General features: G+C 43.0%; 2 protein-coding genes and 1 pseudogene across 14 annotated transcripts; all 3 read left to right on the top strand.

Annotated features, from left to right (window-relative positions):
• Positions 1-21,590: 21,590 nt before the first annotated feature.
• Positions 21,591-28,203, top strand: LOC133918697 (pentatricopeptide repeat-containing protein At1g09900-like). Of its 13 annotated transcripts, none has more exons than XM_062362706.1 (7): positions 21,593-22,717; positions 22,793-23,533; positions 24,746-24,871; positions 24,970-25,129; positions 25,228-25,638; positions 26,776-27,247; positions 27,775-28,203. In XM_062362706.1, exons 1-2 carry the CDS (start codon positions 21,835-21,837, stop codon positions 23,506-23,508), a joined length of 1,599 nt encoding a protein of 532 aa, XP_062218690.1. In that variant the 5' UTR covers positions 21,593-21,834; the 3' UTR covers positions 23,509-23,533; positions 24,746-24,871; positions 24,970-25,129; positions 25,228-25,638; positions 26,776-27,247; positions 27,775-28,203. The 13 variants fall into 13 exon arrangements, with proteins under 13 accessions (XP_062218692.1, XP_062218691.1, XP_062218690.1 ...); XM_062362703.1 differs by having other exon boundaries at positions 21,594-23,533; positions 26,776-26,902; positions 27,096-27,247; XM_062362700.1 differs by having other exon boundaries at positions 21,594-23,533; positions 26,776-26,902; positions 26,991-27,247.
• Positions 28,204-37,065: 8,862 nt separating this feature from the next.
• On the top strand, positions 37,066-39,469 carry LOC133917425 (protein BZR1 homolog 4-like). The gene is made up of 2 exons (XM_062361329.1): positions 37,066-37,347; positions 38,514-39,469. Exons 1-2 carry the CDS (start codon positions 37,066-37,068, stop codon positions 39,324-39,326), a joined length of 1,095 nt encoding a protein of 364 aa, XP_062217313.1. The 3' UTR covers positions 39,327-39,469.
• A 5,654-nt stretch (positions 39,470-45,123) lies between these two features.
• On the top strand, positions 45,124-46,296 carry LOC133917802 (putative pentatricopeptide repeat-containing protein At1g56570; annotated as a pseudogene).
• The last annotated feature ends 25,793 nt before the right edge of the window (positions 46,297-72,089 follow it).

The raw sequence follows: 72,089 nt of genomic DNA, 5'->3' as shown, positions 1-72,089 counted from the left end.
AAACACATCGATATTAAGTATCATGTTGTGAAAGATGGAATCCAGGATCAAACAATAAGTGTCAAGCATATAAGTACTAAGTCAATGCTTGCGGATCCACTCACTAAAGGCTTACCACCTCATATTTTTTGTGATCATGTTGCCGGTATGGGGTTAATAGAAAGCCTATGATTCTGGATAAGAGGACCATAATGCAAACCAACTTCCATTAGTAATAATGAATTTCCATTTCGAGATGGAGTGATACATTATAGGTATTTGGGTTTCAGTGGCATATCATTAGCCACTGTAACGCTTTGCCTTGGAGTGTGGTTTTATTGAGAGTGGGCTTATGATGTCAGCCTTACGATCAAGGGGGAGAATGTTGAAATTGATCTCCGCTACATTGAGCTAATGTATCCTAACTAACGAGACCGAGAGATGGGGGGAGTCCCGTCTCCGTACGCGCCACGATCGGAGGTGCAACCAACACATGGTTGCGGTCCCAAGTCGAGCAGCACTATATAAATGAGGAGGGGGGGGGGGGGTCTGGCGCCTAGCAGTGAACAACTAATCCCGTGAGGTTCCAAAGCCCCCTAACAAACTTTTCCCGATCCTAACGAGATGCTAAATTGACTTGAAGACTGACACCGTCGTCATCATTGACAACATCTATATCTACCCCAACACTCTTCAACCTCACCGTCAAGCTTTAATGGCGTCACCGAACGCAGGTACATGTCCATGCGCTTCCGCTTAAGATGGTGTTTATTTTTAGGGTTAATGATCTCCTTAATTAAGGCTTAATCATGTTCAACAACATCACCTCAGCCTTTGTCGCCAATGTGATGTATGCCTAGATTGTGAAAAACTTGATCTACGAACCAGAGTCCATAATCAGGCAAATTGAGGAGGAGTACAATTACCTCTCGTGGTTCGTGCCTCGAACGTGGATCCGGGTCACGTACACACCGACCGAGCTTCTACAACACTTGGTGGACATGCGTGACATGTTCCCAATGCATAGGCACCAGGCACGTTCTCTTGAGGTACGAATAACACTATGTGAGTCCTGATTTAATACAATAGATTGTAAAAAAATTATGTAATTAAACGAAGCTTTCCTTTGCGAAGGGACATGCTGCACCAGATTGATGCCGAGACACGTGTGTCGAAGTTGCAGCTCAACAATGGCAGCGAGGTCCCCAGGGCCAATATGAGCATGGAGTTTGGCCGGATTATCCGGAATGTGGCCAAGATCTTTTGATTGGTGAGTTACAGTTCATCCTCAGATGTTATGACGGGACCACGAGCATCGGCTCATATCCCGGCACGCCTGTCCACCACCTTCATTGAGCCATCGCACCCACTGGAATGACCAACCTTCGCCGGCGCCGTCGAAAATGTCTTTGACCCCGACTTCCTCTTTGACCCCTACTACAACGAGGCAGTCCTTCACCAGGGCTGGTCACCCCTAGTACAATGGCATGTTGCATCGACTTTTGTTCTCCAGCGCCGGTGACCCCCGCTACGGTGTCACAGCGTCTAAGCCACCCTTCACCCGTGGCGGAGACCGCTTCTACGCTACGAGCGGGGCGACACACCCTTCCTCCATGGACCCATGTCCTTTGAGTTCTCGCGTACCCAGCTCAGGTGCGATACTCGCTTCATGCATCAAGTTATCACCCACTGAACGGGCAATATATTCCTCTCTCCAGATATTTAAGGCACTAAGCATCGGTGCCCAGATGTTCTTACCCGTTCAATGGGCGATATCTTGTTCTCGCCCGTTGAACGGGTGATAGTAACCTACACATACAATATTTTCAAACGAGCATGTATTCTTGAATATATATATATATATATATATATATATATATATATATATATATATATATAGGACACCTATTATATACTCCTAGGAGTATGTACTCCCACATGCAATATACCACCTCAACAAACACTTTATACTCTTTTATCATTTTTAGTATACTCTAATACTAATTCTAAGATACTCCAATATGAGTTGTATGAAAAAAAAATTCAATGTTAGCCTTTCATTTTTGCTATATACTCTTTTTTATACATAAAAGAAGTATATACGCAAATTATGATAAAAATCATGGAATTTCATAAAAAATTTCTTGGGATTTGTATTGTAGTATCTTATAATTACTAATGAAGTATATTTAAAGTGATAAAGAAGTATAACACACGTGTAAAAATGGTATATGAGAGGTGAGAGTACATACACCTAGGAGTATATACTAGTTTTCCTATATATATATATATATATATATATATATATATATAGTCTTTGTTCTATATATAAATTCAGCATTGTGAAACAACCCGCCATGATAAAATGGGCTTTACATTGTGCAGCCCTTTGGGCCACGTGATATAAAGCCTAACGAGGAACAAAGGCCAGCCCAATAACATCGGATAAGGGCTGAATGCACGAATTTTAAATCCAAAGGGATGCGCAGGACTAGTTTTAGTGCTTATGCCAAACTAAGATACTGGCCCAGCATAGTGTACCGAATCATGGATCGAAATGCCAGAAGGGAATTCCGAATCGAAATGACAAGCTCATGGACGGCCTAGTCCATAATTATCCACAAAACGGGTGATATGTACAAAAATTGCCCCTCTGACTAGACGATTTATTTCCTCGCTCAATTAGAGAGTGAGGAAAGACCACAGTAGCATGTCACTATGGCGTGCTCGGCTATGACCATGGTAAAAATTAAAAAAATCTCCCACCCAGCGGGCGACAAGGGTCAGCCATGCCCATGGTGGTGCCCAGCACAATGTTTCGCATGCTGGGAGAGGAGAGATCCTAAAAATTCGAAAAAAAAAGTGAATGGGAGGGGAGGGGAGAGGAAGAGCGGTGAATCCCTGCCGGATTTGACCTTCGTTGGCTGTAAGTAATCTAATTTTGGTACTTCATTTTGCAAACCAGTTAGATGAGTCATCAGATCTTATCTCAGATATTATAGTTAGTTGTACTGTTATCATATCTAATTTAGAGTTAATTGTACTATTATCATATTAAAGTTTTTAAAGCAAGGTAGAGTAACAAATGGCCCCATGTATTTTATAGTTAGTATTAGTTGTTTAATGTATTTATGATTACAATATTTGAAGTATGTTTTTTATGTGTTGTTATTTTTGATCTAGTACTTAGAGTTTAGTATTATTTCCTAGATTTGGTTGTTGTAGGTCAAAATAATGGTTTTTTTTTGTCGATTGTGGGTAGGTATGTTAGACAAGTTGTATTTTAAGATTTTCTTTGGAGAGAAGAATATTATTATGGTTTGAATAGGGGCGGATTTGTCATGATTTTAGTCAGTGGATAGGAGTACAAATAAAGCTAGGGAAAGGACTTTTGGAGCAGTATACTCCTAGTTAATGCAAGGTTTCAAATTAGATCCCGAGCAACATGAACTGAAAATCAACATTGTAATGAGGCGTGTTGGTGTAGGTTATTTATGGGAGCTATTCCCGATAAATAGAACATTTAGTTAGAGGAGGTACATAGAGCTGGAAACTAATCGTGATTGGCCACTTATATTGCTTGCTCAAGCTAGCTACAAGCAAGGATTTGGGGAATTGCATGATGAACATGAAAGTGGACCAAATACGATTGTGAAGGATGACGAAACGGTGCTAAATGTGGTGCAAGAACACGATGTTGGGTAGACCTTGGCTCCATCGATGCAACCAACGGGTGTAGCTGATGAGGGGGAACTCATCCTTAATATAGTTAAATTAAGAGAGCAGGAGGATCTGGAGTACCACCAAGCTACATAATATGACAACTCGGATGATGAGGATGTTGATTTTGTCCCTACGGAGTGGAATAATCCTGATTTATCATGTGCCGTTGAAGTACAATGAGAACGAGTTGTGTGATGGGCTATGTACCCTAGCATTCAGGCTGTCAAGGATGTTGTGGTTCCGTCGAACGATAATCCCTGACATTGATCCTGGGTATACCGAACGACGAACGCGTTGATCTACGTTTATTGTATGTGTATATTAAACTAGAGCCAAGAACACCAAGATTTATCTATGTTCAACCTTCCCGTGGGATAATAGCCATACGTTCGATATATTGTCTTATGAATTGGGTGAACTTGTTATAGAATGTCCTCCTCCTTTACAAGTAGAGTTTTTAGCTCTTTATATACCAAAGGCAAAGATGCACAAACAAATGGACCATATCGAACCCTGTGGCAGACCTACCCCTGACGGAGCCAAATATCCCTAGCCCATCAAGACGTCGGATAGGTACGCTTGCTCTGCTCTAGTCATCCTGCACGCCTTGTACCATCACCAAACGTTGTCTTGCTCACCTGTTGTCACGTCCCAAATTCTTAATCACGCATTTAAGAAAAATTATGCTTCTTAAGCATTATGCTTAATTTTGCGTAATGGTATTTTGTAGTGCTAATTCACTTCATTAAAAATTATTTGGGTAAGAGAGAGAAAATTGGGAGAGAAAATAATGAAAAATGCATGGGAAATACTTATTTTCTCTAACATGTGGGCCCCACATATGGCCCCACACCTCACCCACTCCCTCTCTCAAGTGGGCAGCAGCCCACCTGCCCTCGCTCTCTCCTCTCCTCACTCCCCACGTCCCCACCAAGTGCAGCACACAACTGCTACCCCCTCCCTCTCTCACTCAAGCTCAAGCTCTCTCTCTCCCTTTCTTCCCAAAATCCAAGCTCAAGTGGAGGATTCAAGGTATGCATGTGGTACCATTGTATTCTCTAGCTCATAAACTACTCATCTATCCAATCCATTTTTGTTTTCATGGAAGAATCAAGTAGTTCTTTAAGTTCTTAGCATTCTTGAGCTTTTTGGAGAAAAAAATGGAGTTTTGGTCGAATATGAGCTCTAGAGTCGTGTTGGTAGTTGATGAGCAAGTTCTAGTACCCTTAGACTATCCCTAACATGTCCCCTTTAGGTTTGAAAAAGATCGCAACTCGAATCAACCAAAAATCCACTCGAGAACAGCTTTTCTGGGCTGACTTGATACTCCGGACTCACCTGGATACTCCGGGTTCAGCAGAATTTGTCCGTTGAATTGAATTCAAATATGGTTAGGGTTTAGGGTGGGAGTTTGGTTTAGGATCTCTTGGATAAGGCATATGCACTTTTGTGTAGCATATATTTGTAAAATGAGTCAAATCAACCAGGGGGAAATCGTGAAAAACCCAAGTCTGTATCACTCGAATTATCCGGACAAAACCCGGAGACTCCGGGTAGTTATGTGATCGTGTAGCCGGGAGCTTCGTTCGGAACCTCACTCAGAGTGTCTGGCACATCCCGGATAGTCCGGACCAACCCGGAGGTTCCGAGTCAAGTTAGAATAATGCTAACCGAGAGCCTTCCCCGGAGGACAGCCCGGATACTTCGGAACTCGGACATTCTGGATTCACCCGGATACTCCAGACCAGTCAAATAAAAAGCAGTAACCGAGCGCCTCTTCTGAAGGGACACTTGGAGGGTCTGAGCCCCGATACTCCAAACTAATCCGGATACTCCGGATGGCTGTTATTTTCTGGTTTTTGTTTAGATCGCTTAGTATTGCTTTGATTCGCATATCTTATACTTCTAGCATGTTGTTAAGTATTGTGGCATGCCTTATTGCATTCATTCATGCTCATCATTGCACGCGTTCTTGTTTAGCTAACAAGGAGCCGGAGCGGGAGGCGACCGTGGTCGAAGACAACTCCGATCTTCCGGATTTCGACGAGTGTTGCGTGGGTAACTATAGGCTGTTACTTGAGCAGCAATGCAAGCATCTATCATATTGCACCTTTGTTGAATTGAATGAAATCTAAATATTGATAAACTATGCTTATGTATAGATTTGCATGTATAGGGAGTCGATGTCGGGTTTTTATGGGTAGAACCTATGTTGATTGCATAATCCCTACCTTGAATTGTTCATCTATATCCTTGTAGCCTTGGTAACGTGGTAAATGTCTAAGAGCTGATCGAAATGCTTAGCAATGCATAGGTCCTCGGTAGAAGACGAGCAATGGTTCAACTGTTGTTCGCGAACTTAGGGTTTACTACGTGTTCACGTATATGGTTATGTGGATGTTGGTTGGATGAGTGGTGAGTATGAGACGAGATGTGGACGGTGTTAGGGGTGACGTCTGCCTCGAAGGTAAGTCCTAGGGGCAGTTCGGGAATGGAACCCGAGCACTGTAGATCGTCGGGGGTAGTTGGCTTTAGCACTTACCTTACTCACCACATGCCGATCTAATGGTAAGACAAGCCGAATACCTTCGTAGTTGTGGCTTTGTAGGCTTGAATATCGATGGTGTGAGCAGGCGGGCTTGTAAGTGGTAGTAGTTTGCTCCGAGAGTAGTCTTAGTACCGTCGCGCCGAGTGATGCACGATCCACACAGTTAGGGCTGGTTGGGAAAGGTTGTCACGAGTACCCCCTTGTGTGCACTTTAGCGGGTGGCACAAGCCGTATGGTCCTCGTGTCATGTGGGTTTAGAAGTATCCCCTGCAGGGTGTATAAACAGTTTGAACTACCGCGCTCTCAGTCATGAGCATGCTATTGTTTCATTTGCATCCGGTCGTAGAGTTCTCGTATGTGGTTGATGGTTGGGATATGTGGTTGGTGGTTCGGTTATTATAGTGATGGATGAGTTGGTTCAGTTTACTTATATGTTCAAGCACTTATGTTACATTTATGTTACAATTTTATTTATGTTCAGTTGGTTATTGCAGGGTAGAATGTCATGTTCGGTTAAGTATAGGTGCTCACACATATATGTTTAGGTTGCTTACCGCATATGTTTTACTTAATCTTATGGCCTGTCCTTGCTAACAGCTCAATGCATAATCCTTGGAGTCGGAATATTATATATCTATATTGTGTAAGTCTTGCGAGTATCTTCGTACTCAGGGTGCTGCCCTTAAGTTACTGCAGGTATTGCTGCTGCCAAGGAAGAGGCTATTTTTGGCTACTTTGTGCCTACCGATCAGGGTTGAGGGGTTTGATCTCCTGCTAGCTCGTTTTTGTTGTAAATTGTTGAAATCAGTTGCATGCTTAATACTTGTAATATAAATATTTATTACTCGCTCTTTATTAAGCTATGTTGTGATGTACATGTTGGAAGGCATGTGTTCCGATCCTTGGGCACAAAACACGTGCCGGGACTACCGGGATGATATTTTGGTTAATCATCGAGGTTGTGATTATGAATAATGATCCTCCTGGTGATTAATTAGAATATTATTTGGACGGTTCCTCACATCTGTTAGACCATCCCGCGGTATTAAATGTTACGTTACGGGATGGGTCACTACCACTCCACACTACCCCACGACTATGTCGCCGAAAGCAAGCACCTGGGGAAGGAAAAACACTCGAGTGGGCAGCATTAAATGAGACTTGACTGGTTAGGTGAGGACCTGCTTTGTGACTAGTTAGGGCAGATCACATGATCTTGCTTTGCGACCAGGAGGTTGGTCGCACGAGCCCTGCCCTATTCGCACGATGCTGTCGTGGTCTTGACAATACCTGCTACCGGCTAGTACTTGGCGGCGCGAGACCTACCTCGTGGGGCACCTCCTAACCTATTACACCAATAGTAGCCCCCAAGCTCCCTTGTGGATATGGTGGATTAAGTGGTTCATCGCGGGGCTCTGTGGTCGCTGCATGTCACATGGTCGTGGATGGGTTTGGTCACACCACTTGGGCCCTAGGTGATCGTAAGTTGGCCTAGGGAGTGGTCGTTGGCTCAGCCCACATTAATGATCAACTCAGGATATCATATCACGAAGGGAGGTTAAACGTCCAGAGAGAGAGAGAGAGAGAGACATGGGAAAGAGAGAGAGAGAGAGAGAGAGAGAGAGAGAGAGATATTAATTGCCACCAAGCCTTAGGGAATTTTAGTTCCCCACGTACATCCCTTTGAATTTTGCGCCAATTCAACCCCGCGACAATTGAGATACTACGTCAGCCCTTTAAATTGGAGTACCCATAGCTCCCCACGAATCCTTTCACCACCTTCCATCGCCCCAAGCCTCTTTGCGCTTAGACCTCTTCGTCTCCTCCACTGTCTTCGTCTTTGTCGTTGCCCTCATAACATCCTCCATCGTAATCCGATGGTGCGCACCAGTAGCAATTCCGCCTTCCCCATATCCAAGTGTTACACAGCGAGGCTGAAGGTATTGCATGAGGTCGGCCTGCTCACCCGCCACCTTTCCACAGGGTACCGCGTCGGGGAGAGCGTGCCCGCCCCCTGCTAAGGGGAGATCATGCTGTTTATATCGTTCTTCTTGGCGGGCCTCTTGCCACCCTTCTCTGAGTTCTTCACCATCGTCATCTCTTTCTACGATATCTACCACCTCTATCTCAACCCCGACTCCATTCTCATGCTGAGCATTTTTGCCATCTGTTTGAGAACTTCGTTGGGGTGATGTCATGCGTCGACCTCTTCTGATTCTTTTACACAACTCGTTCGCTGACTGGGTCGGCCCCTGGGAGGTGCGGATTTTGCCTCTGTGATTGCATCGCGGACTCCTACATTGAGGCGGGCCTCAAGTCATCGTGGTCGGATTGGAGGGAGGATTGGTTCTACCATGCGGCTGACAATTCCTTGGACAACCTTTACGTGCCGAGCGCATCGGCGCAAGTCATGGAAAATTTTGGTAATTCGCCCGCGAGCACCCCAGAGCTATTGACCCTGGCGAAACGGGTTGTCCAGCTTTGAAAAGCCAGGCTAATAGAGTTAGACATCGTCTGCGACTACATCAAGTGCCGGTTGTGTTCCCTGCGGAGGTGAGCGCACCCAGTGTTTATGTACTTTAGGCCGAATGATGAAACCTGGCCGAGCTTCACAAAAATTGTGCGACCTCTCATACCTCTTCAGTTATTCATATCTTACCGATGACATCGTCGACTTGCGGGTTTGAATCCTAATGCCGGGCTCCCCAAGGAAAGATGGTCCTCCAGTCGGTGCCCTTCCACTATGTGATCCCAACCCTCCAAAGATAGTACAATTGTGAGGAACCATCCAAACAGTATTCTAATCAATCATCAGGAGGATCATTATTCATAAATACCACCTCAATGATTAACCATAGTACCATCCCGTAGTCCCAGCACGTGTTTTGTGCCCAAGATCGGAACACATGCCTTTTCAACATGTACACCACATCATAGCTTAAGAAAGAGCGAGTAATTAAAGTTATATTACAAGTTCTTAAACATGCAACCATTTGCAACAGTTTACACAAAGAGAAACTACGCAGCGGAAGATTAAAATCATAACAACAACAAAAGGAGAGTGGAACCATATGCCCTTAGGCTCCACCACAAAAGCTACACCTCACCAGAGTAGGATGCACTACTCTTGCCCACCACCTGCATCGGCGGGCACAAAGTAGCCAAACACCGCATCACCCTCACCAACAGAACCTGAAAGCGCAGGCATGAGTACGAAGGTACTCTCAAGACTTAAACCATATAGAGCACATATACTTAGCTCGACTCCAAGAATTATGCATTGAGCTGTTAGCAAGAGTAGGCCATAAGGTTAAGTAAAACATATGCGAAAAGCAACTTAGACACATATGCGTGAGCATCTATACTTAACTCAAAAACAACTACCTTTCTACCATGTAGTAACCACAACTTGAACATGTATGAATAGTAACCATAGTATCTCATCAACAAACTACAAACTCGAGTCAACCTTTCTCATACCCGGAACCACCCACTTGTAATGCCCTTATGGCACCGAGGTTACCGCGAGCGTGTCCCGGACACCTCCAGCTCCCCGCCACCTTGCTTATCCTTTTCTTTTTCTCTTACGCGTCATAGAGCCGCAAGGCAAGTGTCAGCACAACATATGATAATCGGCTTACCTTACCATTAGATCAGCATATGGTGAGTACGGAAAGTGCTAGAGCCAACTGTACCGACAGACGGCCTTAAATGATGCAAGCGGTCTATGGCACCCGGGCTCCTCTCCCGAACTACCCAGAGGACTCCTCCTAGGCAAAAGATCCCCTAACACCGCCCACATCTCGCCTCAATATCACACCTCAACCATCCATCTCAACCTCATCTTTGTATCTGTGAACAGTGATTAAGCCCACAACGGCAGTATCATCGCTCGACTTCTACCGAGGACCTAAGCATTGCTAAGCATTTCGAATAAACCTTGAAGCTAGACACCAACTATATCATTAAGGCTACAAGGATAAGGATTTATCAATAAGTCAAGGTAGATATAATGCATCAACATAGGTTGTACCTATATCAGCCTGACACTGGACTCAACACATGCAAACATACATAAAGCATAATTTATCAATTTTAGACTCCATTTAATTTGAACAAAGGGTGCAGTATATTTAGATGCTTGCCTTTCTGCTCTAGGGTTTGCCAGATACTTTCTGAACAGAAATTGCAGAAGTTTTGTGCCTCAATGTCACCCTCGATCACACTCGCTTCACGCTCCGGTTCTTCGTTCACTACTGAAGAACGCATGCGATGATGAGCATGAATGACGTGCAACGACGGAGGCTCCACAGCGCATGACGACAGTGGAGATGAAATGCATCATGACATGAGTTTTAAAGCCTCAAATTTTTCTTGATTTGGATTAATGCTAAGCATCTAATCATTCCCTAGATTAATTAATCTTAACACAAAGATTAACCCTAAATAGGAATTTAATCACATCTAACATGAGGGTGATTATTTTTTTAATGAGCAGGGAATCAATTAACAAGATTTACAAAATTGATTTCATCAATTTTGGAGCTACCAATAATTAAATATGGATTAATGAAGATCAAATCCTATTTTATTAACCCATGTAATTTAAATACACATTTCATAGCTCCCAGTATTTTTATCCTGTAGATTATGACCATATAAACTTAACAAAATTGGTTTCATGATTTTTGGAGCTATACACAATTTTCTATGTATTACAAGTTTCAGCCGAATTATGTGTTGAACCAAAATTCAATTTCGCATTAACTGATTAAATCCGAATATTAAATGGGCCGAAAACTCTTTACACCCAGGCCGAGCTAGCCATGGTCGTTGACAGCTGGCCCGACGGGTTTTGACTCGGGTCAAAATTGACGAGGGCGGGGCGGCACAGTGCCGGCGGCACGACGAACTTGCCGGCGGCGAATGGCAGCACAACGCGGTCAGCGAAGGGCACCGGCGGCACCAGCATGACATGAGGGACTCGATTGAGGGTCGGGTGGTCGCCGACGACGCCCGGAGAGTGACCATCGACGGCAAAGGGCGGCAATCAATGGCGGCGACTCGGTGAAGCACGCCGACAGCCAAACGACGGTGTAATTGAACTGGCTGAGCACTCCTACAGCATCTACGCAAGCATGTGGACTCAACAGTATGCCCATCGGCCGCTGGGCCTGACCAGAGCACGGCCCGCAGCGTGCAGCCATGGGCGATGCAGGGTTAACCTTATCGACCGGAGCTCGGTTACCGAGCTCCGGCGGTAACCGAAAATTCGCAGTTACCGCGGTAACCGGTCAAAAATTCAAAAAAATTCAAACAAAATTCATTTGGCAAAATTTGAAATTTGGAAAAAAATCAAGATTTTAGCCATTCGGTAACCGGTCGGTTTGAACCGGTTACCGAGCGGTTTTTGTGATTTATCGAGCGGTTTTCTCAAATTTTCCACATTATCGGTAACCACTCGGTTTTCTCGGTAACCGCTTAGTTTTCTCGATTTATCGAGCGGTTTTCTCGATTTTCAGTGAAGTTCAACAAAAAACCCAAAAATTATCTCAATCTTGCAAAATCAATAACTAATTCATCTGAGCTTCAAATCAAGTGAAACAAATTTTGTTGGTTTCCTTGTGACTTCATATACATGATAAAAGTATTTATACTCATAAAAAGTTCAAAAATGTTTGTGAGAAAATGTATTTGTTAAACCAAGTTAAATGCATAGTTTACTCTTTGCTAATCCAAAAATCATGAAACTAATTTTGTTAGTCTTCTTACATGATCCTATATCTTTTAAAATTACATGTACTCATGAATTAGTTATTGTAACATGCATGATTGTGTAAATATGTTGCGACTAGATTAATTCATAACTGACCCATCACACATCAAAAATTAGTGAAACCACTTTCATTAGCTTATTTATACTATGATTTACGTAGGAAAAATAATAATAGACATGAAAAACTTAATTACAGTGCTGTTTCTTAACATATTCATTTTATGCTTGTGAACTTTGCAAAAATCATAGAGAAATTAACAAAACTCTAAATAAAGTGAAATAAATTTTAAATATTCTCTTAAAATAAATTTTACATAAGAAAAATATGTGTTTTCATGTTACACTTTTGCTTAACATGAGTTAATAACTGAGCCACACGCTTCAATTTTTTTCATTTTTTTCAAACTTCCTCCCTATAGAATATGATGCAAACGGCATTATTTTTGAAAATGTTTTCCACAGAAGGTCTTAGAATTGTGTATAGTTTTTTTAAGATTTTTTTTAATTTTTTTTTCGAATTTTTTGAATTCAAATTCGGTTACCGTTCGGTTTCTGAAACCGGACCGGACCGAGAAGATCGATAACCGTGATTTTTGGGCGGTTACCATCGCATTTGTGAACCGTGGGGCGACGGCGCTCGGCTCTCGTGGAGAGGCATGCCGGTGTCGGGCCCAATGGAAACGGACGTGCGCAAAAGGAAGAGGTGAGCGAGGAGAGGCTCACCGCATGATTAGTCGGGGTAGAGAAGCTACGGACCAATGGTGTCGACGGTGAGGGGTGGAGCCACTTGGTCAGCGCCGAGGAAGATGACGCCCGCACGATGATTCTGGCCGAGGAAAGGGGGAATTCACGTGAGAGGCGGTCAGCGATGCTCCCTGGGTTCTCTCTCTTGCTTCTTGCGGCTCGGGCTCGATGGATTCGTGCTCGAGCGCGGCGGATTTGGGTGATGGTGTTGCGGTGTGCTCTGCTCTGCTGCTCTATGTTGTGTGGCTGAGTGAGAGAGAGAGGTGAGCAGAGAGAGCGTGGGGAGATAAGGGCGTGGGTGCTCTCTCTGGAAGGTGCCTGAGCGTGACTCGATGGCGTGATGGAATTGCTGGCCTCCGAAGTCCACAAAGTCGGCGGGCAGCGGCAGAGAGCACAGAGAGAGCAGGAGGGATAGGCGATGAACAGTAGCCAGCCGATAAAATATCCATCCCACTTCTTCTATTTAAAAGAATACCTTCCCATGGTCCAAAAATTATAGGACAAATTTTGTGTGAAACTACAATTCATGTGTAGCCCATTTTAACTGGTTTGACCCACAATGCCTGAGCCAATTTCAAACTAAAATTCTCCAAATATGCAACCTTTTCTAACTTATGGTAATTTTTATGCCTCCAAAACCATCCCCAAAAATTTGGGAAAATTTCATTTATATTCTTTATATTGCATGAAATAATTTTTAAAAATTATTTCCAACCCTATATTGTATAGCAATATTGTGAGTTGCTTATCAACGCACCAATTAACATTGATTTTTACAATTTATGTTTAATTGAAAAAGCATGTTCACAATTCACCCAACAATTAAGCATGATGCCAATGATGTTTATGATGCTTAATGAAATGCTTAAGCCATTTGGGCTGTTACAAAAATGCGGGAGGGTAAGTTTGGTATTTCTAAAATTCTCACCCCCGAGCCTTCTTATGACCTGGATTTTCATAGTTGACGCCATTGTAGGGTCTTCCTAAGGTCGATGTTTTGCGCCTGATGATCGATGAGGTCCTGGTGGCCTCCAGTCACATCACCCTAGGGAGTGTAGTTCATCATGATCTTCACCTGGGCGCCCAACAGGGCACAGCCCCACCTCCTTTGTAGCTTAGGAGCCGTGAGTGGAAGAGACTTAGCGACCGGAAGTATATCCTTTGTAGAGCTCTAACATGGACTAGGGGTGGCTCGTGTACTACCGATACCACGAGATAAAAATCTCTGGTGCCAAGTTTATCTCTCTACCTTATTTACGTTTCTGCATTTACATACTTGTAATTTACCTTGTTATAGTAGGTTGCAATCCTTTTGAATGGTAGAGTAGATACACTAGATAAACCTAGAGCACATTTAGATAGAAATTGAGATAGGTTTATCTTGTGAAGTTTTTGGAGCTAATTTGGTTTAGGTTTCTAAGTGTCCTAATTCACCCCTCTCTTAGGGCGTCATCGTTCCTCACAATTGGTATTAGAGTCTCGTGCTCTTGATAGAATTAACATCCTAAAGTTGTGATGTTCGGGGTTGGGATAGATACCCATAGTGCTCCATATTTCGATGGCATACATTTTCCCCATTGAAAAATTCTAATGTCTTGTTATTTGTAAGATAAATGTTTAGATGTTTGAAGAGTCACCAAGGAAAGGATGAGACATCGCATCACCAACAAGGAGAGGCAATTAGATGCATTGGCGAAGAGTATCCTTTTATAATCTTTAAATATTGATGTATTTAATTATGTTTATTCTCTCACCAATGTACATAATATTTGTAATAGTCTTATTGAAATACATGAAGAGACAAAAAATGTGTGCAATGAGAAATATCATGTGTTTATTACTAAGCTCAATAGCATCAAACAATTTGCCCATGAAAGTACTAATGACATGTACTCTTGTTTGAATATTCTTATTAATGAGATCAATGAGCTAGGTTTGACACCAATTGACGATGATCAAGTGGTGAGAAGAATACTTCAAACTCTTCTTCTAAAGTACAAGTTGATCATCACCATCATCTACGACAACAACGACATCAAGAAGATGACTCCAAGTCAAGTGCTCGGCAAGATCACTGCCCATGAGATGACCATGAACATGGGGTGAAAGCCCCTTCCTCATCCGACGCTAAGAACCTTACTCTCACAAGCAAGCACCATGCCCACATATGAAGGTGAAGATGAGGAGATAAGAGCAAGAGTCAAGCTCAAGCGAAGATGATGAAGATGAAGATGGAGATGGAGATGGAGATGGAGATGAAGAGAGCAATGAAGATGACGAGCAAAACACATCAAGTGATGAAGAAATGGATCCCGAAGTCGCCAAGCTTATCTCTCAAGTGGAGAAGAACATTAAGAAGATCATGCCAAGATTGATCAACGAGTCTCCATAAAAGACTTGGTCAAAACTATTGATCGCATCAAAAAGGAGAAGAAGACCAAGAGCAAGAGGGAGACAGATGCAAGAGTCAAAGCATTTGCAAGTATGGGAAGATGGGTGAGTGAAGATGAAGCTTCAAGCTCAAGTGATGAGAGCTTCGCCACCCACTCCTCCAAGAGAAGCTCTTCCTCAAGGTCATCATCATGCAAGTCGACACACAAGCTATCTCACAAGTGCCTTATGGCAAAGGTATGGATATCGATGTAAGTGATGATGAATCCGATGAGGATTTTCCCTTCAATGATGAACTTCTTCATTTGATCAATAAGCAACAAAGTGCTCTTAAGAAACAATCTAAGGAACTTAAGAAATCCAATGCACTCAATGACATTTATGCTACCTTTATTTCTAATTATGAGCAATTATTGAGAAAATTCAATTTGATAAAAAAAGAGCATGAATAGCTTAAGGCAAAATTTGAGTGCATTGAATCTCAATCTAAGGCCACTTTGGTGCAATCTACCTCTCTATTTAATTTCAATTCTAAGGTAGATGGTTGCACTTCTTATGATGATTGAATTGGTTTATCTAGCTCACCCCTTTGCAATGAGATATGTGTTGAGAATGTTCTAATAGAACCATCTAATAAACTCATTATACAAGAAAATGATAAGCTCAAGCAAGAAGTCGAAAAGCTCAAGAAGGACTTGGCAAGATTAAAGTGCAAGAACCATATACAACCTCCTCAAGAGAACCATATTAACATGGTGAAGAAGCTTGTGAAGTGGTCCACCGTGATATGCTTGAAATATCATCAAGAAGGCCACAAGTTATTCCAATACAAGCAAGTCAAGAATGAGATTAAGGAGAAGAAGAAAGTAATGAACCTCTCCAACAAGACCTTCACCTTCTAAACAAGTCCAACTACAAGATCAAGGCCAAGAGCAACCACTACAAGCTCAAAAAGAAGAACAATAGCAAGGTGGTTACACATATGGTTGAGAGAAAGGACTGGAGGTAGAACCAACCTATTTGGGTGCTCATTGAAGTTATCACCAACATGAAGGGGCCCCAATCGGTTTGGATTCCAAATAAGACTTGAAACCCTAGACGGCTATGAGAATTTGGAGACTTGGCTCATAAAATGAAGTGAAGGTTCAAGCAAATAAGCCAAGTGTATAAGATTGGATATTTTGGTAAAGATCATGATCATCATATACCAAATCCCCACCCAAAGGTATTGAGGTAATGGTAGCTAGACTTTTGTTCATATTTTTTTAACCATTGCCTTGTTTAGGATTGCATGTGCATATTTCAATTTATTACAATACCTAGTGTAAGTTTTCGTATGATAGGTTGCTTGTGTTTCTCTCTTTCTTATGAGCAACCTATATAGTTTATTAGTTGTAAGTTCTTTTTATGACACTAGTTTTACAATTTATATCTTTTATGTGTCATGAACCAATCTATAGGGTATCCTTCCCATTATTATTAATAACAAGTGCATATGTCTCGTAAGTATTCAAAACTTGTATGCACACATTTAAGGAGAGTATATCTTATGGGTTGTGAATTTGTGACTAACATGTGTTGCTAGATATATCTTTTGTAGTCTCATAGAAAAATCAACGAGTTTCCGGAGGTATGCAATGCTTAAAGGCTTCAATTGGTATAATTATCAATTCTTTTGTTCATTTAAGTACCTCCATGCATAATATGATTTAAACTTTCTACATCTACTTATTGTCTAGATGTACATATATTGTACATATAGTGCTATATTTCTACAAGTGGTATCCACAAGTGGGTCTTATTATATATATGCACACATAAAGGGGGAGTTTAGATTATATCATGTGAGTTTCATGAATTATGATCATTATTTGTCTTTTTCAATTGATATCAATACCTTCTATCATTACAATTGGTATATCTTTTCAATTGATATCATTTCACTGGATCATGATTTATGAAACTCTCTCCCACATGCTCTAACGCTCTTTCTCGAGTTCAACATATGTTTGTGACCCCTTTTGAGATTGACAACAGGGGAGAAGTTTGATGACTAAAGCAAGAAGAAAGATACAAGATGTCTAGGAACACCGAAGTTGACAAAGGGGAGAAGAAGAAGATACAAGAAGCAACATGAGGCACCGAGGTTGACAAAGGAGAGAAATTCTTGCATGGATTGATCAAGAGAGATAGTGGTAATGGAGAAAGAGGGAGCCACAACAAAGAAGGACTAAGTGGTAAGAACATAGATCTAAACAATGCGGTAAGGCTTTATACTCTTTACGATTGGTATCATTCATTATTTACCACTTGTTTTGGTTGTGTTATCATCAATCACAAAAAAGAGAGATTATAGCGAAAATGGCTCTATTATGCCATGATTGTGATTTTGGTGATTAATGATAATATAGTTATTGGGACTAACATATTTGTCAAGAATATATGTTAGTAGATCTTATGGATGCAATACATCAAGAAGCCACCGTAGCCGAGACAAAAATTGACTGAATTGAAAAGTCCTAGGAAGATTTGCCCCAATGGAAGGTCCGGTGCAGAGGGGTTAAATTCACCAGAGTATTTTGTCTAGATGCAAAGTGAAGGTTGATGACTTCACTGGATGGTTTGATGCTCTGTGTGTTGAACTCACCGGAGTATTTCTGACAAGGGGAGAAGGTTGAGGACCTCACCGGATAGTCCGGTGATCTGCACTGTATAACACCGGAGTATTTTCTGTAAAGAAGAATGTAAGTGCAGAAGACTGAAGATCAACCCATCAGATGGTCCAGTGCTTAGTTTGTGCACACCGGAGTATAGCACTGGAGTATTTCTTGTAGAGGCGACTGTAAGTATTGAAGAATGAAGAACAATCCACTGGAATTCCGGTGCTCTAAAGATGAATGCACCGAAACATTTTACATAGGGAGGTTGCAAAGGCTTGGATGGCTCTCAAGACTACTCACCGGAAGGTCCATTGATGGATTTAAAGGCACACCAGAGTGTCTGGTGTTCACAGAGGTATTGAGTGGAGTTCCAACGACTAGTTTTTGAGTTTTTACTCACCGAATGATCCGGTGTTAGTACTATTGTTCTCACCGGATCATCCAGTGTTAACATCTTCTTCTGAGCCGTTGACAAAACATCTAGTAGGCAGCTTCGAGGCTATAAATACCCCCCACTTAGTCATTTGAAGGTGTGGCATGCTGCTGGAGTCTAGAGGAAGCTCATATACACTTGAGAAGACATCCAAGCCACCAAAGTGCTTAAAGTGATCATCCAAGGCGATTAAATACAAGATTAGAGAGTGTTTTTTGCTTATAGGCCTGGAGTGAGTTGTAGTTAGGTGCTGCAGCTTGAAGAAAGGATCAATGAGTGATCCTAGTTTGTACCAATTGGTACATCGATGCCTTGGAGTTTTGGTGACTCGTCAATATCTTGGGTTTTGGTATCTCAAACTTGTTGACTCTCTAACTTGGTGTGAAGCGGTGGTAAGACATATATATGGGGACGCTGAGACCCTTGCCTTGGTGGCTCAAGCTCCGAAGTGATCATAGTGGCAAGTAACTGGAAGAAAGGCTAGTGGTGATACCTTGTCTTGGTGGTTTGTTGGCTCATTGTGCTTGAGACCTTATCTTGGTGACTTGGTAGCTCAAGAACTGTGACTGGAAGAGACTTAGCAACCAGGAGTATATCCTTTGTGTAGCTCCAACATGAACTATGGGATGGCTCGTGTGCTACCAATACCACGGGATAAAAATCATTTATACTAAGTTTGTCTCTCTATCTTATTTATATTTCTGCATTTACATACTTGCAATTTATCTTGCTAGAATATGTTACAATTCTCTTGAGTGGTAGAGTAGACACACTAGATAAACCTATAGTATATTTAGATAGAAATTGAGATAGATTTATCTTGTGAAGTTTTCAAAGTTAATTTAGTTTAGGTTTCTAAATATCCTGATTCACCATCACTCTTAGGACATCATCGTTCCTCACATCCTTACCATTCCGCAGTTCTTGAATTGCCTTTAGCATCCGTACATGATGGTCATGTATAATGCACACATCCAACAAAGCATCCACAATTATTATCCTCACATGGTACATGAACCAGTACCAACTGATGGTGTTATTACTCTCCACAAATATGAAGGCCGTTGGTACCATTTGGTTGTTTCCATCAACCCCAATTACAGTTAGTATCTGACCCTTATATATGTCGGTAAGGAAGGTCCCATACGTGCAAAGGATAGGGCGACATTGTTGGAAGGCTTTAATAAATTATCCGAATGAAAAGAGTGCGCTTTAGGACCAACTTGCTAGGTTCAGCCACCAATGGGTAGCGATCAATGTCAAAGTAAGTCTCAGGGTTTCGGTGAGTAATGGTTCGAAGCAATCATAGGAGATTATTATAGGATGCTTTATAGGTTCCAAACCTCATCTAAATTACCTTCTTCTTCGTCCTCCAAGCTTTGTTATAGCTGATAGTGTACTGGTACCGCTTCTCAATTGACTTGATTATGGATCCTGATTCATAATTGAGGTTGTTTACAATCTAAGCATACATGACATTTGTAACAAAACTTGATGAAAGGTTCATGTGGCTCGTCTCAAGTCCGTTTAGAAAATAATTGTGGTCCACCACTTTCGACACTTTCCAATAGTGAACCCACTTTTCCTTGAAGGCATGCACCCGCTAGGGACAACCATCGTTCATGCACTTCACATTATACTCCTTGTTGGGCTTCACAATAACAAACTGCCTCCAAAGAGATGTCACACATTGAACCATACCATCCTTGACGACATGGCTGGTAGGGTACCTAGCTTACTGAGACACCTCGTTCTGAGTATACTCCCATGCCACTTGATTCCCTTCATTCACTACTATGTTGTTAAAATTCAGGTTGTTCCTGTCTGCAGGAACAGGAACATCGTCTAATATGTTATATTCAAGAGCTTCCTCGCCCTCACAATCCTCCCGCTTCACCTGTTCAATTAAACTAGTGATGTGTTCCTCCTCATCTGCCTCACCGGTAGGTTCCATCGGAATGGCCGAGGACTGTCCGAAATCTGGTTCTCCGATGTCTTCTTCCACTATCTCATCACATGCCTCCTCCTCCACATCGCATCCACCCTATATCTCCCTAACTCTCTCATTGTACCTCTATTGCACAAGCAACATAGGTGATTAACCTCTATCAACTACATCATGTAGGTAGCTCCTTCAAACCTATGTTTTTCATAACGGGTACACTTCCCAATAAACACCATCAGTCCTACGGTTGTCTACAATACTAATAGTCATATCTTGAAGCTCGAGATCTATTTTGAAACTCCAAATTAACCAATCATACAAATATCCAATACTCTTATTCATCAGTCTCGATATACCCTTGACTCAAACACCAATAGATCTACCCCTTTGGAACCATAAACAATATCACTTTCTCCATAAAAAAATCTTAAACTACCACTTATCCGACATACATGCCCACGATTGATGAAAAACTCTACTATTATTTCAGCTAACAACTATATTTGCTAGATTTACAACAATAAAACATAACAAAATACATATGTAATACTACTCTACAAACCTAGATCTAACAATTGCTAAATAATACTATATGTAATAACAATGCAATTATCCCAAAAAAACTAGGTCCAACATTTAGTCTATATTGCTAAAAAAACTAGATCCAACAATACTATATCTAATATCAATAAATCTTACATCCAATTGCTAACCTATGTCTAAATCTTATATCTGATTGCTAATCTATGTTTAAACTTAGATCTGATAGCTAAAGTGGTTTGTAAAAAATAAACAAAGAAAAGAAGATCTATCTCTGATGGAGATGGATTCCGACAATGCTTCGCCGTTTCATTCTCCCTTCCCTCTCTTCTTCTTCTCCTCCTATCTTCTTTTATCTCTCTCTTTGCTGGTTGGCGCCTGGGAAGCAAATGGGTGGTGTGAGATATCTCTAAGTAGTACGACATCTTTTTCAGTGGGTTCGGGTGCACGCAGACGCTTCTGTTGTCTGTAGGAAGGGTGCCAATGAGCTGTCGCCCTTCCAAACCCTTCCAACGGGTGACAGATCAAAGTGGTAGCCAGGATGTTACGTTAATTAAATATTTTACCATTGCACCATGAGGCCCACCACTTGTCGGTCGTTGGAAACCCTTTCGACGGGTAATATACGTTTATAGTTGTAATATTTTTGAACGGACGTCTAAAATTGCTAAATTTGAGGACGACAACCATTTATAGTTGTAATTTTTCAAACGGTGTGTAAAATTGCTAAATTTGGAAAAAAAATAAAAAAAATCGCTCCCTGCCGCCGTCGCTACGTCCCGGCCGGGGCGACGTCATCTAGTGAAGGCGCACGCGGGAGGGGACGACGAGCCTGCAAGTCGATCGAATGGGTGTGTGCGGCGGCAGGTTTTTTCTGTCCGACTTTGCAGCCTATAACATTTCCGCAGGGCCCTCCCTTGCCCGCCGCCCTCCTCGACCTTCCTCAGACCCACACCATTCCTGACTCCCCTCCCCTCACGGCGCCGCCGCCACCTCCACCCCCACCGCCACGGCGGCTGCCGGCGTCTCCCTCCGTTGGCGACCATCGCGTGCGCCGCCGCCCTCCCGACCGCTCGGCTCCTCCTGCGCGGGCGCATGGCCTCCTCCGCCTCCGCCGCCGCCCTCCTCGTCCTACCCTTCCCCTCCTCCTCATCTTCCTCGGAGGACTCCGACGAGGCCAGGCTCCTCCTGCCCGTGCCGGAGGCAGCCTCCCCGCCTCCTCAGCAGCAGCGGCGGTGGCAGGGCCTGGAGCGCGACTGCAACGTGCTAATGAAGGCGCTGACGCGCGCGGGGGACGTCGACCAGGTGGTCGACCTCTTCGCCGAGCTCAGGCACTCCGCCTCCAGGGCCGGCGTAGTGCCCAACGTGCTATGCTACAACACGCTCCTCAACGCGCTCGCGGAGGCCGGCCGCGAGGGGGAGGCCCGCAAAGCTTTCGACGAAATGCTCGCGGCGGGCGTGTTGCCCAACGCGTCGTCCCTCAACATCCTCGTCAAGCTGTACGCGTGGTGGGCAGTGGAGTTCGACACCGCGTACGAGTTGATCTTCCGGTTGCGGGGTTTCGGGGTGGAGGCCGACGTCGGTACCTACTCCACGCTCATCACGGGATTGTGCCGGGCCGGGAGGCTCGATGAGGCGTGGGGCGTGATCGACTTGATGCTGGAGGAAGGTTGCCTCCCTTTGGTGCACACTTACACGCCCATCGTGCAGGGGTATTGCCGAGAAGGCCGTATTGAGGAGGCCAAGAAGCTGATAGCCGGGATGGAGTGTTTCGGTTGTCCTCCCAATGTTGTCACTTACAATGTTCTGATCAGGGCATTGTGCGACGACGCCAGATTTGATGAAGTCAGGGAAATTTTAGCGGAGAGTACAACCAAGGGGTGGAAGCCCAGTACAGTCACCTACAATACATATATGAACGGTCTCTTCAAGAAAGGCATGGCCAAGGAAGCGCTTCAGCAGTTGGATGTCATGCTAGGTGAAGAGTTGGATCCCACGGCTTTTACTTTGAGTATTATTCTAAATTGCCTTTGCCATAACTCGATGGTTTCAGAGGCCATTTCCTTATTAGAGAGGAGCACAGCGTTGAATTGGTGTGCTGGTGTTGTTGCATACAACACTGTGATGAGCAGGCTATGTGACATGGGCAGATGGTTGGGTGTTCTGAAGCTCGTGACAGACATGATCAAGAAAGGTATCATTCCAAACACGCGTACGTTCAACATTTTGATTCATAGTCTTTGCATTGGGGGAAAGTCTTCCATAGCTAAGAGTCTAGTCTGTAATCAAGGGTTTGCTGCAAATGTTGTGACATACAATACACTCATTCATTGGTTCTACTACTGGGGAAAACATAGCGAGGTGAAGCACCTGATTGCGGACATGGATGCAGCGAAGATTACTCCAGATGATGTCACCTTTACCATAAGTGTTGATGGATTATGTAGAGAAGGAAATTTTGACAAGGCTACTCGTTGTTTCCTAACATCTCTCGGGAATGGATTCTCAAGGGATCTTCTTACTGTCCTTATAAACAGGCTTGTTCACAGTGATAGAATCGGGGAGATCCTTCGCATATTCAGAGGGATGAAAGAAAAAGGAAAAGGTTTTCCCCCTGATTACAGTATATTCGACTATACAATAAGATCATGCTGTAGGGTTGGCTTTTGTCACTACAGAACAAATTTTAAACTGGACATTATTCTGAATACCATGTTGGGACTTGGGGAGGAAGTAAACTCAGCCCATAAGGGTCAAGGAAATAGATAAATGATTGCAGGCAAGATTACAGCAGGTAACTATCTCTTTCTTTCCAGTTTGTTGTCAAATACATCTGACTAGTGCTGAGTGCATTCAGATGAACTACAGCAGTATGTATCACAGGCTGAACTACAGTTCTCTTTCTGAGAGACACTTCAATGAACTTTGAAGAACTTAGAAGGACAAGTCTTAGAGCAGGACTGTTAGAGTGGAATAGTGGGTGGTCGCAAATGTCGCCCTCATTGTGCTTTAAAATTTGTGCCAATATTTCTTATACTGTGAGCTAAGACACAATCTTATCGAGTTTCAGTTACAGTGTTGTTTTCTTTGATTTAATAGTTAGTCTAGTAATACACTTTCCTATGTTGGGAATATCAATACCAGTGAGAAATTAAAACTTTATCCAATACTATGGAATGTTGAGCCCACAATTTTTAGATATTTTGACAACTTAAAAGTTCCTTTTCTCTTTAATGCTCCTCCTAAACTACTCTGGTCGTCTTTGTCTCTTGCACATTCTTTGTGAATTTTCTTGCTGCATGCAAATATGTACCGTTCCTGTGCTGAAATCTGGTTAGGATTTGCAAGAAAAGGATATTCAAAGGTTTGTGCAAACTAATTGTGGTATTCCAGGAAGTATTAAAGCTATTGAATTATAATTGCATCAAATGGCAGCCATTGATGTGGCATCTATGTGGTCAAAATGCCCGCATGAGTATGCATGTAGTGTTTTTCTTCTGGAATTGCTTACACAGATAATGACATGTATGTTAGTGTTAACATGTTGTACCGTATCATAATCATTGTCACTGTTAGGGTTTCTGTAGTCAATTGACATAAAAGATCCAATTGGTTAGATTGCCAAGCTCAAATCGAAAGATTTACGAGTTGGAGTTAAAGGGAAAGTCTGAGAAATTATGGGGTTTGCATAAAATGATGATGTTTCCATTTCTGGTCTAGTAAAATGAGTTGTTACTGTCAACAAAAATATTTTCAGTCTGAAGCGTTTCACAATTTAATATGACGTTGTTTTTACCTTGTCTTCTGAATCTTATGCATGTTATTCTGAGTTACTTTATCTATATGCATTTTTGCAACCAAGGGAAGATATTTTGTTACGGAGAATTCAGGATGTTGTTTAACCCCTGGTACCTATTTTGTTTTCCAATTTTGAGAAATAAGCTTAACTATTCGAACTTTCAACCCTAGATATCCTTTCAGCTCTTAACCTTTTGTCTTCTGGAAGCTTGCAATCAGCAAGCTGTGGCAGAGATGTGATCTATGCGGTGTAACTTGCCATCAACACTCCAGTGCACCAGTCTTTTGTGAGTGCAGTCTGGCTGGACATGGTCAACAGGACAGGATCAAGCTGGTAATTGGTGATTTCAAAACTAGCATTATGTTGATTGCGTGTTATGCTTGGTGCTTCATGCTTTTTAAATACTTATTGAGTTCTCATTTGTTCAATAGAATACTTGTATGCAGCGGGATCATATGATTAAGTTGGGTGAAGTGTTTAGGTTGCTGTGTGCATTCTTTACTACCCGCAGAAGACAGAATGCACAGTACAAGGTGTTGGATTCGCTCTAGTTTCATTGAGATATTCGAAGAAGCTGAAGAAGAGTGACAGGTATAAGCCTTTTCGATTTACTTTTAAATTTTAATTAAGTGATGTGGCTAGAGCAGGTGCAGTTTGCTTATTGTGATCATAATTCTTTGCTGTGACAGTCAAACTGCCATTGTTCTAAATGATTGCAAGCTTCACCAAGCCAGTTTGAGCCTGGACCGAGCCCGAGCCGAGCTACCTTTCTAGCTCGTTTCATTTACCGAGCCGAGCCTGCCTCAGCTCGTCATTCTGCGAGCTCGAGCGAGCCGAGTCGAGCCCGGCTTGTCTCGGCTCGTTTCCACCCCTACTCCCAAAGGAGCAATTCTGATGGTGTTAACTCCCAAACATTTGGTACTGATGGTGTTAACTCCCAAACGAGCAATGGTGGTGGTGATGACTCCAATGACGACGCTATTGGTACTGCACGGGCCAGCGAGGATCCTCCAAAAAGAGGGAGAGGGTAGAAATCTAGGACACAATTGAGATTACCTCCACATGATGGGAAGGTTCAGCTAAAGCCTAAAGGTTTCTTGGTAAGTATATATATGTAGCTCAGTTTCTGAACAGTAAATATTTGTCATTTCTCTATAACTGGAATTACTGTGGTGCCTGATTACCAACATCATGCAATTGGATGAGAGAAATGTTCACTGAAAGTTTGCATTTTTTTTTTGGACAGCATCATTATGAAAGCTGCATATGGCAAACTAATGTTGCATTTTTTGGACAGCATTACTTCTCTATCATTTCTGCTACTAAAATTGTAAACTGGCATGTCAAGTTCTTTGTAACAGTCAGTTCACCTATTCCAATTACAACCCTAAAATTTACAAGTATGGCTCACAGGTTAGAGTTAGGGTCTGTTTGTTTGAGCTTCTGCTTTTGGCTTTTCTGAAAAGCTGTGCTTTTGGTTTTTCTGAAAAGCTGTTTTTGAAAATAGGTTGTTGGCTTCTACAATAAATTTTTAGCTTCTCAGCACATAACTTCTCAGAAAAGCCACTCTCAGCGAGCTTCTCAGCTTCTAGTTCATTTTCCTCAGAAGCAGCTTTTGGCTTCTCCAGAAGCCACTTCTCAGCAAACCCGTTTGTTCTGGCTTCTGGCTTCTGGGCTTCTGACAGAAGCAGAAGCCAGAAGCAGCTGGAAACAAACATGCCCTTATTATCAAACGGCTATACCCGGGTGTTATCAAGGTCTATGATAATGAAGGCAGAATTGTTGATACACACCTAGCATTTTATGGAGTGATTATTTTTGGAAAAAGAATGAACATGGAGTGACATATGCTAGACTAGTAAAGCAGGAATTTCTGGGTAAGAAACCTAACTAGCATGTAGCTTATGGGTCTGGAATTTTAGTGGACAACTGGACATATCTAACTTTGCTGTTTTGTACATATGCATAGTTTTTTCTCCGTTAGCTGGCAGGATCAGAGAAAAGCCGACCGTAACTTAGAGACTTATCTAGTGAAAAGAGTATATGATATGATGTACCAAGCCCATTTGGATGTTGCCAAGTTGTACTTTCTCAAAAAGAAAGAGGACTGCGATGACTAGCAAGCACACACCATAGAACTTACAGAACAGAGGAGGTTATCTGTGTATGCATACTGCTTTCAAAGCTATGACTGTCTTGTCCCTTATTATTTCTTTATTTGTTTGATGGTCTTATAGGAACATAAATTTGGTTCTGGTAAGGCTGGCATTTTAAACACATATATTGTAATGAAACTTGGAATGAAAAATGTGGACAAGAGTGAAAAAGCGCTCCAATCCACAGCTAGAAGCACAAAAACACTTGGTATATTCTTCATCCTTAGCATTCTTTGAGATGAACTTGTTTCAGTCTTTGTAGTTTCGAAATTTTGTTTTAGGATGATTACTAGCAGGAGCAAAATTAGATGAGAATTCACAAGAATTGGATGGAAAAGTGTTGTACTCCATAGGAGGTGGCATGCCCCATGACCGTGTACCAATTGCCAATGGTTCTGTAGATAAGGCAGATGTTCTAGCAGCTGCAAAATCCAAGAATGTCCACCCAACCAGCACTGCTTCTTATCGAAGTGTGGTCGAAGAAAATGAGCAACTGAAGGAGACAAATGAGATCCTCATTGAAGAAAATAGTGTTAACCGTGAGCTGATCTTGGTAATAATTGTTTCTTTGCTTGTAGCAATTTTTGGTCTTATGCATGTATCTTCATGTGCCTACTTTTCGATTATAGAGGTTTTATGTGGATTTTGAAAAAGAACTACCTGCTAATCTGCTAAACCTTCTATCAAATATTAGTGCCCGTCGTCAACATTTACTGTAGAAAGTATTTTTTATGCATAAATGAGAGGCTCTAGGTTTGTGTTTGTGTGATCAGTCACGTGGTCCCCTGCATCTGGTAAAAAAAACTATACCCAAGTACAATTGATCTCGCAATTATCGTGTCAAACAATTCTGGTTGCAAGCACTACTATAAATTGTTGTTTGATTTTGGGATTATCATGTGAAATCAGTGAAGAATGGATGTTATGGATAAAAACGAGGCATATGGGGCTGTTTGGTTCTTGCCTCTAAAAAGCTAAGCTAAAATTTGGTCACGTTCCGGAAATTTGGTTTTCTTGATGTGCATGTTTAAACTACTTGTGACGAATAATTGCTACACATTTATTTATTTATCTTTGCAGATCCAAATAACTACCCAGATGACGTGCACGGGCAATGGCAATGCACGGGCAATGGCAATAACCCGGACTATGATGATGGTGGCGATGAGGGCTGCGATGGCATGCATAGTAATGAGGGTTGCGATGGCATGGATGGTGAAGACAATGGTAGCAGAGAAGAGCTCGGCATGGCTAACGATGACTGTGGCACAGATGCACCTGAATCATGTCAACACCAATTGATGTCAGGGGAGTGCGTGGAAGCACATGTATCTGATGCTTGTGGCCTCTTTTGGTTCAAACCGAACAGAAGGCCTTGCAGCTCAAGCTTTTTTTTAATTTATTTTGATAGTATTACTGTAGGTTCTCATTATCAATAGATAATGATAGCCTATCATTGATGTCTCGGTTCCTGCATCCAGTGCATTCATACTATCACCCATGTCTCAATTCCTGTGCCATGTATATTTATATTATATACACTATCGAATCAAATCTATTATTGCATGATTTAAACCGATAGTGATACTAGTATATTATTATTAGTTTTGCAACCGGTAGTAATAATTTTAGATTATTATTGTCAATTGTATAGTGTTGGAACCGGCACTAACGGCGGTTTTGACTGGTGTTTTTTTTTATTAGTGAACCTCTTAAAAGTCCACGCAAGGACATGAGACAACAATAGAAAGTACATTATATCCCCAGCAAGACTTGGCAGTGACCCTACACAATTTCCTACGGCTACCAGAGGGATCAATTAACTTCATTGTCAGACTCATGCAAAAGATTCCATGGCACCAGAGAAAAAAAAATGTAAATTAAGAAAGATTTGACTTTTAGAGAGCAGTGCATAGCTGGGCAACGACAACGAACACAAAATATTTATAAAGACTAATTCTGGCAGCAACTACAGCACAACGACTCTGTTACAAGATTCATGCAAAACGGAAAGCTATAACAACTGCATCACCTCACCAGTCGCGGACTTTCTAAAGTTGATCGTAAAGTGACTAGGAAAGAAGACACCTCTTGTCTTGATGCTACAGGTGTGAATCGCGTCCGTCCTGTTTTTCTGTTCACTTCATTTGATTGCTCTGGTCATGCATGCTAAGCTCGAATCTCAATCACAGGTTCTGCATGTAGGAGAAGCAGAAGGAGAATACCTGAGAGTCGAGAGAAGTAGCTGAGAAAGCAAATAGAAGAATGGGTGCAGCAATGAGAGCTTGCACCTCTTTGTAGGGGTTAAGGACACAACCACCCTCCCATGCTCGAAGGTTGCCACGAACAATGTCATCGAGGTGGGTAGTTATCGCTGGACCCTGATGTGTGTCCTGGTCATGGCAGTTATTGATCGTGTAGCACCTACGGTGGACCTCCTCGCCACGGCCTTCACCGGCACCACCAGAGGCACCACCTCTCCCCCGAAGGAGGACAACTCAGCTGCGATAATCTACGACCCACCCTCATTAGCGGGCAATAGTGAAAGCGCATCTAAGCTTCCTATATAGGTTTTAATGATCGATGACAAACGATTGAAGGACTAATGTATTCAATAAATATTTGAATAGGTAAAAGTCCCATTGATTTAAGTGACATGATGTTGGTGACCTCTAAAAATTGAAGAAAGAAGATGACGAACGGTTTTACTTTTTAAAATACTCTATTATTATTTTTTTAAATTGAGTATAGGATCATCGTACTACTAAGAGGTGTGCAACGCAGTAGGTTGGTTATTAACTTAGTGCTTAAAAAGATGTTCACTCTGTTTAGAGAGCGACACAAAGTTCACAACATGGGCATCGAATCAAACTTTCTTTGTGAAGTCGGAAGTTCCTACATAGACATCGGATGTTCCGATGTGGTCGGATAGTCCGAAATTTCAGAATATGAGGTTCTCATGTTGGAATTTATTTGAACATTAGATGTTTCGATGTTTTCATCGGAATGTCCGATGTGGGTCAGAACCTCCGATTTTCTCATCCATAGGATTCTCGGTCTTAAATTAAAATCCAGCATCAGAAGTTCCGATGGTTGGATTGGATATTCTGATCACGATTGGAACATATGATTTTTTTGAACATGGACATCTCGGTTTCAAATTAATTCTTGGATCGGATGTTTCGGTCTATTTACATCGGATGTTCCGATGTGTTATTTTTGCCAAGTTTGGGTTGGAAAATGGAGTTCAAATCTGTCATTTTGAATAGATCGGATGTTTGGATTGTGGGGATCGGAACTTCCGATGTGGGCTAAAAAAAGTGTCCAACGGCTAGTTTTTTAAGGGGTCTATTTATACACCCCTTCCCTCTCCCCACTCCAATGACTTGCCATTTCGAATTTGAACATCTCTCCAAAGCAAAAGCCACTCTTCTCTCCTAAGAAAGTGTTCTATCTTTTGAGAGAGATTTGAAAAGAGAGTATGAGTACTAGAAAGAAAAGGTTGGTCTTTGAGCACTAGGTTTCATTTCTGAGCTTTATCATTTGCATTCGTTTCTCTTAGAGATTGAGGATTCCTAGACGGTTAGGAGTTACTCATGAGCCACCAACACGTTTGTGGTGCACCGTGAGAAAGTTTATGAATACCGGATTTTGCCTCCATGAGGAAAGAAATACCACAAGAAAGGCGATGAGTGCTTTATGTAACCTCGGGAAGAAAATGATTGAAAAGGACCTATCTTAAGCGTGATCGAGCCCCTCAACGAAGACGTAGGATCCCCTCAATGATCTAAACTTCGGGAACAACTTCGACTTGTCTCCGTCTTTGGTTATTTCACATATTTTCTTCACTTTATTGCAAGTTCATATATTACTTTATGTTAATCCTAGTTGTATTTATCTCATATAGGATTGCAGCTTGTTACTTGCATTAAAGTAGCTTTAATTTCATTAAGGCAAAGTTTTAGCTTGTTTAGAGGAAAATTTGAAAAAGGCCTATTCATCCCCCCTCTAGGCCGCCATCTTGATCCTTCAAACAAATACTTTTGAGTGGACAAAGTTGCTGATGGAGTCTCAATGGCCTGACTATGTTGGAAATGAGGCGCAACCGGCGACATCGTTGGCGAGCCAAGTGTTTGGTCATGACGGTTATTGACCATGTAGCACCTACGGTGGGCCTCCTCGCCATGACCTTCATCGGCACTGTTAGAGGTGCCGCCTCTCCCTCGGCGGAGGACAATGCAACCGCAATTATCTGTGACCTCCTTAGTGGACGAAGATGGCTTGACCATGTTTAAGATGAGGCATGGCCAGCGACATCGTCAGTGACACCGAGTGGCGAAAGGGAGTAGAGTACAAGGGCATGCGTGGGTGTGAGAGAAAGAGAAGAGGGGTGCAGTGGTGGAGAGGAGGGGGCGTGCATGATCGCTGATTCATGGATGGGGGCATAAGCGTGAGGAGCCTAAGCGGTGGTGGTGCTAACGAGACGTGCGATTGAGGCCTAGGTGGGCACGGAAGGAGGACGAACGGATAAGGCAGCCGTGTTTTCTTAGATATGTGACCTCCTCAACGGACAAAGATGGCTTGACCATGTTGGAGATGAGGCACGATCGATGACGCTGAGCGGCGAAAGGGAGTAGAGGATAGAGGCATGCACGTGTGTGAGAGAAAGAGAAGATGGGTGGTAGTGGAGAGGAGGGGGCGTGCATGATCACTGATTTGTGGACAGGGGCTTAGGCATGGGGAGCCTGAGCGGTGACGGCGTTGACGTGGTGTGCAATTGAGGCCGAGGTGGGTGGGAAAGGAGAACGGGGGTGGCCAAGATGGTGGGGAAGGAGAGCAAACTGATAAGGCAGGTGATTTTTTTGAGTTTTTAGTTTTGCATGATTTTTTTCTGATATTTTATTAGATAGGGAAATATAGAAGGGGAGAGAACGCAAGACGGAACTCATTCTTTATATTAGTAGAGGCTTAACATAATATGAATCATTACCTTGCTATTGTGAACGGAAGAAATGTAAGAGAGTAAAATCCAGATTAACGAAGGGGAATGTAAAAATTACTAGTCGAGTGCGCGCGGCAGTAAACACAGGAACCTAAGCTAAGCTCGAGCGTGCGACGTCGGAAGCTGGAACCGGCCGAGTGGTGACTGGTGTACACGCTGCTCGATCATTTGCTATTTTCAAAAGAAATATATGGTGTACGTACGTACACGGAAGGAAGAGCAAAATGTTACTCCTACTTTAGAAAAGGAAACTTTTGACGCGGATCCATCATTCCATCTGTTGTCGGCCGCGCGCGCGCGAGGGGCAACTGAAACCCGGCCGGCCGGGCCGCGAGCGCCGAGCCGAGCGAGGTTCAAGCATGCAGAGCACTGCACTGCACTGCACTGCAGTGCTGTGTACTCCACCTCACGCCTCCGACCCACACCCTTCACTTGCGAACAAACCTTGTCGATTCCTTACATATGTGAGCAAACCACACTGACAGAATTCGGACCGTTAGTACGTGATGGCTCAAAACCGTCAGAAATACTGCCAAAATCGTCAGCAATAGTACTTTCCTAGATAGCGCGCCTTTTCCGTCGGACAATATCGAAAGGGAAAAACTGTGAAGAGAAGAAATATGGCAAGAGGAGTAGTACGTTGAGGCCAGCTGATTAACGAAGGGAAAAGTTAGACACAGGAACCTAGCTAGCCGGGCCCTGTAACTTTGCAAGTTGGAACTGATCGGAGTGGTGTACACGCTAGGTGCTCATTTCTCAGTTTGCAAAGAAATGGTGTTCGTATAACGTACGTACAAGGAAGGAGGAGAGGAAAAAAAGGTTAGAAAAAGCAAAGTTTTTTTTAGAGTGAAATAGAAAAGGCGAAGCTAACGCGGATCAGTCGCGAGCGATCGAGCTGCATGCGCTTCAGTTTAGTGCTGTGCAGTGCAGTGCAGCGTGCTCCTCCCTCCCACTTCGATCACGAGCCTCTTGCTGCTGGTGGTGGTCAAAGCAGGAGAACGTCGTGTCACGCAGCCAAACACTGGCATTCATTGCGCTCTCTTGTGAATTGAACAAGTGCTAAACATTGCTAGCAATGTTTTCTAGACTAATTAACTAGTGCTAAACATATACTGCTATCAATATCTTCTAGACTAATAAAGAAGTGCTAAATATATATTGCCATCAATATCTTCTAGGCTCATAAAGAAGTGCTAAACATTGCTCGCTCCTGTGAGGCTGTAAGTAAATAATGGGAGTAATATTTGGCAGTAACCACTAGTAGTAGTAAAACAGGAGGAAGCAATTGGTAGTATGCTAAAAGAAAGAACCCAGGGGACTGAACTGCCCTCGAACCAATAATGCTCTGCAAGGAAAGGTAAAGTTAAGCAAGAAACGGTTCGATTCGGCCGCGATCGTGGGTAACCGGCCAAAATCCGGCCGGACGGTTGCGCGCACTTGGCCCAGTCCGGCTCCCCTCACGAGCTCGCCTGCACTCCTCCTAGCCTGCTGCTATACTGTGGTTCCATGGCACGCCCCGGGTGAGAAGCGAGATCCTCACCGTCCAAAGTTTAGACAACCTATGATGCTACACATGATATTTTTTTCATCAGCTTAGCCTTTTAGATGAGTTAGTCGATCGGTATATGTAGCTCAATATAAATCAATATTATTTAATTTATGTCGAGAAAATGATATTTCACTAATGTCATGCATACACATACATATGTGCGGTGGTGGCTCTATGGTACCTCGGTAACTCCACAACTATGAAACACATACACCCGTCACGTTCTTTTTTCACCCGTAACTCTCCATTACTACCGTTGTTTATCGTGAGACTTGTGTTACGCGTTGTTTATGGACCATCCGACAATATATCAAATGGCAATGGTTCCTTTTTCGAATCATACACATATGGTAGTAACTGCACAATTGTATATTTTTGTTACTATTGCTATTTACGGTAAGAAGTGTGGTACACGTTGTTTCTGGATCATTTGATCATGTGCAAAGATAAAATTTCATTTTCTGAATTGCACATGTATGGTGGCAACTACACGGCCATGAGTCTCCATTACTACTACTATTTATGGCTAGAAGAGCCTTACATGTTGTTTCTGGATCATAAAGGTTCCTTTTATGAATCGCACGCGTACGGTGATAACCTTATTTTTGGATCATTTGACCTTGTGCAAAAAGATAAATATTCCTTTTTTTAATCACATATGTATGATGGCAACTGCACGGCTATGAATCTCCGTTACTACCACTATTTACGATGAGAAGTGTCTTACATGTTGTTTCTAGATCATTTTCTGGATCATAAAGGTTCCTTTTCTTAATCGCACGTATACGGTGGTAATCAGACCATCATGAGTCTCCGTTACTACCGCTATTTACGATGAGAAGTTTGTTACACATTGTTTTTAGATCATTTGACCATGTGCAAAAGATAAATATTCCTTTTCTAAATCACACAAGTACAATGGAATATGCACGACCATGAGTCTCTGTTACTACGCTATTACAGTGAGAAGTGACTTACATGTTTCTGGATCATTTTTTCTATCATAAAGGTTCATTTTCTGAATCGCACACGTATGGTGGTAACTGCATGATCATGAGTATCCGTTACTACTGCTATTTATGTCGAGAAGTGTGTTACATGTTGCTTTTGGATCATTTTGACCATGTGCAAAATATAAATATTCATTTTGTAAATTGCACACGTAAGGTGGTATCTGCATGGTCGTGAGTCTTTATTATTACTGCTATTTACGGTGAGAAGTGCATTACATGTTTTTCTTGATCATTTGACCATGTGCAAAAGATAAAGGTTCCTTTTCTGAATCACACATGTATGGTGGCAGCTGCACGGTCGTGAGTCTCTGTTACTACTGCTATTTACAGCGAGAAGTGATTTACATGTTGTTTCTGGATTATAAACTTTTCTTTTTTGAATCACACGTGTACGGTGGTAACCGCACGATCATGAGTCTCCATTACTACCACTATTTACAACAAGAAGTGTGTTACACGTTGTCTTTGGATCATTTGACCATGTGCAAAAGATAAATATTCCTTTTCTAAATCGCGCATGTACAATGGAATCTGCACGGCCATGAGTCTCCGTTACTACCGCTATTTACGACGAGAAGTGCCTTACATGTTGTTCTAGATCATTTTCTTTTTCAGTATCATAAAGGTTCCTTTTCTGAATCACACGCGTACGGTGGTAACCGCATGATCATGGGTATTCGTTACTACTGCTATTTATCGTGAGAAGTTTGTTACGTGTTGCTTTTGGATCATTTGACCATCTGCAAAAGATAAAAGTTCCTTTTTTGAATCGCACATGTATGATGGCAGTTGCACCATCGTGAGTCTTCGTTACTACCGCTATTTACGGCGAGAAGTGCCTTACTTGTTGTTTATGGATCATAAAGTTTCCTTTTCTGAATAGCACGAGTATGGTGATAACTACACGATCATGAGTCTCCGTTACTATCGCTATTTACGACAAGAAGTGTGTTACACGTTGTTTTTGGATCATTTGACATTGTGCAAAAGATAAATATTCCTTTTTTGAATCACATATGCATGATGGCAACTGCACGGCCATGAGTCTCCGTTACTACCACTATTTACGATGAGAAGTGTCTTACATGTTGTTTCTAGATAATTTTCTGGATCATAAAGGTTCGTTTTCTGAATCACACGCATATGGTGGTAATCGCACAATCATGAGTCTCTGTTACTACCACTATTTATGATGAGAAGTTTGCTACACGTTGCTTTTGGATCATTTGACCATCTGCAAAAGATAAATATTCCTTTTCTAAATCACACATGTACAGTGGAATCTGCACGGCCATGAGTCTCCGTTACTACCACTATTTGCGGCACGAAGTGCCTTACATGTTGTTTCTGGATCATTTTATATATCATAAAGGTTTCTTTTCTGAATTACACGTGTATGGTGGTAACCACATGATCATGAGTCTCTGTTACTATCACTATTTACAACGAGAAATGTGTTACACGTTGTTTTTGGATCATTTGATCATGTGCAAAATATAAATATTCCTTTTCTAAATTGCACACGTACTATGGCATCTGCACGGTCATGTGTCTCCATTATTATTGCTATTTACGATGAGAAGTGTGTTACACGTTTTTTCTTGATAATTTGATCATGTACAAAAGATAAATGTTCCTTTTCTGAATCACACATGTATGGTGGCAACTGCATGGTCGTGAGTCTCTGTTACTACCGCTATTTACGGCAAGAAGTGTCTTACATGTTGTTTCTGGATCATAAAGGTTTATTTTCTGAATCGCACATATACGGCAGTAACTGCATGATCATGACTCTCTGTTACAACCGCTATTTACGACAAGAAGTGTGCTACATGTTGTTTTTGGATCATTTGATCATATGTAAGAGATAAATATTCCTTTTCTATATCACACACTTACGTTGGTATATGCACAATCGTGATTCTCCGTTACTATTGCTATTTATGATGAGAAGTTTGTCACACGTTATTTCTGATCATTTGACCATGTGCAAAAGTTAACGTTTTCTTTTCTAAATCGCACATGTACTGTGGTAATTGCACGGCCGTGGGTCTCCGTTACTACCTCTGTTTACAGTGAGAAGTGCGTTACACATTGTTTCAGGATCATTTGACCATGTGATGTTAACGGTTTCTTTTCTGAATCGCACACGTACGATGCTAACTGCACAGTTGCGAGTCTCCGTTACTACTACTATTTACGACGAGAAGTGTTTTTGGATGATTCGATCATGTGAAAATGTTAACGGTTTCTTTTACAAATCGCACACTTACGATGGTAACTGCACGGACATGAGCTAAAATTGGAACTGAATTGCTCTCCATCAGTCAACCCCTACCCATGTCGATCTCCATGTCCATCTCTGGTCCAAAATCCTTTCTCCTCCAAGCCCGGTTTGACCACCGGTTCCACCACTGACACCCGAGCCCACTGGCAAACTGGTAATGATTGTGAGCTAAAATTGGCAGTCGCCTCATGCAAGATCACTGCGCGGCCTCCATTCTTAGCAGCTCTTTAACACCGCTGCTAAAAATCGCCACTGCTCCACTAGCCACCCGCGCCAAATACCATTGCGACCCCTTATGGTCCTTTTGCACCGCTCGCGTATACGGCTACCCAACCTAGGGGCAGAATGGTAAAAGGTCCGTCCTTGAGCGTTACTGACAGTTACCAGTGGGGTACTATATATTCAGCTGCAAGGCCAGCGAGCTAGGCACCACCACCTGCAGCGGCAGCGGCAGCGGCAGCGGCAGCTAGCTAGCAGCGCTCGAGGCTCCTCACGAGCTCCGGGGGGAGAGGGGAGAAGGATGATGAACGGAGGAGGAGGAGGAGGAGGAGGAGGAGGGGGAAGCGGGGCTGGGGGCAATGGGGGTGGGACGGGGTCGGCGAGGGTGCCGACGTGGAGGGAGCGGGAGAACAACCGGCGGCGGGAGCGTCGGCGGCGGGCGTTCTCTGCGAAGATCTTCTCGGGGCTGCGCGCCCACGGGAACTACACCCTCCCCAGGCACTGCGACAGCAACGAGGTGCTCAAGGCCCTCTGCAACGAGGCCGGGTGGATCGTCGAGCCCGACGGCACCACTTACCGCAAGGTACGTACGCCATCTCTCCTCTGTTTGCTTCGGATTCGGCTCGTTTCCAGCACGATTGCTTCCTTGTTGGAAAAGTGTGGGAGTCATGGCTTTGTTTCGTTTGGTTTGGTTTGATCCAATGCTTGACGGATCGAACGATTTGTTGGGGAATTCTGCGATGTATCGTGAGCGGGTGAGCTGTGCATAGTTTTCTTTTCTGGGAAGATTTTACTTCGGTTCTTAATTTGCAGTGTGAGCGAGTGAGCCGTGCATAGTTTTTTAAGGGAAGATTTTACTGTCTTTCGAGGCAGAAAAGGGTGTGGTCTCGCATACCAAATCTCCTTGCTTTCTTTCCTTTTATTTTTAGTTTGTCTTGACAAAACGAGCCGACCCTAGCAATGATGTCTTTTCCGTAATTTGTTAGATGTTCGATCAGTTTACAATGTGCGTTTACAAGATTTTCTTGTTACAAATATGCTGTTTCTTGTATTTTTTTTCCTGTTCTTTATAGGTTTTTTTTTTCTTTGAAGCCTTAGATGACAGCTCGGTTGATGAGTGACAAATGCAACGCTCCTTTTTTATGGAAATAAATGGAAACTGCAATGGTGTCTTTCACAGTTCAGTGACACTAGGATCAGGTCACCAAACGTGCAATTTTAAATCGAGTTTTCTCAAAGCTAGCATCTTTCCCATGACCATTTGCCCTGTTTTGTCCCGCACTAGCACATTTTCTGCATGGTCGATTAATATTCTAGGAGCTTTACAATTTTACAATCTCCTTCTTCCTCCAGTAATATTTTCTGTTGCTGATCATTCTCCTATGCCCGGACAGTAGTTGTTCATGTGTAAGTAAAAAAGGAACCGATTGACATTATTGTAGACGAGCATCTCTCTTTCAACATGATCAACTTCGGAGAGCTGTATGTAGTTCCTGCACGTTTAAGGCTGACGAAGAGTGTTCCTTTTTTAATCTTTATTGAAGCATGCATGCTAATGCCAGGTGTCACCATTTGGCATCATGAGCGCTGCATTTTAAACAAATAAACTTACAATTTGGTCGTGTGCTCTTGTTAGATTCATGTTGTATATTGTTTTTCTTTTTTCCATTTCATACAGAGTTTATTCTTTCATGTCCAATGTGCAAAAAAGCGAGAATGTTTTTAGCTGTTCGATCGTCTGTGTATCAGGGATGCAAGCCTCCGGCACGTGATCTGATGGGGTTTGGCGGGTCTGCTTCGGCGACGATGACTCCCAGCTCGTCGTACCTAATGACCCCGCGAGCTTCCTACGGCCCGAGCTCGGCCTCGTCTTCCTCCCACATCACACTTGGCGGCGGGAGCAACAGCTTCTTCTACGCTGGCGGCGGGGGAGTCGAAGGCGGCAGCCTCGACCCGTGGCTTAAGACCATGTCCTCGGCCGGCGGCACCTCGTACCCTTACTACGGCGCGGGCTCCGCAAGCGCGCCGGTGACGCCGCCGCCCGGCTCCCCGCCGCGCCTCAAGATGGCCAGCTGGAACAACAACCCAGCCGGCGCTACCGGCCGCGTGCAGCCGCCGTGGGTGGCCGGCGGCGGCACCAGCCGCTACGCCTCCCAGCTGCCTTACTCCATGCCACCGAGCCCCGGCGTCCGCCAGGCCGCGGCCGAGCCGGCGAGCTGGCTGCCGGGGTTCCAGATATCCTCCGCCGGGACCAGCAAGTCGGCAGCAGCCTACAACCTCGTGGCGCCGGGCCAGTTCAACGCCTTCAGGGACGCCGGCGGCGAGTCGAGCTCCTCGAGGATGCTCGCTCCGGGACCGGGACATTGCACCGGGGCGCGCTCTCCGGCTGTCGTCGCCGGCGGCCGCGACGCCCTTATGGCCGAGAGCGCTCCATGCGAGCTCTCGCTCGGGGGCGGGCGGACGCTGGTGAGCGCGTGGGAGGGGGAGGCGATCAAGGAGTCCCCCAAAGAGGAGCTGGAGCTCACGCTTGGGAACTCCAGGACCCGCGCGGATCGCTCTTGATTCACTGAGCTGCAACAAGACTGTGCATGGCTTCTGCTGCTGCTAATGGGATGCTGTCTTTGGAGGAGGGACTGAGCTTAGTTTAATCTCTGGCCGACAGGCGTTAACTTTAGGCATATCCTCTTATCTTTTCGTCTTTTTTAAAGAAAAATCTCTCTTTTTTATTTAAGAAATCAAAGGAAAAACAGACATGGCAAGGGACAGGGATGTGTTGATGTGAATCATGTATTGTCAGACAATTGGATCAAAACTAATGGAAAGTATGGTAAACTATAGCGTCAGATAAAGGTGCTGCTGTGTCTGTGTGTCTCAGTCTGTGTGTGCTTTCTTTGGCCAATCATTCGGCTTCTTCTGCAGTGTAGTTCCTCTGCTGATCAAGGTTCTGAAGCAGCAGGTTCTTTCTGCAGGGTTTCCTGGTTTCGTTCTCATCTCTTCAGTTCTCATGATTCGTACAACTGAATCATGAATAGCTTCCTTTGGCGATCAATTTTGTTACGGTTCATTTCCTCTCAATCATTCAAGGGCACTGTGACCGAGATGACATACATCAGACATTGATTGGACACCGCTGCATTACTGTATTTTTCCAGGACCGGACTGAACTGAGCTTTTAGACGAGGCCGCCATGACAGAGACGGACATTCCTTCCATCTACAATGTGCCATGGGTGTGGCAGACATGCGTCACGCCTAGCTAATCATCATGTTAGCTCTGATATAATCGCACGCTCATTTTCATTTCCTTCGTGACAGTATTAGCCTGTCACCTGACCACAGTGCCTGATGCCATCAGATGTTTGTAATATGGCCTCAAACAAAGATACCACATCCATTGTGATCTTAAAATCTTTGCTATTATCTTGTCTGATTATCTTTCAGACAGGGTTATGCTTTGTTCTGATGCTTTGCAAGGACAAAATCACTGCTCATTGCATGCAGCTTACACATCACAACAGGATGGCACACCCAGAATATCAGCTTTTCAGTGTCCTTGGATAGGCCCCTCACAAAATACTATAGTGCCCGTGAAATGCGAATCCTTCTCGGGGTGGGGGACACTTACTGCCCCTGTAGGAGGTGCACAAATTCAACTAACAAGGAAGGGATGGATTAGGACATTCGCATGTACACCGAGAAAAAAAGGTGCAAGCCAAGGAAAACAGTATCGAGGTAAGACCAGGGTTCAACCAACCTACCGTTCTCTGTTGGTTACTGAGGCCGAGCGGTAATCAAAAATTCACGATAACCGTGATAACTGCTCGAAATTTAAATAAAATTTGTTTGATAAAATTTAAAATTTGAGAAAAAAATTGTAAAATTGACCTCTCGGTAACAGGTCGAATTGGACCGGTTACCGAGCGATTTTCTCGATTTATCGAGCGATTTTCTCGAATTTTCTGTATTATCGGTAACTGTTCGGTTTTGTCGGTAACCGCTCAGTTTTGTCGGTAAACACTCGGTTTTCTCGATTTACCGAGCGGGTTTTTCGATTTTCAGTGAAGCTCAACAAAAAAATCCAAAAATTATCTCAATCTTATAAAATCAATAACTAATTCATCTTAGCTTCAAATAAAGTGAAACAAATTTTGTTGGTTTCCTTGTAACATGATCTACATAATAAAATTATTTATACTCATAAAAAAGTTCAAAAGTTTCTGTAAGAAAATGTATTTGTTAAACCAAGTTAAATGCATAGTTTACTCTTTGCTAATCCAAAAATCATGAAACACTTTTTTTTAGTCTTCTTACATGATCCTATGTCTTTTAAAATACATGAACTCATGAATTAGTTATTGTAACATGCAGGATTGTGTAAATATGTTACGACTAGATTAATTCATAACTGACCCATCACACCTCAAAAATTAGTGAAATCACTTTTATTAGTTTATTTATACTATGATTTACGTAGGAAAAATAATAGTAGACATGAAAAAGTTAATTACAGTGTTGTTTCTTAACATATTCACTTTATGCTTGTGAACTTTGTAAAAATCATAGAGAAATTAATAAAACTCTAAATAAAGTGAAATCAATTTTCAAGATCCTCTTAAGATACGTTCTACATAAGAAAAATATGTGTTTGCATGTTAAACTTTTTCTTAATGTGAGTTAATAACTGAACCGCACGCTTCAACTTTTTTCATGTTTTTCAAACTTCCTCCCTATAGAATATGATGCAAACAACATTATCTTTGAAATTTGTTTTCACAGAAGGTCTTAGAATTGTGTCTAGTTTTTTTAGGATTTTTTTGAATTTTTTTTTTTGAATTTTTTGAATTCAAATTCGGTTATCGTTTGGTTTTTGAAACCGAGCCGGACGAGATACCCGATTATCGCATATTTTGATCGGTTACCGATGAATTTTTAAACCCTAGGTAAGAACTGGCCAAATAGATGTAAGAGGCCAGCCCGCACGGCACATGTAGACACAGCATAATTAGAGTATGGCCTATCAAGTCAGGCTATCTAATTGGGTCATTCAAAAATAGATAAAAATATAAAAAATAGATAAAAATAAAAACTAACAAAATCAAAAAATAAAGAAAAAAAATAGATAAAAATGAATTTTATTGATGGATGTCTCGTTAAAAACCTTTCTACTATAAGGAAAAAGGAGTACGACATATGTTCCAAAAAATTATATGGTTTTTAGGAATTTCAAATTTTTTCTTGCAACATGTAATATGCTTCCTTAAATGTCTCGTCCAACTTGTAGACCTTACACATATTTTATTAATGCATATATTATACTTAGTAAATCTTACCTCTTCTCCGTATATTTCTGTATAGATCTTTATGTTGCCATATTAATGATCATGCCTGCGAATCCTTGATGTCTTAATTTATTAATAGAATTGATTTGTTGAAGTGGCTAGCAAGTAGCAAAAGAGAAATAACAAGATAGAGAATTAGAGATGTATGGCCTCGAGTGGTTTTGTGGGTTGTGGGCTAGTGGCTATTTAAAGGTCAAGTGGGTGGCAGGTCGTTTTTGAAAAAAAAAATTCAAAAGATCACAAATAATCAGAAATAATATGGACACATAATTAATTATAGAAATGAGCTTTATTGATATGCTACCTCATTAAAAATCTTTCTAGCAAAGGAAAAAGAGTATAATCTAGCTTAGAAAATAACACGTTCTCATCAGCATCTAGATACAAATTTTTGAATAAAGCTTCAAACTCACTGTCCTTTGCAGTGTGTTGTATTCACACTTTAGCTTGTTTCCAATATTTTACTATAGTGAGTATTTTCACTATCTCACTTATGAGGCTTGCTCTTCTTCGATTATCCTTCCAGTAAGACTAAATGCAACATTCGAAATTGTAGATACGGAAACCATTAACAAATCTCGTGCGAACAGTGAAAACACTGGATATGTCGATTTGTGCTCATGCCACCATTGCAATATGTTGAAATTTGCTTGTTTATGGTTGATAATATCGTTGTTGATGAAGGATATTAGCTCTCCTCTAGATGTTGAAATTCCGGAGTTCGTAGACGATCATGACAAAGAGTCTAAACTTTTTGATGAAGAATTACCTCCACACAATATTTTTCTCCATGATATCTTCGTACTTGTTGGGGGTGCTAGTAGAAGTCGTTGCAACAAACTCTGGTATACTTTGTTTCATATTTACTATAAACATAGAGTAACTTAGTACGAACATTAGCATGATAAGTAAAATAATCCTGGTCAAGAGTATCATCTAGAATTTGGAGAACTCTACAGAAACCTGCAATTCTACGATCTAAAATAAATGCAAAGGCATACAACAAGGCAATTTCTTTCCAATATTTAAAAAATTTAGATTTTATAGGAACTACATAATCTCTTAGGAGACTGTTATTTTCATAGTTGTTTAAATGAGTAGTAATTTCAATAATATTGTGTACTAGTAAACAGTATGTTGTATAATAAACTCTTGAGAAACTAATAGTTGAATCTAAAAAAAGTCTAGAAACTCTAGTATTTTTTCGGCAACATACCAATATCCTTTTGTGAGTAAAGTTTGACCCATATACTGATGATAGTGTATATGAATAAACACTCCAAATGTGTTCTTATATGGTATAATATTTTTAGCATCAAGGAGTAGAGTTTCAACTTACCGGTATGTCCACAACAAATTTACATGGACGTAGACCCATTGCAACATATTATTGTTTATATGCTGCAATTCGTTGGTAAGAGAAATTCATATATTGTAGTACAAAAATCCTTTAGGTATTATGCCAATCTCTTTAAGCTAGATTTTACTATAAGATTGATAATATAACAAGCACACCGTTGATGTAACAAGAAAGATTCAGCATATATTTAACTAAATAACAAAGTAAGAATGTATACTGCTCTAGAGTTTACACCGACATTATCCAAAGTGATAGAAAATATTTTAATTATGAGCCAAAAGTCTTCAACTACTTGAGATATTTTTCAGAAATATTTTCACGATATACGCGTTGTCAATCAATTGGAAACCTGTCATTCTCTTTTTTAGTTTCTAATCATTATTAACAAAATAAGCAACCACACTAAGATAATCCTCTCTAGCCCTACATGCCTATATTCAAGGTTAAAGTAACTGAAAATGTACATGTTTCGAACATTTCTTTAAACTTACTACGACATGCATTATAATATTTTATCATATTCCTATTAGTTGTCTATCTAAAATATACGTGAACCTAGAATTATGAGCCTGCTTAATACAATCTTCAAATGCAGCAGACTTACCGATGTTAAGTGGTATATCTGGTCTTACAATGAAGTGGCATAGCTCTTTCGAGCATTGGCGGAGTCATACTTCTAATAACGAATAGAGTTGTCGGGGTTGTACGTTTGCAAGTTGCAGTGTGCCTCTTCAACTATCCCGTTCCACCTGAGGACTTTACTAATAATTTATTTTTGCAAATATAACACCTAGCATACCTGGCACTTACCCAATCTTATTCTCTGTAGATACTTTATAAGTCTTACCAAACTTCAGAAATAGTGGCTTTTGATCTTTTGGAGTTGATACTTGCTGACATGCATGCACTTATAGAGGCTGACGATGGAGGTGTTGGTACATGTGAAGCAGCTGAAAGTTCACTGCCTGCAACGTTGCTATCAAAGGGGTCATAGTCCCCTACAAGTCCTTAAAGAAAAAAATCATGATGGGTGTATGTATCATGATAGCACCGTCCATGATCAATGTTAAATGACACTATAAAAAATTACAAATATTCAGAGTTAGAAAAAAGAAATAAAACATTACAAAAAATGAAGAAACAAGAAATAATATCAATGCAAAAAATCATCAAGTTTTCTTCAAAATAGTAGGATGATGGTATTGAATTTTTTTGAATTTTTGTAACAATTAAAACCAATTTTGCTAAATTATCATAACTTCTCAAAAATTTTGCGAGAAGACTAGAGAAGAAAATAAGGAAGTAAATATTATTACTGGTGTGAAATGAGAGGATAAAATGGCGAGAACTATGAAAGGGTACGATTTCAACTCCTATTTCCGGATCGGGATCCTCTGCAGTGGAGGAGCCACTGCAGAGGATCATACAGCCGTCGGATCAAAATCTAGCGACTAAGATGATATGCTACAGTACAAATGGAAGTAGAAATCGACTCTACAGTGAACGGAAGTACTGTTGCTCAAGTATTTACTACAGTACCACAATTAATTAATGCAGAGCACTGTAGAAAGAGACACATTATACTGTTTAAACAGTAACTCTCTGCAATAATCGCGATTATTGGAGAGGATCCAGGTCCCCTATTTCCACGTGAGGGGAAGTGTTGCCGTCGCCACCGGCCGCGCCGGTCGTCGCCCCGCCCATCATAATCCTATCCATCGCCGGCGTCGCGCTGTACTCGCCTTCACCTCCTACCTCGCCAGCATCACCGCCCCGACCGCCTCATGGGCGCATGGGCGCACTCCTGCTGCCCTCGGCGGCGCAGCCGTGCCACACCTGCGACCAGGAAGACGAAGAGTCCGAGCTAGAGTTCCTGGACGCATCAGAAACGCCCCGCGAGAAAGCTCCGGTGTTCGACTACTTGAGCAAAACAGAGGAGAACGCCATAATGGAGGAAAACGAAAGCTTCGCATCGTTTCCGCTGTCACGGGAACCTCGTGTCTCCGAGGTGCTGATGCCACTTGCCGACGAGGACGATGCGATTGCGGAAGCTCCTGTTCCAAAAAATGTTTCAGGATGGTGTTGAGCTGAGTCCGTTCACCTGCTCTGTTGCAATCCATGCAGGTGCTGTAGTGGCCAACTTATATCTTGGACAGCAAATTCATGTACTGTCCATGAGGAAAGCTCTCGTAGCGAACCTTGCCGTTGCCAATTCTCTGGTCAACATGTACTGCACTTGTGCAAGCATACTGGATGCAAGGAGGCTTTTTGATGAAATGCCTGAAGGAAACTTGGTTACCTGGAATACCATGATTGCTGGATCTAGCCGACGTGATCCTCTAATGGCCTTGCAGCTGCTTCTCGACTTGGATCTTGAGCCAAATTGCTTGACCCTAACTAGCATTACATCAGCATGTGCTGGTCTTGCAGCTCTGAGATGTGGCTAGGAGGTCCATGGGGCTGTACTTCGGAGAAACTATTGCGAGGACCTAAAAATTTCCAACGCCCTTGTGGACATGTACTCCAAGTGTGGAATGATTTCAGATTCTAAGATGGTATTCAACATGATGACTTGCAAGGATATATTGTCTTGGACATCAATGATTACCGGGTATGAGATGAATGGGTATGTGAATGAGGCCATCAGGCTGTTCAATTCCATGGTCCATGCTGGGGTTCATCCAGACCATGTGGTGTTCATGGGCCTGATTAGTGCTTGCAGCCATGCTGGTTTAGTAGACGAAGGATGGAACATTTTCAGATCAACGATATTTGAGTATAATATGCAGCCTAACAAGGAGATTTATGGTTGCATGAGATTTATGGTTGCATGAGATTTATGGTTGCATCACCAATCTTCTTGCTCGTGCAAGGAGGTTGAGAGAAGCCTTTGATCTCATTGGTGCAATGCCATTTGCTCCTGATGAATCTGTCTAGAGAGCATTGCTTGGTGATTGCAAGATGCACAAAAATGTAGAGTTGGGCAGACTAGTTGCAAGGAAAATCATTGAGACTAATTCTGATTCCGTAAAGACTTATGTCCTCCTTGCAGACATATACGCTGCAGATTGCAAATGGGGTGAGTATTCTGTGACAAGGAGGTTGTTGAGGGGCACAATGAGAGTAAGGAGGTTGGGATGAGTTGGATAGAGGTAACGAATAAGATGTATAACTTTAGCACAGTTGACAGTAGCAGCCCTCAAGTTAGTTTTGCAGATAAGGTATTGCAGATTTTGGTTCGACACATGGATGAAGCTGGAAATGATTTTGTTGACAATATCTCCGGAGTTGCATGATCTATTTGTTTATAAATGGTTCATCCATTCTTAAAGTCAAATATTGCAGGAATTGACGCTGGAGGTTGGTGTTCTGATGTACCTATCCAGAACTAAAAAAAATTACATATACAATTTAAAGAAAATTTAACAGAGTGTGCTACCGGTGATCGCTTTGGTAATCAAAGAAGTGGCTGCAACTTGAAATGCATTGTCACTCGCTCCATTGCTGCACATTCCCAAATGAGGAGTTATTCGGTGATGGTACCTCCGATCGTGTTTAGGCGAGTTTCTTCCACTGCCATCGGTAAGACAAGTAACATAGGGGTGTGATCAATGCTATGTTTATATTCATATCTTACCTCTCTTGTAAATAAAATGAAGTATATAACATCAGGAACAATTATTTGATTTATCTTCGTATTCAACTATGGTATGGTTGTTGTTCGTTAAACTATGCGAGTGAAATGTGCTTATGTGCTTATAATTGTTATACTGGGATGCTTGTTTTTCCATATTTTTTCAGATCATGGATGACGTTGTTTAATGGTGCATGGTGTATATTATATCGCATTTGACGAATTGAATCCATGCCATTTTAATAATTTTGACTATGTCATTGGCATCATGAGTTGGTGATGGTGTTGTTTATTATAAGGAGTTATCAAAAGAAAAAAAATGAGCATTGATGTCAATTTATATGCATACATATGTACTTAATATGAGGATAAAGGCCGGTCACTGCTATCGTGCCGTGACTAGTACTAGTACATAAAGTTGTATTAGAGGCTGACATAGTCCAACACTAAACTCTCAAATGGAGTTGCATCATATTATTCATATATTTTTATAACATTTGAAGAGTGCGAAATTGTGGAGAGTTTAATGTTATGATATATAGGAAATTGTTTTAGTAGATGCTATATTATGTGGAAGAGTATCATTTACTTTCCCATGTTCTGGCCTATCTTTTTGAGTAATCTTTTGCTTACAATTCAGATATTCACCCATACGTGAGATGTGTATATTCATAGCAGTTGTTTGCTGAGTTTATCTCACCCCATTAATTCTTTTACAGGTATATCTAAACTGTTCTGGCGAGTATGATGGGCTTAGATCTTAGAAGCTTGCACACACCACAATGTTAATAATCCAATTTATGCTATAAAATATCGGTTTAGTAATGCGACGCTTACGCTTGTGATAAGCTTTTGTGTAAAGGAGGTTCTGTAAAGAGTTGTATGGTGCAGTGGTGTGTCGCAGTGGTGTGTCGTGAGGAGTTTCTTTTACTGTATATATATCATGTTTAGAATCTTATATTGGCATGCCTGGGATAATGAGCCGGTTATATTACAAAATACAAAGTGCTGCTGAAATTTTGAATTTTGGCTGAAATATGCTTTAATCGTGGAGTAGGCCGTTACACAGGGCAAGAGCGATGATGATCCACACAGTTCAGAAACAGGAATGAAGATCTTGTTCAAGAGGTGCATGGAGATAAACATCTTGTTCCATATCTTGATGCAATTGTCAATCCAATGTACAAGTATTTACAGAGTGGTTTTGTGGTACCAACTGATGAAGGAGCCTTTGATCTATCGAAGAATGGTGCACTGTACACTTAATTGCTACCAACGAATAAGTGAAGAATGCAATCCCGCAATCCATAGTGTATTTACAAGGAGACGCAACGCGTACCGGTGGCTGCTAGCTATCCTTTGTGCCTATTTACTACTTCTAGTATCGATCTACTGCTACTATCCTTCTACCAGTCAATTTCAGTATCTTGTATCAAGGTTATCTTTGTTGTTACTACCTATATCCTAGCTGCTTGCTGCTTGTGTCTTAGTTAGGGTCTGTGTGTTTGCTGCTTTTGCTTTTAGTTTTTTTGAAAAGCTGTTTTTGAATTTTAGCTATTAGTTTTTATAATAAATTTTTAATTTCTTAGCATACAACTTCTAAAAAAAGCTACTCTTAGCTAGATTTTTAGCTTTAGTTTATTTTCTCTAAAAGCAGGCTTCTGATTTCTACAGAAACCACCTTTTAGCAATCCTGTTTGTTTGGGCTTCTGGCTTCTAACACCAGAGAAGTTAGAACCAGAGAAGTCAGCCAATTGATCCTTTTGGTTTGTTGTTAGCTGATTCCTGTTGATTTGGCTAATCCCGTCATCATCATCGTTGATGCGACCTTGCCTTCTTGGTCATTTCGTAGCCGTCTTGCTACACATCATGACCAATGGCCCTCTTCGTCGTCATCACGATATTATCTCACTGCTCGCCGTCTTGCAACAGTGATATCTCTATTCTCCCTTTAGCTTGATTTGACACATAACTATTCTTGTCGTGTTCAAAGTCTCCAAAGCAAAATTCATATTTGAGGTATTTGCTGAAGTACGGGTCGTGAAGGCGATACCCCTTATGGAGGAGTTTATTTTCACATCGACATTTGTCGGAGGATGAACTCCTGTCGCAGGGATCCCGAGAGACCCCTTTTTAGAGATTCGGCCGGGGGGATGATCCTGGATAAGCTTGTTGGGAAATAAGCAGGAACGGTAACAAATGCAATGGCTGGTGGGAGATGATCGCCCTGATGCGAGAAAAATGGGTGCCCTGGGGTTTAGACAGGTTCGGGCCGCACGGAGGCGTAACACCCTACTCCTGTGTGAGTGTTATATCTGCCCTTGAAGGGAATTCTTCAAGGATGTATCTGATTACAAGAGAGAGACACCTACTGAGAGCTTGAGGCTCTCGTGTTCTAGCTTGGCTTGAGCGGGTTTGAGCGTCTGCGTCCTCTTCTTCACACACCACCCCCTTTACGTGTTCTTCATTCTTTCCTTTTATAGGCGCGCCGACCTCGACATATCCTGAATGGGAAAGAGGGGATGCGAATGCCAAGGTGCCACGGAGAAAGGCGTCATCATTTCGTCTTGGCGAAGTGACAGGGGCGGTGGAGAAATGCGGCGCGCATCCGACCACCCGCCACTGTGGAAGCCTCCGGGCGCCATAAAGGGGGCCCACCGGGCAGCCTCAGAGGTGCCCGGTGCGCCCACCCTGTCTTGTCTTTCTACTAGGGCAGGGTGGCCGGCGGAGCGCTTCGATTCTGGCAACGTTATCCCGAGGCACCCGGGTGAAACGGGACGGGACCCGTGCATTTAATGGACCCACGCCCCCCTGCCAGTGCATGGCAGGGTCTGACACTGGGGCGTGGGCAGCTGAGAATGTCAGGATGTCAGGATGTCAGGCCGCGCGTGCCTATTAAATGCGGCATTGGGCCTTTGACTGGATGACACCCTGACGACAAGACCCTTCGGGTCGTCGAATGATCTTGCGCGAACCTTCGGGGAACCGAGTCCTCGGGGGCTGCCACGTGCAGCCCCGAGCACTCTCTCCTGAGTACTTCGGGAGGATCTTCGGGGAACCGAGTCCTCGGGGGCTGCCACGTGCAGCCCCGAGCACTCTCTCCCGAGTACTTCGGTGGGACCTTCGGGGCACCGAGTCCTCGGGGGTTGCCACGTGCAGCCCCGAGCACTCTCTCCCGAGTACTTCGGTGGGACCTTCGGGGCACCGAGTCCTTGGGGGCTGCTACGTGCAGCCCCGAGCACTCTCTCCCGAGCACTTGGTGGGACCTTCGGGGAACCGAGTCCTCGGGGGCTGCCACGTTCAGCCCCGAGCACTCTCTCCCGAGCACTTCGGTGGGACCTTCGGGGCACCGAGTCCTCGGGGGCTGCCACGTGCAGCCTCGAGCACTCTCTCCCGAGCACTTCCTTCCCGGTATTTGGGCTCTGCGGATCATCGGGGAACTAGGGTGCTCGGGAACCAGAGGCGGCGGCCCCGAGCACCTTCTCCTGGGACTTAGCTTCTTCTTACCTTGCAGGGTGGTGACATGTGGTGGATGGCCGGCCTGGTCTCGGGACTTAGGGACCCCTGGTTCTGAATACACCAACAACATTGTTCAAGAGTTGCATGCTTCGACGACATCTTCGATATCGGACTACAATGTATCATTTTTTTAAAGTCTAGTGCTTAGTGTCAACTCTTCAAATGCAACATCATTGCATTCACGTTGCATTTGAGGGGGGATGTTAAGGGTATAAGAGTCATCTCCTAGTCTAGGGTTTCTCTCCATCCATCTCTATATATTGTGCTCATTAGGCCTCAATGTATTCATCCTTCAGTTGTCCATCTATACAAAGTTAACAGTTAGCTGTTGCCTATTCTTGCTTGTGAGTTCATATGCATGTGCGTTCATGTAGGGATGGGATTGACTGATTTGTGCGCATGAATAAATATGGAAATTGTGTTGCCATCCCCATCGGGCGTGAAAGAAAGGGCTTGGCTGCTGCCTCGCGCTGCACAAAGGAGTTGGACTGATCTGGGGGTCCCTCCCACAGCTCTCTCTCCTCTCTCATGTCCGGAGGCTACATCCACATCTAGAGCGTCCGTTGGAGATCTGTGGAAGCACGAGTCCGAGCGGATTCGCCTAATTGAACTCCGAGCGTGGCATCTCCGTAGGCCATGGTTCCACCACAATGGCTACCTAGACACCTTCGCTCCTTTCCTCTGAGATGCGGCCTAGGTGAGAGAGATGGTGGCATGAGGGAGAAGGGGGGGGGGGGGTAGTGTGAAGAAGATAGAGATGATGCGGCTTGTATATGTTGCACCACTCACCTTCATCGTCTCCACCGCGCTGAAGGCCGTGGCTCGCTACAAGATGCTGCAAGAAGGAAGGCAGGTTCATGTGCATGTGTTCAAGAATGATTTCCAGACCGACGAGCGTATCGCAATGACACTAGTGAATTTGTACGCAAAATGCGACCTACTAAAGGATACATGCAAGGTGTCTGGCAGAATGGTTCTTAAGGATGCTCAGCTATGGAACATGATGATCGCATGGTATATGGCGGTCAGCAAGGTGCATCACACAAAGGAGTTGTTTGAGGCAATGCCTGAGAGGAATACATTGACACTAGTGTTTTCAAAATGGCAGTGGCGAATGGAGCAGCAGACACTGTCTAAGACTGTCTTCAGTACTCAATACAGATTATATGAGTATACTATTATGTCTTTTGGATTGACCAATGCACCAGCCTACTTCATGAATCTGATGAACAAAGTGTTTATGGACTACTTGGATAAGTTTGTGGTAATGAGGAAGAACATGAAGAGCATTTGAGAATAGTGTTACAGACACTCAGAGAGCATCGGCTGTATGCCAAGCTTACAAGTGTAAGTTTTGGTTAGATCAAGTCACTTTCCTTGGTCATATCATAATAGCTGGAGGTGTAACAGTAGATCCAAGTAAAGTGAAGGATGCGTTGAATTGGATACCGCCCACCAATATGTTAGAGATTCAGAGTTTCCTTGGTTTAGCAGGATATTATCGCTGCTTCATAGAAGGATTCTCAAAGAAAGCTCAACCTCTCACCTCATTGATACAGAAAACATGGTTTTCAAATGGAGCCCACCTTTATAAGCAAGTTTTGAAGAGTTGAAGAAAAAATTGACCACAACCCCAATGCTAGTTCTGCTAGACATCAACAAGAACTTCGATCTCTACTGTGATGCTTCACGATAAGGACTTGGATATGTTTTCATGCAAGAAGGTCAAGTCATAGCCTATGCGTCAAGACAATTAAGGAAGCATGAGGAACATTATCCTACTCATGACCTGGAGTTAGTAGTAGTAGTTTACGCACTAAAGATTTGAAAACACTATCTTATTGGAAAATGGTATGAGATATATACGGATCATAAGAGATTGAAGTATATCTTCATCCAACCGGATTTAAACATTCGACAACGTTGATGGCTAGAGTTAACCAAGGATTATGATGTGGGAATCAATTATCACTCAGGAAAGGTTAATGTAGTAGTCGATGCTTTGAGTAGAAAGAGTTATTGTAACTCGGTGATGGTTCAAGAAAGTCAACCCGAGTTGTGGAAAGAGTTTGAGAAGCTCAACCTTGGATTTGTGGTAGATATGGAAGCAACTACCATGGAAGTTGATTGCACACTTGAACAAGATATTTGTAAGGGTCAATTTGAGGATGAAAAACTCAAAGAAATTAGGTAGCTTATGAAGGATGATAAAGCACTAGGCTTTACAAAAGACAATCAAGGTACCGTGTGGTTCAAAAAGAGAATATATGTGCCTAATCAGAAGGATATTAAAGAGTCAATTCTAAGAGAAACTCATGATTCAACATATTCCATTCACCCCGAAAGTACAAATATGTACCAAGATCTCAAGGATCGCGATTGGTGGTATGGAATGAAGAGAGATGTAGCAGAGTATATGGCTTTGTGTGATACTTGCGAGAAGGTCAAAGTAGAACATCAGAGACCAGCAATATTGCTATAACCCTTGAAGATACATGAATGGAAATGGGAAAAATTGGTATGGATTTTATTGTCAGATTACCTCATACACAAGGAGGATACGATTCAATATGGGTCATAGTCGATCGTCTAACAAAAGTTACTCACTTTATCTCGGTAAAGACTACATATAGTGGAGCCAGACTAGTAGAATTGTATATGTCAAGAATAGTGTATTTGTATGGTGTGCCGAAGAAGATTGTCTCGGATAGAGGAACTCAGTTTACTTCCAAGTTTTGGCAGAAGCTACATGAGTCCATGGACACGAAGCTGAATTTCAATTCTGCATATCATCCCAAAATAGATGGTCAGATTGAAAGAGTAAATCAGATACTTGAGGATATGTTAAGAGCTTGTGCTCTAAAGTATGGCAAGAGTTGGGGTAAGAGTTTGCCCTATGTAGAGTTCTCGTACAATAATATTTATTAGGTGAGTCTTCAAATGTCTCCATTTGAAGTTTTGTATGGAAGGAAGTGTAGAACACCGTTTTTCTTGAATGAGACCGGAGAAAGTCAAGTATTTGGTCCAGGAGTTCTACGAGATGCAAAAAAGCAAGTTCAAATAATTCGGGAGAATCTGAGGATTGCTCAATCAAGATAGAAAAGTTATGCAGATAATAGACGTAGAGAATTGGTATTTAAAGTTGGTAATTATGTTTATCTCAAGGTTTCACCCATAAGAGGTCTTTGTAGGTTCGTTAAGGGAAAGTTGTCACCAATATTTATTGGACCTTTCAAGATACTAGATAAAAGAGAAGTAGCTTATCAGTTGGTGTTACCGTCTCAACTGTTGGATGTTCATGATGTCTTTCATGTTTCTCAATTGAAGAAGTGTCTTCGAGTACCTGAGGTAGAGTTACCAATGGAAGAGTTGGATGTTCAAGAAGATCTCTCTTATATAGAGTATTCGATGAAGATCATTGGAAGATCATAAAGAGTTTCCTGAACCAAAGGAATACCGATGTGCAAAGTACATTGGAGTCATCACTTGGATCATGAAGCTACATGGGAAAGAGAAGATCTGAAGACGAAGTTTCCCCATCTGTTCTCCAATCTGTCCGAATCTCGAGGGTGAGATTCATTCCAGGTGGGGGGGGGGGGTTGTAACACCCTCATTTTCAATTTTTGCAAATTCCAAAATTTTCTAGAATTTAATTAAGGTTTAAATAAATATAATAAGATAAAAACCTATTTTCTAAATTAAATCCAATTTGGCATATGATATATTTTGCTTGAAATGCATTTCATGTTGTTTTTAGGCATATAAGGTTTCCTTTGTTTTATTTGAATTTGATTTTGTGGCTTTTGATTTTATTTTGCCTTGCTTTCATTTGAATTCAAAAGCATTTAGAAAATGAAAAAGGGAAAAGATAAAACTCTCCTGAGCCTCTTCCTTCTCTTTCCTTCCATTCAACCCAAACCCCAGCTGGCCCAGCCTTTCACGCCCATTGTTGGAGCAAGTGTTCGTCTTGCCCCATTAAGTATGGCGAGAGTTTCTTCTAAGGAGGAGACTCAAGCTTGAGACGAAGTTTAAGAGAAAGGAACACCACGATGTATTGATGGTAGAAAAATGTATCACTCTGGACGAAGTATCACAGCGTGACTTGGTGTGTTTTCACCTTTGTGTTTTTTTCTACTGTCTTGCCTGTCTATGCTCTCTGTCGTCCCTCTCCTAGGCGACCATGGCCCCCTATTTATAGGGTCATGCGTAGCTTGGCGTACAAGTTATCGTAATATACAAATATCTGGGACTTGACCGAATTACTGGACCTTATCCCGGATAACTACTTTCTACCCTATCGGGGAGATAAATATCCACCATGGTAATTATCGTGGTGCTTACCCCCTGAAAGGGCCGAGCCGGTCACCGATTGCGGCCCGACACCGCACTGTCAGGGGTGTCAGGATAGTCTCCATCATGCCGGGGTGTCAGAGCAGCATCCATTAACTTAGGCCTTTAATGCTGGTCACTTCCTTGCAGGCAAAGCACGACCGGTGCTCCCCTTCTGGCAGATCTTTTCTAAGGCCTGCTGACTCACCTTGTAGCCTCCAGGAAGTTGGCCCGAGCAGCTAGAGACGGGGGCCTCGGGAGGCATGGCTTCGGGAGGTGAAGCCTTCGGGAGGCAGGACTCTGGAGGCCGAGCCGGTTAAGACAAAGGAAGGCTTCGTAGGTATGAAGAGGTACCATGAAGGGACTTGATGACTTCAGAGGTCGAGCCTTTAGCTGAGGGTTCGGAGATCAAGGCTTTGGAGGGACCTGGATAGTAAAAAATTCAACCATTATCCTCAGACTGGTTTATTTTTCCCCCAACAGTAACCCCTCATTCTCGGGCCCCAATGTTTCGGAGGGGGGAGAGGATGCAGAGGAAAAAATCACCCCAATCTGGTATAGCATTAAGGATGCATGATGGCAATTCTCTGTCTTTTGAGGTTGCTAGAGCAGAGGCTACGTGTGGGTTTGGAGAATCCCACACGTTCACCTAGTGGGACAAGACGTGCCACTACTGCGTTCTGACTCTGTCACGCGTCGAAAGGGGTTTGGGTTATTAATGTGACTGGACGTCCGTGCGAGAAAACGGGGCATTCGTCGTGGAGCGCTGCCACGTGTTGGAGGAAATCTGGCCCACCAGGTGTACAATGGGGGGACACGGTGGTGTTCGTCCCGCTTCATCTTCCAGACCTACGTGGCTGCGTGGCCCAGGTATAAAGCTAGGGTTATCCAGTTGGAGTCTCCCCAGCCCCGCAAGCAAGCAGATAACCTTGACTGGAGTATGGCATCATCTTCCTCCTTATCCTCTTCGAAGATGTCGATGATCTCGACGACTTCTTCGGGAGTCGGACTGTTTTGGTCGTCAGCAGAGGTGCCGGTGGCCATGCTTCTTCTATCTCTGCAGGGGAGGCGGTTGCCCGCTGCTCTGGCCCGACCTTTGGCCGGGGAGGGAATGCCTGTCGAGATCATTGATATCTCTGATGACGATGAGGAGATCGTCTAGGATCTCCTGCGAGGGGAGAGTGAGCACGTGTCTGTGAGGTCGGCGACGAAGCAGGAGGAGGCCGGGAAGGTGAGGGAGAAGGCCCCATAGGTGACCTCCTCGGACTCCTCAGCGTCCTCCGACAGCTCGGGAGCCGGCTACTGTATCGGCTTCCGCAGCGGCAGGCCGCAGATGAGGCACATACGCCGTTCCATGCGTGGCCCCTACCGGGACCTGTAGGAGGTGAAGGCGGTCACTGAGATGGCGTACTTGGTGACGCCGTGATATATCTATGTCACGGTTGAACTTAGTCACCTTGTACTCTTTCTCGCCCTATTTTGCTCTGTAGGGATCTATCTTCTTCCTGGTAATTTCTATACTGTTGCTTTAGTGTGTGTCCCCTGGATGTACTAGTTGTTTAATAATATAATGTGGACCTTTGGGAACAGTCGTATCTCCTTCTGTATTGGAGTTCAAGGGGATCTTTCGAATGGGTGACCGCATGCGCGCATGCTTTCGTGCTTTCAAATCGTGCTTCTTTGTCCCCTTCGAAGGCGATGGCTAGTTTTTCTGACGACCAAGGCACCGAGCCTTTGCATAGATCATCGCTGATTTCATTCCTTCTGGGGGAGAGGTGGCCTCGAGAATCTGGTGGTGATGGATACGTAGGGTAACTAAGGAGAATCGGGTAAAGTAGTGGCGACCTCTTCATCCTCGGTTACTGCGTACTCCTCGGGCCTGGGACTGGTAGGGCCTTCTTTCTAATTTGTTCTAGATTTTTGACTCAGTGAAATCCATCTGGAACCTTTGGATATGAGTTCTGGAGGTGGTTCTCGACCCTTCGGGTTCCTTAGCGACTACCCATGTTGAAGGCGATGATTTGTTAGAGGCGCAGGCTGTCCGCGATCCTCCCAGGCCCTTAGCCGCTGCCCGGCTCCATAGGTACTCCGTTCGGAGCCTGGCGACGGCGCGTTAGAGGCGAAGCCGAAGGCTAGGCGGAGAGGTGGTCCATGACCCCCTTGGCCCTTAGTCGCTGCCTGGCTCCGGAGGTACTCTGTCTGGAGCCTGGCGATGGCACGTCGGAGGTGAAGCCGAAGGCTAGGCGGGAGAGGTGGTCTGCGACCCCTCGGCCCTTAGCCGCAGCCTGGCTCTGGAGGTACACCGTCCGGAGCCTAGCGACGGTGCGTTGGAGGCGAAGCTGAAGGCTAGGCAGGAGAGGTGGTCTGCGACCCCCTCGGCCCTTAGCTGCTGCCCGGCTCCGGAGGTACTCCGTCTGGAGGCTAGCGACAGCGCGTCGGAGGCGAAGCTGAAAGCTAGGCGGAAGAGGTGGTCCGCGACCCCCTCGGCCCTTAGCCGTTGCCTGGCTCCGGAGGTACTTCGTCCGGAGCCTGGCGACAGTGCGTTGGAGGTGAAGCCTAAGGCTAGGCCGGAGAGGTGGTTTGTGACCCCCTCGGCCCTTAGCCGTCGCCATGGATTGCGGTCTCTGCAATGGACAATCGAGGGTTCCACTATGTTTCCCGTGCCACAAAACGTGGGTTTTTATTAAATGTTAGTATAACACTCATAAAATGACATATGAAATGAGTTTTTAAAAGAGATGGTAGGGTAATAATTTTACCTTTTACCATACGTGTTTGTGTCACGCGTGTATGTGTCATACCTTTCCCTGTAGGGAGGGAGATCCTTATACCCCTTTGATTTGTGTATGGTGATCTTTGGAGGCCAATGGGTTTTGTATCCCTACGGCACGGAGGCATTAGCCTTCAAGATGACGTGGTACTTTTCCCATTAGGTCCTTTTAGAACCTTTTCGCCCAGCGGAGTTTTCGGAAAAATCTCCATCGCGGGGGTTTTTGGAAGTCTCTTCGTTTTGCTGGAGGTTTTGTAAGGCTCTCCGTTGTGCGGAGGTTTAGTAAAACTCTTCGTTTTTGCCGGAGGTTTGGTAAAGCTCTCCGTTTTTGCTGGAGGTTTGGTAAAGCTCCCCGTTTTTATCGGAGGTTTGGTAAAGCTCTCTGTTTTTTCTGGAGGTTTGGTAAAGCTCTCCGTTTTTATCAGAGGTTTGGTAAAGCTCTCCGTTTTTGCCGGAGTGTAGGGATTTTGCATGGTTATACTAGCTAAGTTTCGAAGTTTACTGTTGGCAATAAGAAGCTAGTTGTAGCATAAAACACAGCTAGGTTATATAACTATTCATGCTAAGTGAGAATGTAACTTAAGTTCTACTGCTTCTACCTTGTGGCTATCTATTGAAAAAAGACTTCTAGTAGTAAGGTTGGAGGCCTCCAACAGACTCTAACCTGGCCGTATGAAGTACGGATTACTAGGTAAACTACTTGGTGGTTAACCATGGGCGTACCTTTGTAGGAATAAGGGCTATATTGCGAGGTTTGGTGGCCTCGAAGCCTATGGCTAGGTTGGGAGAGGCAGTGCTTGACCCCCTCAGCCTTTAGCCGTTGCCTGGCCCCGGAGGTAATCCATCCGGGGCCTAGCGATGGCATGTTGGAGGCGTAGTCGAAGGTTAGTCGGGAGAGGCGGTCCGCGACCCCCTCGGTCCTAAGCAGCTGCCCGGCTCCGAAGGTACTCCGTCCGGAGCCTGGTGATGGCATGTCTGCGACTCAGTTCTTGTTGCTGGTTGTGGTACCGTTGGTAGGGTTGGTAGCGACGGTGCAGGGTTAAGGGGCTGGGGATTTGCTCAGGAGTTGGCCCTAGGCCTCCGGACCCTGCGTCGTCCTTCACCCACTCTTTCTGTGGTCATGTATTTTGCTTGCCTTCCGAGGTATTCCTCCCGGAAGGTCATGAGGGTGCAGCAGTCATTTGTGTTGTGGCCGCGCCCTGGTCTGTGTAAGATGCACCTGTGTGCCTCCAGGGGCGCCGGAGCTTGGAGTTGTCGTTGGGGTCGTTGCTGAAGGCAGTGTGTCCCGGAGCCTTTGGTTTCCCCTGAGTCTGCTTCCCCCTTGGGAGACCATCGAGGCTGCCTGGTGCACTGGCTTTTGGGGCCGAAGTGGTTCTGACTATGCCTCCCCAGACGAGGCAGGCTAGGGGTTCCCTGTGCGCGGTTGGCGTTGTGAGGGCGGCATTGGAGGTGTTGGTGGGGTCCACGTACTCCGATGCCCTACGTCTCCTTGGAACCCTCTTTCATCTGAGGGGCCCAAGGAGGGTGATGGGTGGACAGACTTTACGAAGATGTTGGCTCGCTCGGGTATCCCAGGTGTGGTCGAAGGGGATATCTAGGGACCAAGTCCAGGTGGGAGCACTCTTGTGTTGGACTGCCCAGAACCATTGGAAAGTGGCCTGCTTGGCTGTGGCTTCAGCCGCATCCTCTCCTGAGGCGGTGGGGTCTTCGTCATGCAGAGGCTGGATGGCCTCCGCGTCATCTGGAGTTCCTGTACCGACCCAGGGTTCTGAGTTGGCCAAGGTCAGAGAAACGCCGTCCCACATGGCAGCGGGGCTGGAGCATGCATATAGTGCCTATGGCTGAGGCAGCCATGCATATGGTTGCATGCTTGCAACGGTGAGTATGGCGGTTTTAGCTAACCCTTTGGTGGTTTTTCTGGTGGATTCCTACCTCTCTTAGCACTTCTATGTTCGAGTCCCCACGGACGGCGCCGCTGTTGGAGAAAGAGTTCGTCTTGCCCCTGCAAATATGGCGAGAGTTTCTTCTAAGGAGGAGACTCAAGCTTGGAGACGAAGTTTAAGAGAAAGGAACACCATGATGTATTGATGGTAGAAAAATGTATCACTCTAGGGGAGTATCACAGCGTGACTTGGTGTGTTTTTACCTTTGTGTCTTTTTCTACTGTCTGGCCCGTCTGTGCTCTCGGTCGTCCCTCTCCCAGTCGACCATTGTCCCCTATTTATATGGTCATGCGTAACTTGGCGTACAAGTTATCCTAATGTACAAATATCTGGGACCTGACCAAATTACTGGGCCTTATCCCGGATAACTACTTTCTACCCTATCGAGGAGATAAATATCCACCGTGGTAATTATCGTGGTGCCTACCCCCTGAAGGGGGCGAGCCGGTCCTGATTGCGGTCCAGCACCGCATTGTCAGGGGTGTCAGGATAGCCTCCATCACGCCGGGGTGTCAGAGCAGCGTCCATTAACTTAGGCCTTTAATGCCGGTCACTTCCTTGCAGGCAAAGCACGACCGGTGCTCCCCTTCTGGCAGATCGTTCCAAAGGCCTGCTGACTCACCTTGTAGCCTCCGGGAAGTTAGCCCGAGCAGCTAGAGACGGGGGCCTCGGGAGGCATGGCTTCGGGAGGTGAAGCCTTTGGGAGGAAGGACTCCGGAAGACCGGGGCTTCAAGAGACCGAGGCTTCGAGGGATTGAGGCTTTGGGTGACCGAGGTCTCGTGGGGAGCCCGGCTTCGGGAGGCTAGATTTTGGGAGGCTGAGCCTTCGGGAGGCCGAGCTAGTTAAGCCAGGGGAAGGCTTCACAAGTACGAAGAGGTACCATGAAGGGACCTAATGACTTCGGAGGTCAAGCCTTTAGCTAAGGGTCCAAAGATCAAGGCTCCGGAGTTACCTGGATAGTAATCTTCAACCATTATCCTTAGGCTGGTTTATTTTCCCCCCAACACCCGTGCTCCCAGCCTAGCGCCACGCTGGCCTGCCTCCACCCTCCACCTGTGCCACCTTCTCCCTGTGTCGCCGCCATGTGGGACCTACCTGTCGAAGTGCAGCGCCGCCGCCGTGCCCGAAGCAAAATCCGCCACCATTCGAGAGTCCTAGGCCTCCGCAAGCCTCCTCCGCCCGCCTATATATGTGCCCGCCTCTCCTCAGTCTTTTTCCCAAGACAAGCCACGAAATCCAATGCAACTCACCGAGATCCGAAGCTAGCTGCCGCCATTAGTGCCGCCATGGTCCAACTCACCGCCTTGCCTCTCTAGAGATTTCCAGCCCCGTCCGAAGACACCTTTGGATCCGCTTACTTTCGTCGGAGTTTCTCCCATTGTTTGACCACCGGAGAGCCCTCGTCAACGAGTTCCTGAGCCCCTTCATTGTACTCATCATGAGCCTCAAAAATGGACTCCCCGTATGCTTCTCATCATGATCCGCCACTCGCCGTCGCACCCCATGGCTGGCGACGAGGTTTCAGTGACTTCCCTGGCCGTGCGCCACTGCCAATCCTTCGGCACCGCCATGTCTCTCTTCTCCGGTCGCCTGGTCCCCTTTGCGCTGTCAGATTCGATCTGCACGTCCATGATTAGATCCATTGATACCACTTTAGTGCCCAATAGGAGTCCACCACATGGCACACACTTAAACACAGTTAGCTCTTGATATCTCAGCGCTCCATGTCTCCGCCACGTGTGCGCCACCTCAACGCCAAGTCACCAGATCTAGCCCAGTCAATGCACAATTAGCATACATGTAGTAAATAGGTGTTTTTCAATATAAAAACAATTCCAGATATTTATTTTAATTGGTAATTTTGCAAATAAGCTCTTGAACTTATCTATTTTCACAAAAGGCCCCTATCTTTTTACACTTTAGTCCCTAAACTTTTCCATAATTACAAATAGATCTCTAAACTTTCTGTTTATTTAAAATTTGGTCTGTTTCTTTTATAAAATAAACCCTAATCTTGTTTTTAGCATATCTTCTGCGTCATAGCTCCTTTTACAATGATTCTTGCACCGTTGAATTCGTTTTTAGAGCTCTATCTTTCTAGATAGGTCTTGTCTTGTTGATCTTTTGTTTTGTGTACTATTCTTAGTGTATTTTATTTGTGTGCTTTACTGGTAATTATGCAATTAGACAACAACGCCCTGGATCAGTTTAAGGAACATCAAGGCAAGGAGTAGAGTACACTGAGCAACTGTAAGGAGAAGGCAAGTGTCCTTCATCATCTTATACCTATGTTTTTAAATGTTTTATTTTACAAAATTGGATGCAGTGTCTATTAATGTGATGGGTAGTCACCTCTGTTAGGGTCTGCCCTAGGTTTTCCCTTATCATCCCTTGGAACCTAGGTGGTTTATGGTTAGGTGTCTAATGGTAGAAATGCTTAGCCTTGCTATCGGGAATATCAGGAAGTGTCTTATACTAGATTCATGAACATAAACAACGATGATGGTTAATTTGTTAATGGTTAGCAACATGGAACTTTATGCCTTGAACAAAGTGGCTTGTGGTGGTTGTCATGGTTATGTTATTGGTTTAGTGTTTACTCAAGTAACCTAAGTAAGACCGATTCATGGAGCGACAACCAAAAAGTATCATACCAACCACGGGGCCAATATAGGTAAGGATTGGCATACTAGTTAGAGTTCTTTCCAGTGTGTGTCGGGTAGGACAAAAGGGGGCTTCTAGGTTAGAAAGAAATTATGTAATCTTTGGTGGTGAAACCTAGTGGGCAGATGCATATCGGATTATGCTCTGGTTAGTGGAAATTATCATACAGTGATTTATTGGTGGCACACCATTGACGTGTGTTAAGTGTTTCACGAACACGGCAACATGGAATTCATTGACTTGTGGGAAAAATTGGACAACATCTACAGAGTATAAAATCTGATACATCAGCCGTGCTCACGGTCATGAGAGACTTGGATCCTCACATGATTAGATAGTTAGGGGTTTGGGTTTTGTTGTGGTCATGGTTCTGATTTGGTACATGGAGTATTAGATGGTTATGGTTTGCAAGATGAGGATCCTTGTATGTTAGTTGTTGAATTGTTCGGGTTACATTCACTTAACAACTATTTAATGCTTTTCAGTTACATTACTATTTCCTTTACTTGCATTTATGCGAATATACCATGTGTTAGCCTATTCTTATTGAAAGTCTACATGTCATTATTTTACCACACCTGCTGAGTACTCAATGTGCTCACTCTTGCTATCTCACACAATACATATGCTGCTCAGTGAAAGACTTTGCAGATTTACAAGACGACGACCTGGTGTTCTAGGAGCGTGTCTTCCGGTCGGTGCTTGTGGAGTGCTTGGTTGTCGAGGCTTTTAGTTGATGTTGTTTAGCTAATAGAGTTTGTTTAGGTGAAGTCTTTAATGTAAGAGTTGAACGGTTGTAAGTTAAAGTATTACTTTTGTTACTTCACCTGTGATGTCTTTAGATGTGTTAACTTCTTAGGTACACATAAGTCGCACTTTGTTTTATCCATTAAAACTGGGTGTGACAGAGATGGTATCAGAGCCATACTGGCTGTAGGACCACAAGCCTAGTTAGAATGATCGTCTTAAAGTTTTCCCTAGTTCATCTAAACTCACAGAAGCTTTTTCTTAGATCTCTTACTTGCCTCTTGCTATCTTTAAGGCTAGTTCTTATACCATATCTTCTCTTTTATAGATGGTTCACCAACCGCTCACTACTCGCAAGTCAACTGGAGGCCGTTTGCCCATTCTTCAGTGAGTTCCAACCGAAGAGGAGATTGATGACCCCACTTTCCGCAACATGGACCCCGTTCCTGATGTCTACGCGAGTGATGAGCTTCACACTGGACACCTTCCTCGCTTGTTGTGGGGAATATTTTCTAGACTTGGACATACGTAGAAGCCAATCTACAGGGGAATTAAGAAGCAATACTCTAGATATGTGGAGTGGAAGGTATAAGTCACCATCTACAACTGCGAGTGAAGCCAAGATGAAGACATGGATGTTCACCGAGTTGTCGGCATTCACTCAGCGATGTCCCCAAGAGCAACCTTTACCGCCGGTGTTCGAGATACAACATGTCAAGCCATATCCCGTGTTTGTGATCAGTACAACAACAAGATGGTCAAGTCTCCTTATGCCTACTGCTCTCAGAGAACTTGTGGAAGTGCTGAACCATTCGTGAAGCACTCCTTTGGAGAAATCCCCAAGCTATGTGAACAAGTTGTGCTCACTATGACCTTGGAAGATGAACTAGACTACGCCCTATGGGAATTAGGAGATGTTCGTCAATGCCTCACTTTCGTCACTTGACTTCTCGAGGATGAATATGATGCCAAACAAGAAGAACCTGTAGAAGATGAAGAAGAAGCCCTATCTATCCACTCACTCCCACGCAAGAGGATCTGCCTCAATGCTCCCGCCATAGAAGAAGAAGAATCAATTGATTCTTCCCCCTCAGGATCTCGCACTAGAGAGGAGTCCCAGCAGCAGAGTCTTTTGGTAGATCATCTCAGTTAGAGTTGAGCGTCGATGTAATCGTTAAGGATAATAATGATAGTGTGAGAATTGTTATGGTGCTAAGTATGTGATTTGGATCTTTTGTTTGAGTATCGATGTGAGCTGTGGAATGGTTTGGCACATTGACCACAGTTGCATCTTTAATATCTATATAATATAATATAGTTGGATTTCCCTAGTTAATTCCTTTCAAGTTTTGCTTATCTACTTATGTCCTTCTTCCCAACCCTAATCAGATGGTTAACACAAGAAGGAGCACCAGTACCAACAAGTAGGATAACAACAACCAGAATCCACCCCCACCTCCTCTAGTGACCCTGGAACAACAGATGACTATGCAAACTCAGATCTTGTAAGCTTTAGCCTAAAGCATGGTACAAATGCAGCAGCAGCAACCAAATCATATTCCTCAACCTCACCAACCATCAAGACTTGGAGAATTCTAGAGAACCCAAACCTCAGTCTTCAGTCATGCAGTGGAGCCTATGGATGCAGATAATTCGCTGAAGGATATAGAGAGAAAGTTACAAGTTGCACAGTGTACTAACAGACAGATGGTTCTCTATGCTTCGCACCAACTGGCTGATCAAGCTTTGGACTGGTGAAAAACATACCGTGCTGCACATGATAACCTAGCAGCTACCACTGGATGGAATTCAAATCCAGTTTCCCCACTCATCATGTGTCGTTAGGTGATGTCCGTCAGAAGAAGAAAGAATTTCTGAGTTGAAAACAAGGATCAATGACTGTAAGAGAGTATGCGACCAAGTTTACCTGGTTTTCTAGGTATGTCCAATGAAGTGGATATAGATGAAAAGAAGCAGGAACATTTTCTGGAAGGTCTAAATGATGCTATTGAGTATGCCCTACTACCTCAAGAGTTCGCCAATTTCCAAGCAATAGTGAATACCATATAGATTGATTCATGGCACATAAAGGATACCAATTGAAGAACTAGTGTCACGTAAGAAACCTATAACTAGTAAACCATGTAGGTTGCTCATAAGAAAGAGAAAAACATAAGCAACCTACCATATGAAAAAATCTACAATAGTCATTGCAATAAATTGAATTGAGTGCATGCAATCCTAGACAAGACAAATAAACAAATTGAAAGGATTTTGCATTTAGTACCTTTTACCTTTGGATAGAGATTTGAGTATTTGATGATCATGATCTTCATCAATGCGCTCACTCATGTACACTTGGCTTCTTTACTTGAATCTTCACTTCATCTTGTGAGCCAAGTCTCCAAATCCCTGAGCCAACTTGTGCTTCAAGTCTTTTTTAAACCGAAATTGATTGGGGCCCCTTAATGTTGGTGATGACTTCCTTGGGAACCCAAATGGGTAGGTTTCACCTTCGGTCATTTCTTCTAACCATGTGTGCAACCATTTTTCTATTGTTCTTCTTCTTGAGCTTATAGTGGTTGCTCTTGCTTCTGGTCTTGTAGATGGGTTTGGTATAGATGTTGGAGGTCTTTTTGGGGGAGGTTCTTCATATTCTTCTTCTCCTTTGCCTCCTTCTTAACTTGATTTTATTGGAAGGACTTGTGACCTTCTTGATGGCATTTTAAGCATGTCACGATTGCTCTCTCCGCAAGCTTGTTCTCTATGCTATCACGGTTATCTTGAGGAGGTTGGATATGTCATTTGCCCTTTAATCTTGCCAAGTCTTCCTTGAGTTTCTTCACTTCTTGCTTGAGCTCATCATTCTCTTATGCAATGAGTTTATTAGATAGTTCTACAACAATATTCTCAACACATGTCTCATTACAAAGGGGTGAGTTAAATAAATCAATCTAATCATCACAAGAAGTGGAAGCATCTACCTTAGGATTGAAATTAAAGAGAGAGATAGATTTCTTCAAAGGGACCTTAGATTCATATTCAATGGACTCAAATTTTACCTTATGCTCTTGATGCTCCTTGTTTAACAATTCAAATTTGCTCAACAATTATTTAAATTGAAAACAAATATAGCATGAATGTCATTGAGAGCATTGAATTTCTTAAGTTCTTCAAATTGTTTCTTTAAGGCCCTTTGTTGCTCATTTATCAAATCAAGGAGTTCTTCATGAGAGGAAGAATTCTTATCAGATTCATCATCACTTACATCGCTCTCCAAACCTTTGGCCATAAGGCACTTGTGAGATGATGGATTGCGTGATGACGACTTGCATGGTGATGACCTTGATGAAGAGCTTCTCTTGGAGCAGTAGATGGTGATGCTCTCATCACTTGAATCTTCATCTTCACTCACCCATCTTCCTGTATTTGCAAATGCTTTGTCTCTTACCTTTTCTCCCTCTTCTTGATCTTGGTCTTCTTTTCTTTCTTGATATGATCAATTATTTTGACCAAATATTTCATAGAGATTGAATGATCAATCTTGGCATTGATCTTCTTCATATTTTTCTCCACATGTGAGATGAGCTTAGCGACCTTGGGATTAATTTCTTCAACATTTGATGCCCTTTGCTCATCTTCTTCATCGCTCTCTTCATCTTCTTCATCACCATCATTTTGCTTGAGCTTGACTCTTGCTCTTGCCTCCTCATTTTTTCCTTCATGTGTGAGCATGATGCTTGCTTGCTTGTGGGGGCAAGGTTCTTAATGTCGGATGAGTTAGAAGCATCAACCCTCATATTCATGGTCATCTCATAGGCGGTGATCTTGCCTAGAACTTAGCTTGAAGTCATCTTGCTCATATCGTGGTTATCATAGATGATAAAGACAATAAGCTTGTACTTCAGAAGAAGAGCTTGAAGTATTCTTCTTACCACTTGAGTGTCCTTAATTTATGTCAAATCTATCCTATTGATCTCATTGATAAGAATATTCAAATGTGAGTACATATCATTAGCATCTTCATGAAGAAGTTGTTTGATGACATTGAGCTTAGTGACTAGCACATGATATTTCTCATTGCGCACATCCTTTGTGCCTTCTTGAATTTCAATGAGACTAGTACAAATATCATGTACACTGCTAAGAGAATAAACATAATTAAATGCATCAACGTATAAATATGATAAAAGGATACTCTTTGCCAATGCATCTAATTGCCTGTCCTTGTTGGTGACACGTGGTCTCATCCTTTCTTTGATGACTCTCCAAATATCTAAACATTTAGCTTGCAAATAACAAGTCATTAGAATTAGTATCATCAAAATGTAGAGCGCTATGGGTATCCATCCCAACCTGGGACGTCACAATTCTAGGATGTTAAGCCTATCAAGAGCATGGAACTCTGATACCAATTGTGAGGAACGATGATATCATAAAAAGAGGGTAAATTAGAACACTTAGAAACTAATGGCTTTAAAAAAACTTCACAAGATAAACCTATCACAATTTTTATCTAAATGTGCTCTAGGTTTATCCAGTGTGTCTACTATACCACTCAAGAGGATTGCAACCTACTCTAGCAAGGTAAATTACAAGTTATAAATACAGAAATGTAAATAAGGTAGAGAGAGCAAACTCGGCATAAGGGATTTTTATCCCGTGGTATCGGTGGCACACAAACCAACCTTAGTTCACGTTGGAGCTCGACAAAGGATATGCTCCCGGTCACCAAGTCTCTTCCAGTCACGGCTCTTGAGCTACCAAGTCACCAAGACAAGACCTTAAGCACGATGAGCCACCAAGCCACCTAGGCGAGGTTGTACCACTAACCTCTCTTCTGGTCACTTGTATGCCATCTTCACTTTGTAGCTTTAGTCACAAAGATAAAGCTCTCCGCGTCCCCACACAATGTTCTTGCCGCCACCCCACATCAAGTCAGAGGGTCAACAAGTTACTAGTGAGCCACCAAGACTCCAAGGCACCAACATAGCTATCGGTACATGGTTGGATCACTCCTTAATCCACTCTCTAGGTTCTAGCACCTAGCAACACTTCTCTCTAGGCCTATAAGCACTAATCACTCTCTAATGGTGTGCTTAATCACCTTGGATGAATACTTTAAGCACTTGGATGGTTTGGATGTCTTCTCAGGTGTGTATGAGGTTCTCTGGACTCCAACCCCTTCAAATGACCGAGTGGGTGGGTATTTATAGCCTCAAACCCGCCAACTAGCCATTGCTCCAATGACTCAACTTTACTGTGAACATCGGATGGTCCGGTATATACAATTTGTACTCATCAGACCATCCGATGTGTACACCATCAAAAATTAGCCAGTGGAACTCCACTCAGCAACTCTTCTGAACACCGAATGTTCCGGTGTAACCTTCACTCCATCACCGGTCTATCCAGTGTGTGGACCTGAGCCTGACCGCGCCACTTCTTCTCTGTGTAAAAAGCTTCGGCATTCACAATCTTCACCGCCAGACCTTTCGGTGTGTACAAAACCATCTTTTTGGGATTTTTCACACACTCTGTTAAATGCTTCGGTGAAGCCACCGATGTGCATATTTCCATCGCCGAACCTTCCGGTGTGTTGATCTTTGGTCTTCCACTATTAACACCCTCTCTGCAATAAATGTTCTGATGTAAGCATCCGGTGTCTTCAGCTCTGAGCGCCAGACCTTCCGGTGTATGAAAACATCTCTGGCTTCTTCTAACAAGAAAGCTCCGGTGTGTATAGCCCTCTAAGCACCAGACCTTTTAGTGTAATCAATTTTCTTGGGACTTCTTCCAATTCAACTGAACTTTGTCCTGGCTACGGTGGCTTCTTCATGTATTGCATCCATGAGCTCTTCTTATATATATTCTTAACAAACATGTTAGTCCCAATGACTATGTTGTCATTAATCAAGAAAATCATAATTATGACCTAATAGGGTTATTTTTGCTACAAGTACCACATTATTCCAACTGTGGAACAATACTTGTGTGTGGTGGACTTATTTGTGATGATCGAATGAGATGAAGGCCATCGTCATATATGGGCTAAGACTATGTTTAGGGGCCCAACTATGCTCTAAATCTCAATCCAACAACTAGGGGTATTATAGACATTACACATAAAAAACAACCATCCAATACATCCAGAATCCAATGTTGCCAAACAACATTCAGCTTTTTATAATCTAGCTTTTCGGAATCCATAACCCAGAATCAGATTTTCAGAATCACAATAGAAAACAAACATGCCCTAAGACAAGTACATGTAAATAAGGTTTATGTTTTGACCCTTACGCTCGTTCTAAATTAAATACATATACTGTTGTTAGAGCTCTTGATAGTAGCAAATTTGAAACACTTATTGAACCTAAGAATGTTATTTTAAAGTTTATTGGATTTTTATCTTCTACCATGAATGCAAATGTTGCTTCTGCTAAATCCAAATATCATGTTAAATACACTTGCATTCATTGTGGTAGAGATGGCCATATAGTAGATTTTTGCTTTATACTAGCTAAACAACAAAGGAAAGAAAGGTATAGAGCTATGTCTAATTTGAGGAAGGCACAATTTATTCCTTGTGAGGTTGCAACTACTCATTCTGTGCCTCGTGTGAAACAATCATCACCTTTGTTGCTAGTTGTAGGGGAAATGGCTCTATTAGGTCATGTTTGTGATTTTGGTGATTAATGACAACATAGTCAATGGGACTAATATTTTTTTTAAGAATATATGTTAGTAGGTCTCATGGATGCAATACATGAATAAGTTATCAAAGCCGGAACAAAGAGAGGAATGAATTGGACTTGTTACATAAATTTTGATGTGATCAAATGGGATGTATTTTTATATAATCTTATAGAGCCCTTCACAAGCTTTCCATAGAGCCCAAGATCATCAAAATCGGAGTTCGAAGCGAAAAGTTATACCCAAAATACATAACGTTGTTCTGCTGAAATTTACCTGATCAGATAATCCGATGTTCACATAAAAAATAGACCGGTGCTACATAGGATACTCTGGTGAGAACAATGAAAAACAGTTAGGTGTTCATAGAAAGTTTGAAGCAGAGTCTTTTGCCTCACCGGATGATCCGGTGTTCACAAAATGAACACACTGGACTATTATTTCCAGAGAGCTCTAAAATGAACATACATAGGATAATCTGGTGCATTTGTCCGGTGTTCAGTGAGTTATCACAGGATAATTCGGTGTTCACAGATTAGTCTGAGTGGGTTCCAACGGCTAGTTTTTCTGCTATACTCACCGGATGATCCCGTGTTCACAAAATAAACACACCGGACTATTATTTTCATAGAGCTCCAAAATGAATATATGCTACATAGGATAATCTGGTGCATTTGTCCGATGTTCACTGAGTCATCACATGATAATCCGGTGTTCATAGAGGCTTGAGTGGGTGTTTCAACGGCTAGTTTGTGAGAGTGTACTCACTGGATGATCTGGTATTAGTACTATTGTTCTCACCGTATCATCCGGTTTTAACAACTTTTCAGAGCCATTAGGTTAACGGCTAGTGCACGAGTTTGAGGCTATAAATACCCCTCCACTCAGTCATTTGAGGTAGCTGGAGTCCAGAGAAGTTCATATACACCTGAGAAGACATCCAAACCACCAAAGTGCTTAAGGTGATCATCCAGTGCAATTAAGCACAAGATTAGAGAGTGATTAGTGCTTATAGGCCTAGAGAGTGTGTTGCTAGATGATTGCTGCCTAGAGAGTGGATCAAGGAGTGATCCAAGCTTGTACCTCTTGGTATGTCGGCACCTTAGAGTCTTGGTGACTCACCGGCAAACTTGTTGACCGTTGACCGTTCGACTTGACCATTCATAAATTTCTACTTGTGGTATGAGATAAGATTCTTATTCATATTATTTTTTATATATCCCCGTATGTTGAATCATATTATATGTTGCATCATGATTTTTCATATTTAAAATGTGCTTATCATGATTCATATTTGTGCTTAAAAAGAACATACCATGATATCTCAAACACATATTCACGTATCTCCCTTGATTGCATTGGTTATTCTATTGAAGGGGAGCATTTGTTTTTAAAAAACTTTCTTTTGCTTAGACGGAAGACTCTTTCTTTCGCTAAGCTGTTTTGAAAAAGGAATTTCTGAGAGGATTGGTTTGAGGGGGAATTTTTGAGCTCTCAAATTTTGAAAAATAGCAAAATGTAATGAACATTATACTTTATACATGTATGACATTTGAAACCATATTTATGCTACAAAGTTTTTTTTTTCACTTTCAGTTCTGTGCATGCAACTGTGTATTTTTTGTCATGACTTTTAATCAAAATAACAACTTTAACTAAATTTTTCCATGGTCTAATTTTCTTAATTGCTTTGATCTTTCTAAAAGTGCTAAATGTGAAGTATCAAAGTTATGTGCTAAATGCTAAAAAATAGTTGATACGTAAAAGATCAACGGAATATGAATTGTTGCACTTCTTTACGAATCTACTTATCATTGCACTTTGATATGAACTTGAAAGAAGTTGTGTATGACTGAAACCATTGATCTTAAGCTTTTGATTGTCTTTTTGATATAGACTTGACATGGTTGAAAAGTAAGGCTGGTGATGCATATAATTTCTTGCAATGAATTTTATCTTATATGCTTTCAAGCAAGCAATCAATTTTTTCAAGCACGATAAAGTTATAAAGTTTCAATGTTTTTGAAGTTGAAGTAATTGAGATTGGAAGACCATATCTTGCAAATAAATTGTTAATTATACTTGATAAGTTGTGCTTACACTATATTTTTTACATGTGTAGATGGGTTGGTGCAATTATTCTTGATAGCATGGCTTGGTCGAGTATTTGCTACATATGTGTATGATTTATTATGCTCGTTATTATAAAAAAGAGATAAATAAAAAAAGAGCGTCCTTTGAATTCTGGACGAATTCATTGTCAAAGGGGGAGAGATTTGTGATTTATTGCCTAACTAAATAAATCATGATGCATACATGTGTCGTGA

Source organism: Phragmites australis, chromosome 5 (genome assembly GCF_958298935.1).
Source record: "Phragmites australis chromosome 5, lpPhrAust1.1, whole genome shotgun sequence".
Lineage (NCBI taxonomy): Eukaryota > Viridiplantae > Streptophyta > Magnoliopsida > Poales > Poaceae > Phragmites > Phragmites australis.
Note: the sequence above shows the minus strand (reverse complement) of the source record. Positions and strands in the feature narration are given on the sequence as shown.

Coding starts and splice junctions, on each gene's coding strand:
- LOC133918697 (XM_062362701.1), top strand. CDS start 21,835: ATGGCCTCCTCCGCCTCCGCCGCCGCCCTCCTCGTCCTACCCTTCCCC.
- LOC133917425 (XM_062361329.1), top strand. CDS start 37,066: ATGATGAACGGAGGAGGAGGAGGAGGAGGAGGAGGAGGGGGAAGCGGG. Junction 37,348..38,513: donor ACGGCACCACTTACCGCAAG/GTACGTACGCCA, acceptor TCTGTGTATCAG/GGATGCAAGCCTCCGGCACG.